Genomic DNA, 72,089 nt, shown 5'->3' on the forward strand with positions numbered 1-72,089 from the left:
ATGTCTTTAACTCCAGCAGTCTCCAGGCGGAGACAGGCAGATCCCTGTGAGTTCAGGGTCAGCTTCAACTATGTGTGATCTACATAGTTAGTTCTAGGCTAACCAGGACTACACAGTGAGACCTTGTCTCAAAAAAATATATCTATCTTTGCTCAGTACATCCATGGGGCCAGCTAAAATCTTTTTCTAAACTTGCTTGCAGTTAGGTCTCTGACATTCCAGCCAGTGAAATTATTGGAGAAATCATGAGGTTCTTTTCCCTTTGTTTTATCTTTTGTCTTGTGTTTGCTCAGAGAGCAGTTTTGAATCAACCAGCTAGCTTGAAATTGTTCCACAGCAAAGCTAAGAGGTGGTCAGTGGGGCCATTAATCCACTGGTCTGGTTGCCTCCATTTCTTCTTTTTTTTCCCCCCTAAAAATATATATATATATTTTTTATTCTTTGGGAATTTCACATCATCACTCCTTCACACTCACTTCCCATGTCATCCTTGTCTGCCCCACCCTCGCCCTTGTGACCATCCCCCCCCCCCCAAATAATGAAACAAGTCCAGTTTGCATTGTCCATATACTCAACAGAGCATGATCACACTCCCGGTAGCCAGCCCCCTAGAGCAAACCCAGTCCCTCTCCACCCGCACCCACGCCACAAGCCATCGTAGAGAGCTACACTTCGGCATCCTTCTCACAAATTTTAAGAGTTCTTTTTGATGGTTTCCTTTTTTAGGTTGTTGCGTTTAGGGGGACGGTTGGGTAGAGGCAGGGGTTGTCAGAGAAGACTCCCATATTCCTGGTTCTCAACTGTGCATCCGCAGTCATTGATATCACTGCCAAGAAGCTTCATTGCTTTTTATGGTCGGCAGGAACATGGATCCTATGCTTCCATATGCTTTCTGGCAACAGTACAGGTCATGGACATGGCCCCTGGCCAGAGCAGAACTGTAGGCCCAGACATGGCCCACAGAGGCAGCCCATGATATGGATATCACCAGAGCCTCAGATGGCAGCACAGGTCACTCAAATCAATATGGACCCCTCTGGCAGCATGGTCCACAGATACCAACATGGCTCCAGGTCTTGGCCTAGGCCACGAGCGTCTGTATGGCATTAGGTCATAACATAGGCCATGGACATCAACCTGGTCCCTGGCCACATAGGGACCACACACAGTAACATCATGTAACATCATGGGCCAAGATGGTCCTTCCAGAGGTCCAATCTAGGAAGTGAAGCTCATCTTTGGCCTTCATTATTGCCCAGAGCCAGGGCCATTCCGAGGCTGGGCAGCATGTTTGGGGGCGGAGTCTGTGTCTGCATAAGCTCCAGGCTGCTGCATACTACCTTACCAATGGGCAATGGCCTGTCCCACCGTTGACCTCTGACCTCTCACTTGTCACTGCTGTTGCGTCTTCAGTTCCACCTCTCTCCACAGTGCACATTCTGCTCTGCTTTTCTAACTTTCCCATCTTTCATCACACATTCATTTTTTTGTAGAGGCACCTCCACTTGTTTTTTTTATATGAAGCCTTTGGTTGGGCCATTGCATTGGCTTTCTGTTCCCTGTGGTACCTAAACATCTTAAATGATGTGGAGGCTTTGACAGAATCTTGTTTGGTATGCTCTGCTTTATGTATAAGCTAGCCATTGGCATGAGGTATTTTATGATTTTCTTCCTCAAATCCTCTTCTCGGCAGGTCCAACCCTCTGTCCTTAAGACACGGGATTGTCACCTACACAGTGTACACTCAAGAACCGTATAATTCAGTTAAGAAAAAAATACCCACATATTCTAAGAAAGTTAACCATTTTATTGTGGACCACATGCACAGCTGTCCTGGGGTGCATGTGGCCTACAAGCTTCAGGTAGCACACAGTAAACTATTTATTTCGTTCGTGAATTAACATTGCCAAAACATCTCCTCTTTCACATTATTGTATTTAATGTCCAATGAGCGTTAGACCATAAACAACAACAACAAAAAAAAAATGGCTGATGTTGCTGATGGGAAAATAGAGAAATGGGGCCTATAGGTTCCATTTAGCGGAACATGCCAGGTCCCTAACTTTGGTAAAAGAGACTAGTTGAAGGACCAGGACCAGCCCTCTGCCCTGGTCCTTCGTGGCTGCATTAAAAGTGCCCACTTCTCTTTACCTTTGTATAATTTAGTATTTCTAAGCCTCATGCAACCAGAAAAATCCATCTCCTCAACCTGCATCTGTTAGTACCTAATGGAGAGCCCACAGAGGCTGTGACTATCTGCACATGCTCCTCTTAAGGTAGGACCACCAACCCCCCTGTATGGAAAGGGTCTCGTGAGCCCCACCCTTCCCTGAGGATTTATATTCTGTTAGTGTTTGCTGGGGCAGGAGAGACCTTTTAGTCAATGGAGCGCCCAATGGTTAAGGGGCCTGTGCTCCTATGAGTAGGCCCTCACTGATGCTCTCATAAACAGCCCTAAAGAAACTGTTTGAGCCACGCTCAGACAGAAAGGGTGGTGTGGAAGTAGAAGAGGAAGAAGGGGCCCGAGGGAGCTGGAGAGGGACAAGAGAGGATGACAGTGTATACAGTCAGGATACATTGTGTGTGTGTGCATGAAAATGTTAACAGTTCATTATTATGTATCATCACTATAGATCAATGAAAAACAATTTAAAAACCCTGATGCAAATATCCTTATGTGACACAGACTGGGGAATTCTGCAACATGAGATTTAGGGAGGAAAACGACCACTATTAGTATTTAAGGCCCTAAGCTTGAAACTGAATACAACCAAAATCAAAGCAAAATCAAAACACATGACTTTGCACAAGACAGCAAACTCCCATTTTATCGTGAGATCAAGACACTGTCTTGTTCTCATTTGATCTCTGGAAGCCAGAGTACTTATGTCTACCACATAGCTGCTCAAGGAACACTTTCTTGAGGAAGGAAGGCTTAGCACGAGGATAGAGGAGACAGAGAAAGGGGATCTCCTGGCAGCCTGCAAGTTATCCCAGGCCTATGTCTAAGAACCCTGGTGCGTAAGCCTTCTGGAACCTGGCATAGGTCTCTCATGTGATGCTATCCAAATTCCCTCTGCTTCACTTCCAAGATGTTTTTCTCGCCTTGAATATATGAGCATGAGGACCTGATAGGTACCAATCAGAATCCTTCTTCAATGAGTTCATACACCAGTTGATGGGAGTAAGCAAGAGAATTAACCATCATTGCTCCCCCTAAGGTAAAAATGTAAATCCTTTCTTTATGGTCAAATAGTTTTTATTTACTTCATAATCTTCATCATCATCTCCTTAGCACAGGAGTCTCGAGAAAATGCCTGCTCCCACCTGGGTCAAGCCTTTGGCTGAGTGTGCAGCTCCTGCTGACGTGAATGCAGCCTCACAAGGCAGTCTTGCCCAACGCTCAACTCCTGGTCCACACACACTGGAGAATATATGTCTATTGCTTGAAATTATTGAGTGCTAGAATGATTTTAATGTATGAATGGATAGTTAACACAACTAGTAAGTAGCACTTAAAGAAATAGTGTCCAGTCTGGCAGGGGTGGCACCCGCCTTTAATCCTAGCACTTGAAAGGCAGAGATAGGCAGATCTCTGTGAGTTCAAGGCCGGCCTAATCTACAGAGAAAGTTCCAGGATAGGTAAGGCTACACAGAGAAACTGTCTTGAAAAACCAACACCCCCAAATAAAAACCATACCCAAACCAAAACCAAACAAAAAGCCCAAAAGAAAAAAAAATAGAGCTCATTTGCTCATAAAGCACATGGTCTACTTCATCCTGCTAATTTTACAATTTTAGTGTAGTTGAGAGAGTTAATCACCACTGATTTTTGTTTTTCTGCCTTTTAAAACAAAGCCAGACAAGGTTATGTGGGCTGTATGGTTGGTCATAGCTCCAATTCTGCCACCAGAGTACAAGGCAGCCAAAGACAATATGTCAGTTAATGACTATGCCTCTAATAGAAGTTTACATAGGAGCACTAAAAACTCTAATTTCACACAATTTTTTCAACATAAAATATTTTTTTATTTTGATTTTTAAAACTATTTTAAAAATGTAAAAATCAACCTAGCTTTCAAGTCACATAACAGTCATCACTGGGAGAGAATTGGCTGTGGGTGGAGAGAGTCACTTCTGCAGAACTAGTAGAATCCTTGTTCTTTAGCTGGCACGAGGATAAACAGAGGTGGCAGGTTTCAGACAATGGCTATGTGACCATCTTGTGGTCACTAGGTGGAAACCATGCATGCATTTTTTCCCCCTGAATTATGGAGGGATGTGGTAAAGTGTCTCCTCCCCACTTTCTTCTCGATGTCTTCCATGAAGAATGTTTTGGACAATGTGGATGGCAGAAATGCCCTGGGGATGATAGACAGAACCGACCTGGAACTCATGGCTCTGCACTGTTGGTAGTTGTGCCCTTAAAACAGTGAACTGCAATCTCTCTCCAACCTATTTCTACACCTCATTTCCTCAACTACAAAGTCATATTCCAGCCAAATGAGCCAGGGAGCTTTTAGTGCTTCATTTACAGGGAGGACTGGAGTTACTAGGTACACGTGGAGTTAGATTTAGTCTTTACTTTGTCAGGGTAGGTTGAACATAGGACAGATTTGGCTTTTCCTCAAACTCTTCATGGCTGAAAATGTGCAGGTATTGATCCCCCCTCCCCCCCAGTAGTTGATTTCCTTGGGTTTGGAAGTGAATGGGTGTGCATTTAAATCCCCACTTCCTAACTTTATCGTACACCAAGGGAAGAACATCATTAATGGGGAGAAATGTCAATCTGTTCTTGAAATTTCTAGGAACAAGTCAACTCACACTGTCCTTTGTGGATCCTGTTCAGGTAAATGAATAAGATTCACAGTCTACTCCTAAAGTATTGCTTGGTCCTGTGGTGGTACCATCCATAGAGTAACTGAAAGAACATGAAGTCACAGTGAATGTAATGATTTTTTTTTTTTTTGAGACAGGGTCTTCTTCTGTAGCCATGGATGGCCCAGAACTGAAAACGTAGTCAAGGCTCCCCTCAATGTCCTGGAGATCCACCCACCCCAGCCTTCCAAGTGCTGGGTTTAAAGGCCTGTACCACCATGCTCAATGACACAGCGATCTAGACAATGTGTCTCTTGCACACACCATGAAGACTGTAAGCTGTGACTGAGTGAGAGGAGGCTCAGTGTTTTGTCCTTCCCAGCCCAGCTCTGGGCTCCACTACTGTGTGGCCTCTCACAGTGCTCTCCATCCATTTCTCTCCTACTCTTCTTGCTCCGCCACAACTCATCTTGAGTTGAGTCTTCCAAATTGGCTTGCACCAGAGGTCTGGGAAAAAGTGGTCTTGGCTCTGAGTTGGAGCACTATCTGCTTTGATAGTCTGGAGGGCAGAGCCTTTCAGAGGCCCTCTGTGTCAAGCTCCTGACTTGTTCCCTGTTTTCTCCTTCTTCTGTTGTCCATCCTCTTTGCCTTTCTGGGTGGGGATTGAGCATTTTAGCAAGAGTCCTCTCTCTTGATTAGTTTCTTAGGTGTACAGATTTTAGTAGGTTTATCCTATATCATATGTTTATATGAATGAGTCTATCCTGTGTGTGTCTTTCTACTTCTGGAATAGCTCACTCTTTTCCAGTTCCCACTATTTACCTGCAAATTTCATGATTTTCTTGTTTATTGCTAAGTAATATTCCAGTGTGTAGATGTACCACAATTTCTGTATCCATTCCTTAGTTGAGGGGCATCTGGGTTGTTTCCAGCTTCTTACTGTTACAAATAAAGCTGCTACAAACATGGTCGAGCAATGTCCTTATTGTGTACTTGAGCCTCTTTTGGATATATGCCTAGGAGTGGTATAGCTGGATCTTGAGGAAGCGCTAGTCCTAGTTGTCTGAGAAAGCGCCAGATTGATTTCCAAAGTGGTTTACATTCCCACCAGCAATGGAGGAGGGTTCTCCTTTCTCCACAACATCTCCAGCATGTGCTGTCACTTGGGTTTTTGTTCTTAGCCATTCTGATGGGTGTAAGGTGAAATCTTTGAGTCATTTTGATTTGCATTTCCCTGATGACTAATGACGTTGAGCATTTCTTTAAGTATTTCTCTGCCATTCGATATTCCTCTATTGAGAATTCTCTGTTTAACTCTGTTCCTCATTTTTTAATTGGATTCCTTGAATTGTTGTTTTTTAACTTCTTTAGTTCTTTATATATACTGGATATTAGCCCTCTGTCAGATATAGGGTTGGTGAAGATCCTTTCCCAATCTGTGGGTAGTCGTTTTGTTCTGACGACAGTGTCCTTCAGCAAGTGCTCTTAACCAGTGAACCATCTCTCTAGTCATGACCATAATTTACAAGTTGTGTATTTTTGCTGTTAAAGTTTTGGAATGTATTAATATACTATGGATGATAGTCTCATATTTCAGCTGGTTATTCAATGTGGAGAGAGTTTCCTCTATATCCTGTAGGTTCTGATTGTTATGGTCCCATGCATGTGTCTAGATACCCCAAATATAATCAGTTCAGTCCGTATAATGTTATTTATATGTATGTGTTTTCAGGGTTGACCATTCCATACTAGACCATCAATTGCACTGATGTGCTCCCTGGGGTTTACTCTCGTCCCCAGCATTCTTTAGTTTTCTGAGTTCTGTGCATAAGTCCGAGGCCTCATGAGCCTTCCCCTTTCATGTTAACATGTTCATTGGTGTTATCTTTCTGGTGTAGGATACGGAGGAGACCCTCACCTAATCTCCTTGGTTGAGTACAGTGGTGTCAGTGCCTGCATCTATGACAGCTGCTGTCCTGGAGGTGCAGGATGGTAACAGGAATGCTTGTATGAGAACGTGAGACAAGCTGTTTGAGGATAGGACTTGTGTCATCACTAGCCACAGTTCTAAAGTTGCAAACAGAAATTTGGCATTTTCTTGGTCTCTAGAGATAAAGTAGGGTGATGCCTGGCTTTTTATACCTGCAGCTACAGTCCTAAGGCTGAGGGCTGGAGAGGAGGGGGCTTTTCCTTAATTCTTTCTGGGTTGGTGTAGTTGGTCCCCTCTAGTGCCAAAGGTAGTCATGTTTCTGGAGCTGTGGAGCTTGCCTGGGCCCTTTCTCAGCTTCCAGTCGACAGGTAGGTGGAAGTAAACCTGAGATACGCAACAGTGAGGGGGAACATTTTCAAGGCTATAGGCTTGGGAAGAGAACCCATGGGGTCCTGCTTCAGGAAGTGGTAGTGTGGTTGGATCTTTTGCTTGTGGCTCTGACAACCATCGACTCTGAAAACGCAGTGTGCTGGGGGAGAGTGGAGTGTGTTCTACCCAGTGAGGGAAGCCATGGTTCAATAGTCACCACTGTGCTAAGAGGTTGCTGGTCTCTAAAGCAGGATGAATGGCTAGTATGGCTGTCTAACAGCTTAAGCTCTGGTGGTTGAGGAAGACCCAACGTGAGTTCCTTCTTGGGGCAGAATTGCCACTCAGACAAGCTGGATCCCTAACTGGACTGAACGCCTGTGGAAACTGTGAGCCCCTTCTGTGGTCAGAACTGCTGGGACTTTGGCTTAGTTTATTCCCAGAGGTCTAACACATCCCACCCCTGTCAGGCAGCTATTTTTTTGTGTAGGTTCCTGACTCTCCTGATCTTTAGAGGTCCCATTCCTTTACTGCCTTTCACAATCTCTCTTGATTCCCTCTCTTAATCTTGCTCTTCAAAACTGTTTTTTCCTTTGTTTCCCTGTTTCTTCCCTGTGGCAGTCACCTTAGGGAATCTCTGTTCAGCCATATTGGCTGCACTCCTCTTCTTCCTCCATCATCATCTCCTTCTTTTCTTCTTCTTCTTCATCATCATCATCATCATCATCATCATCATCATCATCATTATCTGTCTCTTCTTTCTTCTCATCCTTTGGTTCTTGAAGATGGTTTCATTATGGATATAACAGTTTTTTCCATTTTAAAAACCTAACCAAAAGTCAGAGGGCAAAGGAACCCACAGAGTTTATGCAGACCTGAATCTGAGGGTGTAGAACAGCTGTGTGTGTGTGTGTGTGTGTGTGTGTGTGTGTGTGTGTGTGTGTGTGTGTATCAGATTTAGAGGAGTGCATTGAAAAAGTCAATATGTGCACAGAGAGTCCTTCGGATCACAAAAGAACAAGTAGCCATTTCTCTTGTTACTCAGGCCAAGAAAGAATGAGTTATGCTCTGTGTTGACACCTTTCCAGAGCTCTTAGATTCTGTTTATAATATAGAGAGCTGAAAATTAGCTTATCAAAAATAGTTAATTTTATTAGCACACATTTACCTTGCTTTGGAACTGGTGAAATTACGATCCATGGATGAACAGCAATGCTGAACTTCAAGAGAATCAAAAAATTAAACCTCAGCCCCTCTGTATGTCATATGCTACGCCTTTAGTGGCACAGAGGCAAAATAAAGTCAAGAGAAATATCGGTGGTTTCAGAAGTCTGGGGATATGCTCTGTGTTGAAAGAACTCACCACAAGTTTGCAAACATAAATCAGGCTCGAGACATCATTTTCTTTGGATGTGGTCATTGAAGAATTTTCTTGCTAGCCCAGTTTATGAGCATAATCATAATATTTTTAATGTCCAAGTTCTACTTGGTTATTCTGAAGGTCGCAAGGGCTTTGCTCTGCTCCAGGGTTACCTAATGTCTCACATGCAGTACGTCTTTAAAGCTGGGAACAGATTTCATTAGAGTTTTATTTTGGTGACTGGATTCAGCATTTAAAAGAACACTCTCATGCCTGCCGTTTCAGCAACTGGTTTGTGGCCCATGGACTTGCCAGACAGATAAAATCTGTACCTGTCACACTTCGACAGGCTTTACTGAGGAATATAGAAAATTAAGAGTTTGGAAGGAAAAAAAAAGTGCATAAAAAGGAAAATGAGAAAGATTCATGACACATGGTTAAAAATTGGATATAATTTAGCTTTAACAAGATGGTATTTGAAGATGGTATATGGAAAACACTGGGTAGAGGGATCTTCACTTTAATTTGGGACACAATGATGATGGTATTGGGCATAAGTTAAGGTATGGCTATTAGAATCACAAAGGTTTGGTTAGAGCCTGTCTCAGTTTTGTTTCCTTTGTGGTGGTAAATACCTTGACAAAAGTCCTTCGTGAAAAAACTGTTAATTATAACTTACAGTATGCAGGAAGTGAGGGTGGCAGGAATGCAAAGCAACCCCTCATACCTGCAGTCAAGAGCAAGGAAGGAATAGATGAGTGCTTGTTTCAGCTCCATTTTCCACTTTTTGTTTTGATGTTTTGTTTATTTATTTATCTATCTATCTATCTATCTATCTATCTATCTATCTATCTATCTATTTATTTATTTATAGACAGAGTCTCACTATGTAACTGTGGCTGTCGTGGAACTCAGTATGTAGATCGGGCTGGCCTTGAATTTACGACAGAGCTCTATCTGCCTCTGTGTCCTTAGAATGAAAGGCATGTGCCATTATGCCCTGCTTCTTCCTTCACTCTTAGACAGAATCCTCTTTCTAGAGAATAGTTCCACCCACTAAGGTCTTTCTACCTTAATTAATCAAGACAGTCTGCTACACACATGCTGATAGGCCAGCCTTACCTAGATAACTCCTCAGTAACATTTTATTCCTAGGTTATTCTAGATTGTGTCAAATTGACAATTAAAACTAACCACCCCAGAGTCTAAGCTCCAAATACTGACTGAAAGTACATAACCTTGGCGCAGCTCCTTCACTCATTTGATCTTCAGTTTTCCCATATGAAAAATATATAACAGCTGTAATAACCTCATGAGGTAGACGGGAGGATTGGATGTGTTAGCTTTGCCCCCTGACACACAGCAAATGTCCAATAAAAGTAAGCTCTTTTTATTGCTCAAAGACAAGGAGATTGGAATATTCGATTGAGTCACAGAATGAGTAGATCTTTCCCTTGTGACCACTGGGACCTTAACAAAATTCTTTCCCAGATAATGCAGTTGAGTGTTTTACTGGCCCACTGTAGGCATTAGCTGTTTGTAAAAGCCCCTTTACGCTGTTAGTGTTGGCTTGCCATCGCTGAGAAGTGCTTCGCCTTTTCAATTCTGTTTTCTCCTCCTTTGGGTTAAAAATCAGAGCCTTGCTGCTGCTGGCACTGGACCACAGCTTACTGGTCAGCACCTGAAATGTAGGCTGCTGAGGCCACCTACATCTTTAGTCCATCCTGTGTCTTCATGGACAGGACCGATGGGATGTTTTTACGGAGGCTTCAGGTAGCTGCTACCTGAGCACCTGGCAGCTGGAAGGACCATAGAACAATACCATGAGCAACTGTCACCGTTAGCAGGAAATGTCTTGGCTATGTTGAAACTGCTATGAGGAAACTTCCTTTAATACTGTTTTCCCTCAGGAAGCAGCCCTGCCCAACCATGGGACAACTCTCCCTTTATTGCTGTCTTTCCTTCCTCATCTCACTTCCTCGGTTTGACTTCTGATCTTTTGAAGATTATCCCTCAAAGTGCTTATATTAAAAGTGTTACTGCTAGGCGTGTTGGCGCAGGCTCTCAGTCTGAGCATGGGAGGCAGACGGGAGGATCTCTGTAAGTCTGCAGGCAGCCTGTTCTTCAGAGAAGTGTCAGGCTAGTCACAGCCACACAGTGAGACCCTGCAGTAAAAAACAAACAAACAAACAAACAAACCCTGTTTATGCACTCTCCTGAACAAGACAAGGCCATTGCGCTCAGGATCTCACAAAGGCTGTATGGCTTATGTAATATGGAGACATCACCATTCCATCACCAATTGGGGAGGGGTCTCATGAGGCCTCAGCCCTCCCGGAGGTAGCAGTTACAGGTTGTTGGAGGCACAGGAGTCATTCTATTGACTAGTCCAACCACTGATTGTATGTCCATGCTTCGGTAAAGAACCCCACCCATGTTCATGAAAACAGCTGCGGTGAGTCTCTGCTCCACACACAAATTACAAAACAAAACCCTCAAACAAATAACACATGAAAATAGGAGGGGGGGGGTTGGGACACAGAAGGGCTCAATGGGAGTGAGAAGACAGAGGACAGTGGGGTCTGTGTGGGAATGATCAAATGTATTGCATATGTGTGTATATATGTATGGAATTGTCAAAGAACAATAAAATTTTAATGTAAAAGAAAAAGAATCTTTGTTTCAGCATGCTTTTTGAGGAAGCCAAATGAAGTCAGGGTGTCAGTGTCCTCCTTCACGCATTAAGAGTAACAAACTTTACGGCTTTCATCAGAGGAGATGGGTACAGGGATGGCTTGGGTAGACGTATGTCTATTTATTTGGATTAGGAACATTTTGTCTAAGAATGGCAGTATAAAAGATGGGGTCTCTACCAAACTCCAAGAGCTCTGTGACTTAGAAAGCTGACTACAGGATGCTGCGGGAGTGCCAAGGAGAGAGACACCCTCGGAAGGCTGGTAGGGGTGTTCTGAATACTGATAAATCAGGTGATGTTTGTGATAAGGACTTTGGTGTGTAGCTGACTGCAGATGGGAAAAACAACTTACATAGCAGTTTGCAGGTGCGTGGAGACTTTCCAGGGACATTTGGAGGAGAGTGAACTGTGGACTAAAGAAGAAGCTGTTGGGGTAGCAAGACAGAGCGTATTAGTTTTATTTTTGATGCTGTAACAAAATAACCCTAACCAAAGCAACTTAAGGGAGAAAGGGTTTGTCTTGGCTGTAATGCCAGAGGGGACATGGTGCACCAAGGGGGGAAAGGTACAGCCACAGAAGCATGAGGCTGGCTACCACCCCGAGCTAGTAGTTTACAAACAGAGTACAAACAGGAAGTGGGGTCAGGCTACAGACCCTCAAAGCCCACCCTGTGACATACTTTCTGTAGCAAAGCTCCATCTCCTAAAGGTCCCATAATCTTTCCAAACAGCGCCACCTGCCGGGAACAAAGTGTTCAAGCACATGAATGGATGGGACATATTTCACATTGCAACCACAACAGAGGATGAAGTCTGGACTAAAAAAAATCTAGCCCTTTAACAGAAGGCAGGAGAGAGGAAGGCTTTATTACAAAGAGAGAGGGAGAGCACACCTCCTCCTGGTACTTCTATTTCATTTCCCAGAGGAAGGAGAAAAAGGAGAGAAAAAGATTCATGGTTCGCATCTCCATCCACTAGTCTTAAGTTGTTTTCATCCTCAGCCAGGCACCAAGCTAGGCTCTTTACATCATTACCCCAGTCCATGCTCATGCTGCAGTGAGTCTGTGAGCCAGAGTTCTTGTCAGGTCTTTCACAGAATGCCGAGGCTTGAAAGAGATGTATAAATAGAGCCAATGAGCAGTGTGAGCTTGTACTTAATCAGGTCCTCTTGAAGCCTTCTTACAACACTGTTTTATACAAAGTCATCCTTTATAAGTCTTAAGAAGACCCTTATCTTCCTATTCTTTCTGCTTTGCTACCGAATTTTAAATACACACACACACACACACACACACACACACACACACACACACACGTCTTAGAAACTTTAGAGACCAGGGAAGCTTTGTCTTCCGAGCTTAAGTACTTGACTAGAGGGTCTGACCTTAACTTATGGAAGTTATCACTTGAGAATACAATTGACCTAACACATATGACTTAAAAAACTATTTAAGCTATATTTTGATTAAAAAAATATTTTCTTTTACACTCAGATGGATTTGCACGATATCGTCTGAGCTGTCCGGCACCAGGACTTGGCTTTCTGTTCCACAGGCCTCAGCTGTCACTGCATTCTGGCTTCCCCAGTGTTCCCTAGGCACATAGTGGACATGTTCTGTCTACAGAAGTCTCTGTGACAGCTTCAGGGGCCGGATGCCCATCAACTATTTAACCTCTCTCTATTTGGCTTTCACAAAAGAGATGTTTTTATGAACTCGAGGGTGCCTGCCATTTTAGCCTAAGCATCTTTTTGTATTGTTTTCCTAGTATAGAGAGAGGCCTGTACGCTGGGGTAACAATTCGCAGTTTAGGAGAATGCTGGAGACACCCACCGCAGTTTCCACAACTTCAGGTGTCTCGGAAACACATTCTCTAGAAATCTTAACTTTGCAACAATTCCAATATGTGCTAACTACTGGTCCCACAACTTTTATCACAGATGGCACTCTGCCTGGGTGCCTTTGAGCTGCCAGGTCCAGGGTCCATGCCATAGGCTGAATATTCTCTTTAGCAGCAAGGTCCTCTAAGTTCATCTATGATGAACTTTTGGCTTGGCTTTGTAAGTTATTCTACAAACACCATGTTTAAATTTACGCAAGTATTAAAAAAAAGTTCTTTGGTAAATAGTGAAACTCCAGACACATAATGCCAGTGGGAGAGGACAACGGAAGGTATGGCCCATACAGTTGGAGATGTGATGGTGACAGCTTTAGTCTATTTGTGTAACTGTAACAGAATCACCACCATCAGGTAACGTAGAACGAAGCGAACTTTCTTGCCACAGCTCTGGTTGCTGGGAAATCCAAGACCAAGGCTGACCTGGAATGAACACCCTCTTAAATCATCTCATCACATGATAGATGAGAGATCAAGAGGATCAGGACTATTTGCTTTTCCTAATAGCACCAATCCCATCACTGAGTGTGGGGCCTGCATGGCCTAATGACTTCCCAAACTCTCACCTCCCAACACCACTACAATGGCAATTCAGTTCCAACACTAGCTCTAGAAGGGCATTCAAGTGATGCCAGTACTTTTTAAACACATGGCCAAAGCGTGAATGAGGACTTCCTTACAGCCAGGTGTGATGGTGCTCATCCGCAATCCCTGCATCCAGGAGGCCAGCGCAGGAAGATGGGAGTTCAATGGCAGCCCAGGTACACAGGTGTGCCTTTTCTTACATAAGTCATAAATAAATAAGAAAGGCTGGAAGTAGTATATGCTCTCAATCTTAGCACTTAAGAGGTTTAGGCAAGGGCACTGGCAGTTTAAGGTCAACCTGGGCTACACGACAGACTGTCTAAAAACCCAAAAACCTCCCCACAAACTCCAAACAGCAATCACAACAATCAAAACAATGGCAAGATCCCAATGCCCACCCCTGCAAAAGCATCTCTTGAAATTCCAGAACATTCAATGATTACTCTTTCAGACTGCTAATCTTATTTCTAACAGAAATCTACAACAGTGCAAAAAGAAAAACCTTCTGCTGTCCCCAAATCTATGAACCTATGGTTGCAAGAACAGAAAGCTTTTTGAGCACTTGCTTCTGGTATCAGTTTTGGGACAAGCACATAAGCAGGCTGCCCACAGCTCATTGACTCTGCCTCTCTTTAGAACTGGAGCATCTCAGACTCTCTTGTAAACGATAAGGCGTCTACGAAGCAATGTGAACATTGGAGCTCACTGAGTCTGAAGATAGTCTAAAGAAACTCTTTAGGCAGCAGAAGGGAAGAATTTGATGCATTCACCTAAAAACTTTATTTGCTACGGGAATTTGCTTTGGCTAATGCAACTTTTAAGACCTGTTAGTTCGCTTCAAGGCCAAGGAACATTTATGTAAGGAATCTTCAATAACATTCCTTTAGTTTGGCAAGCTTGGAAGTCCCTGCTGCCAGTTGTTCCTCTTTTGAGTATTCAGTTTGCGTATGGCTTCATTTGACTTCCCAAATGTTTTCAATGTTTAAAAAATGCCGATAAGATCATGTAAACTTAGAGACATTTATTTTACTTATACTTCCTTCTCAGTGGGTTTTATTTTTTTTTCTTGATTGTTTTAAAAATACTGTTTGGAAACACTGAGCATAATCAAAGCCTGCACTATGACTTTCCTTTTCACAAGTCAGCTTGTGTTAAGGGTGATCTCTAAATGGTGCTGACTTGTATTTTCCAAAGTATATCCTGCAGGCCTCCAGTCCCAAGCACCGGTTCTTAGAGCAGCAATCCTTGTGTCAACCCATGAAGGTGCTCTGTATTAAAAGGCGATGATTCTAGAACTTTGATGTTAGACTATAGATCCCTTTCCTCCATTCAACTTGTAGAGACTTAACTCTCTACACCTCAGATTCTGCTGATTCCAGGGCCCTGAGTTATGGGTAAGCCCTTGGTACTAGGAGGCACTTGAGTAAAAATAATGCTTTAGCATTGGAAAGTCCAGGGGTACACTTGATGCTAAGGTACTAGGAGGCCCTGGGGTGTGGGTAAGACATAGGTACTGGGAAGTTCTTTTGGTGTAATGTAGCCTGAGGCTTCCTTACCTAAAACAATGAACAACAAGAAAATTAGTCAGAGAAAATCTGGGGGTGGGGGATAGCACTAATTCCAGGTAAGTAAACACAATCTTGCTTTCCCATGTGTCTAGACACACAAAAACATCAAAAAAGGCTAATTTGCCTTTGCCTTGCCATTCATAATATATATGGGCAGGGAGCCTGCCTTGTCACCACAGGCCCCACATCTTAACCAACGTTTGCCTTTAACTACCATTTATGCTGTTCCTGTGAGAGTATCCGCCGGCCTGAGAGTGAAGGAACAAGCTGGGCCGTCAGAATGTGTGACATGAGAACCTAGAAGAGAAGTATTGTGAAGAGCACAGGGAATGCTTGAATCCAGCTGGGAAGGTGCACAAGAGAGCCCAGACTTGCAGGGAAAGTCCTTTCTGTAGCTTCAAGATATGCCTTGAAAACCACCATTTTCAGTGCGTGTGGCAGTCTCTGTGGAGGCACCAGCTAGTGGCAGAGAGTAAGGGTAAGAAATAATGTCACATACGGAGCACAGAACGAGGTGGGAATTTGAAGCGAACAGATCTGGGTAGAGTGTGCAGAGGGGGGCAGGGGAGGAAGAAAGGGGCACAGGAGAAAGGACAGGTAAATTCTAGGTAAACACGGTTTAGTCTCCACCTTGTTGAGCCTGCATTCCTGAAGTGCTCGCAGGGCCGCAGGCCAGACTCAGGAGGAAGTCATTCATCCAAGGATTTGTTGGGAAAATTTGCGAAGGATAGTTAAAGAAAAGCTCTTTGTGCTTCAAGAAAGAACGATGAGAGCACCCTTGGCCACAACGTGTCACAGTGCCAGTATAAGAGCTATCAGTGAACACAACCAGCTGTTCCACTGTTGGGTGTATCCACAAAGGGAACAAAGCCAGCGTGTAACAGTGGCACATGCTGGTTTCTTCAGCGTGTGTCCTTCAGGTTTATCTCAGTGCTATCAGAACAGCTGGGATTCGGCATTATTCTAGGTCTATCAGTGAAGAATGGGTAAAGGAAATGTGGTGCTTAACAGACGTTTCTTCGGTCATAAGTGATGAAATTCTGTTGCAGGACTATGGGTGCTATGGAGGACAATAAACAAAATTAACCAGATCCACCTGAAAAAAAACCCAAGTATGTCATACTTCTTCCAACATATGGAAAAAAAACCAAAAAAACAAAGAGCTAAAAGTAGAAGGGGGATTTAAGGAAAAGGTAAATGCATGGCCGTTGGGTTGAGGGTGGAAAGAGGGAAAACGAGGTAAAAGAGAGGGTGGATGGCCAATACATAATAAGGAAATGTTGCACAGAAAACCATCACCTGAGAGGGGTGTGGTGGTGGAATTGGAAGATTCTGTCTTAAGAGACAGACTAAAAACAAAAAACCCTGAACAGCAACAACCACCCCCCTACAACTCAGTCCATATTAGTAGCTTAGATGAGCCTTGGGGGGGGGATGCATTTGTTACTTTTCCTGTTTCTGAACAAAGCAGTTTAGTGGCGTTGACATGGCAAGTCTCAAATATCTGTAACTCCAGTTACAAGAACCCAGTGCTCTCTTCTGGCTTCCTCGGGCATCAGGCATGCATGTGGGGTAGACATACATGCAGGCAAAACACCCACACACATAAAATAATTTTGCTAGGAAGGGTGGCACATACCTTTGATCCTGGCATTTGGGAGACAGAGGCAGGTGCATCTCTATGAGTTCAAGGCCAGCTTGGCTTAAACAGGGAGTTCCAGGCTGGCCAATGTTACTTGGTAAGATCCTGTCTCAAAAACAAAACCAAACCAGACCAACAAAATATCACAACCCCTAAAACTCCGAACAACCACAACAACAGCAAAACCCAACGGAGGGAGCATTTACTTTGCTTCCTCCTATGAGGATTTGGTCCAAGGCTCAGTGATGGGAGGTGGAGGCAGCATTCACAGTCAAGACACAGAGAACAGAAGATTGTGCTGTCCAGGGCAATCTCTACTAAATGACACTGCCCAGGGACGTCCTTGACTAACGTCCCAGCTCAGCCTCTTGCCGTTCTCCCTCTCGGCTCCTGTCTGACCACTATTGATGTGTCCCATTGGTAGTCGCCTTACTATCACTCATGTGTTGCTATTGACTCCAGCAGCTCTTCAGCATCTTACGGAATTGTATAAGTACACAAACATATTCTTGATCAATAATTCAATAGAAGGAGCATCTACATGTTCATGTTTGTCCAGTTGGCTATTATCTTTAATCCAAAAGCAAGGCTCAGAGTAAACCCATTTCGTAGGACGAGAGGAAAATTAAACAGATGTTCATACTTACTGATGAACACAACGAATATTGAAGTTCCCTTTACTCTGAGGTTCAAATACAATCTGCATAGCTTGGCAAAATAAATCACAGAACAAAACCTGTCAGTGTACTGCAGGCCCCCTGAACTCGGCTTCCTCCCTCGGGAGGACATCTTAGTGCTTTTTTAATTGTTCCATTTTCTGTACCTGCACAGCTCCTAAGCTGTCCAGATGTCAACGTCTTTTAAAAGAAACGTTTCATTAGGAAATGACACAATGTAGCATATTTGCTTATAATGACACCAGGCTCCTAAATTCCCAAGCAGCAATAGCAAGACTTTTAAAGCTAATTTATATTCATCCAAGAGCCTTTGCCTAAGAACTGTTTTTTTGTGTCCCACCAAGGTTATAACTAAAGTACCCGCATTAAGATCAGGAAGATGGGGATGCCATGACTTACTTACTTCCTTCCTTCCTTCCTTCCTTCCTTCCTTCCTTCCTTCCTTCCTCTCTCTCTCTTTCTTTCTTCCTTTCTTTCTCTGTCTCTCTTTCTTTCTCTCTTTCTCTCTCTCTCTCTCTCTCTCTCTCTTTCTTTCTTTCTTGACAGGGTTTATCGGTGTAGCCTTGACTGTCCTGGAACTCACTTTGTAGACCAGGATGGCCTTGAACTCAGAGATCCACCCGCTCCTGCCTCCAGAATGCTGGGATTAAAGGTGTACACTATCACCCAGCAACTTTCCTATTTCTTATAAGCATTAGCATATAGATGATTCAGACTCTAAGAGACTGGTTGATAATTTAGATTAAAATAAAGGAAATGTAATCCTTTTGTAAGGTTTTTGTAAGGAAATGTAATACATTTTCAATTTGTCATACAACTCATTGATTTTCTCTTCTATGCTACTCCCCATTTCTTTGCTTAATCCATAGAATTAATGATAATAATAATAATATCTGAGGAAGTGGAAGAACCACTAGCTTCCCCTGGAATAGTAGTTTTCAGTTTTTTTTTTAAAGTGTAGGAATATGATCTGTATTTTTAAAATACTCTCTTTCTTAAAAAACAAACATTATCTCTGCCTTGTAAAAACAAAAGATTCCCCAAAGTTGAATGTTCATGCGAATTCAGCACAATTATCAGGTACTAGAAAAGATTAACTGCTCAGGTAGTGCGCTGCCCAGTGAGAGCTGGAGGAGACACCGAGAGAATGTTTTACAGAAGACACAGGAGGACGTATTCAGGAAGTTATGTAGTATGTAACTGTATCTCTCTTGCTCCTTGGATGTCTGTCAGGGGTTGGTAGGCAGATTTTTTTCCCCCTGGTTTTCTGAGACAGGGCTTCTCTGTGGGTAGCCCTGGCTGTTCTGAAATCACTCATAGACCAGGCTGGCTTCAAAGTCACAGTGGTCCACATGCCGGGATTAAAGGCGTGTGCCACCACCAAGCTGAGAAGAAGAAAAAGAAGAAGAAGAAGAAGAAGAAGAAGAAGAAGAAGAAGAAGAACAAGAACAAGAACAAGAACAAGAACAAGAACAAGAACAAGAACAAGAACAAGAACAAGAACAAGAAGAAGAAGGAAGGTTTGTTATTATGAAAGGCAAAAGCTCAATAGAACTGTTAGTGAAGATTCTGGACAATGGTGAAAACTGATTTCGAGGGGCCAGAGAGGTGGCTCAGTGATTAAGGGGCCTGGCTGCTCCTGCACCAGAAGAGCAGGTGTCGGGACCCAGCACCCAGACGGTGACTCACACTGTGCCAGGGGATTCAGTTCTCTCTTCTGACCTCCGCAGGCATCAGTCTCACACATGTGCACATAAGTACGTGTAGGCAAAGACACACATATACATAAAATAAAGTACATCTAAGACAATTTTAAAGAGTTTTTGCATGGTTTTCCCGGGATTAGCGACTGGGACAGCATCCAGGACTGCTGCTCCTGTGTGGTCTCTTTTCCCTAATCCTTACTTTGTAGGGCTGAAGAGCCAGCATTTGCAACTCAGAGAGGAAAACCAGCCAACTGAGGGTTTGCTCATCTCTAGTGCCTATTAGGAATAACTGTTCTTGTCTAATCTAGTCTAATAGCAGTGAGCTAAAAAAAAAAAAATATGGCTGAAATACTGCCATGAGCAGGACACAGAAGCTGAGCTCTGTATGGAGATCTGGAAAGAAACTAAGCTAAGCTAAAACAGATATGAGTCAAATACAAAAGCCTTCTAAAATAACCCATTTTTTTATACTAATAGTAATAATGACTTTCTTTGATATTTAAAGCAATATATGGTTGCTAAAATCATAGTATATTGACAAATAGAGGAAAATAACATGTGAAATTTAAATAGACCATCTATGCATGTAAAAAGTGAATAACTCCACGTGTTTGATAGTCTCTCTTGAGAATCATATTTTATTTTATTATTTCATTGTTGAGACAGGGTCTCAGGTAGCTCAGGTTGGCTCCAAGGTGACTGTGTAGCTAAAGAAACGTCTGATTTTCCTGCCTTTCCCTGCATGTGAGATTAAAGGCATGTACCTCCACACCTTGATTTATACAGTGCTGGGGGGATTTGTTGATGCTATGCAAGACTTATATCTGTAGCCCTCACATTTTATTTTTGATTTTTAAAAATAGCGCTGAAGCATAGCTGTAATATTGTTAAGGGTTTTATATAGTTCATCTTTGAATCATTAACAAATGCAGATTTCACCATTCTTCTAACAATATAGCCCCATGGTTTGGCAGTGCAGGAAATACATACTTGTAGCATGGTCTTTATTATCCTCTAAACAGCTGTGAAACTGAATAGAGTAAGAGGTGAGATCTACAGTTTTCAATTTCACCTCTTTTTCTATGTGCAGAATTGTGTGGATTTAGTGAGAACTTTTTTTTTAATGCAATCTTTGAGTAGATGTGAAGAAATATTAGAATTAAAGGGACTATTTTCACAGTTTTAGTGGTGGTATAGAGTTAGGAGGTTCTAAAAGGAAGTGTACCATGTTTACAATGAACTTTGGGATCAGGCTTTGAGAGACTTTGGCACAGGTAACACTGATACACAGGAAGACAATGGCAGCAGTGAAACTATGTGGGCAGTGAAACCCTTGCTGGCTCTGCCTGTCTGTACATGCCTGGGCTCTTCCACCCAGCTCAGGTATGCTTGTAATCGTTGGGGATTCTGGGATTGATTTCCTATTCTCTGCACAGCCAAGAGCCAGAGTATTCCTTTTCATTCCCAGTTTCACCACAAACGTAAGCTTTTGCCAAATACCCCTTACAAGGACCCAGAATTTCTCCCTTACAGACTTTCTTATAAGGTGTTATTTATGTGAAAGGCTTGGGATTGGATAGCACAACTTTATTTAACCAACTGGCAGTAATAATGCCCTAGACTTACTTGTGAGGCACTGTCTGTGTGAGAGCTGTGGTCTTCTCAGGAAGAATTGGAAGTGCGTCTATTCTTAACAAGACAAGTCGCGCATAATGTGCAGCCCACAATGCCCCTTTGCTTACAGACTGCAGGGCTCCCACAGACACTTGCCACACGTTACCTTTCTCTGGAATGAAGAGGATATCCAGAAGGGTGGAGTGTGTGGGAGATGATTACTAATTTTTTTTCTTCAAATTGGCAGCTGTAAGGTGCCAGTTGCCAATGGGAACACAGCCCTGAGAGCTTTTTCAGTGGATCTGTGAGGAAGGTCAGGTGAGCTATGCTATGTTGAAGTTCAATGGTGCTGCACTGAAATTATAGGAGAGGGAAGCCTCATAGCTTCAATTATTTGTAGAACTAGTACCTTGTTTATAATTACTCCTCCTCAGTTGTTTTTTTGTTTTATTGTTTGATTCTTTCCCCTTCCTCCCTTCCTCCCTTCCTTCCTTTCTTCCTTCCTTTTTTTCCTTCTTTCCTTTCTTTTCCCTCCTCTTTTCCCTCCCTCCTCCTCTTTCTTCTTCCTCTCTCTCTCTCTGTCCCTTCCTCCTTCCTTCCCTCCCTTCTTTCCTTCCTTGTTCTTTCTTCTTCCCTCTTGAGATTTTTTGAGACAGGGTCCCTCTATGTAACCTGATTGTTCTGGAGCTCACTATGTAGACCAAGCTGGCGTCGACCTCACGTCTGCCTGCCTCTACTCCAGAGTGCAGGGATTAAAAGGATACACCACTATAGTGCCTTGTTTTTAGACATGCTAAGAATTTTGTGACTCAAGAAAAAAGTAAAACCAATGGTTGGGACAGCCCAGAGTTGCCATGGTAGTTTGTTACTTTCCCTGTACCCTTTTGTATGGAATCGACTCTATTTCGCTACAGTAAAAGATCTTCAGGAGGTATCTTCACCCCTGATCTCAAGCTGTACTACAGAGCAACAGTAATAACAACTGCATTGTACTGGCAGAGAAGCTGACTGGTGTTTCAATGGAATTGAATAGAAGACCCTGACATAAACCCACACACTTATGGTCACCCGATTTTTGACAAAGACGCCAAAACCATTCAATGGAAAAAACCATTCAACAAATGGCGCTGGTCTAACTGGATATCTACATGTAGAAAAATGCAAATAAATCCATACTTATCACCCTGCACAAAACTAAAGTCCAAGTGGATCAAAGACCTCAACATAAAACCAGACACACTAAACCACTTAGAAGAAAAAGTGGGGAAGAGCCTTGAACTCATTGGCACAGGAGACAACTTCCTGAACAGAACACCAACAGCACAGGCTCTAAGATCAACAATCAATAAATGGGACCTCATGAAACTGAAAAGCTTTTGTAAAGCAAAGGACACTGTTGTCAGAACAAAACAACAGCCTACAGATTGGGAAAGGATCTTCACCAACCCTATATCTGACAGAGGACTAATATCCAGTGTATATAAATAACTAAAGAAGTTAAACAGCAAAAAAAAAAAAAAAGAAAAAAAATCATCAAGTAATCCAATTGAAAAATGGAGTACAGAGTTAAACAGAGAATTCTCAATAGAGGAATATCGAATGGCAGAGAAACACTTAAAAAAATGCTCAACCTCATTAGCCATCAGGGAAATGCAAATTAAAACGACCCTAAGATTTCACCTTACACCCATCAGAATGGCTAAGATAAAAAACTCAAGAGACAACACATGCTGGAGAGGTTGTGGAGAAAGGAGAACCCTCCTTCACTGCTGATGGGAATGTAAACTTGTACAACCACTCTGGAAAGCAATCTGGTGCTTTCTCAGACAACTAGGAATAGCGCTTCCTCAAGATCCAGCTATACCTCTCCTACGCACATACCCAGAAGAGTCTTAAGTACACAATAAGGACATTTGCTCAACCATATTTGTAGCAGCCTTATTTGTAATAGCCAGAAGCTAGAAACAGCCCAGATGCCCCTCAACTAAGGAATGGATGCACAAATTGTGGTATATCTACACAATGGAATATTACTCAGCAATAAAAAGCAAGGAAATCATGAAATTTGCAGGTAAATAGTGGGATCTGGAAAAGATCACCCTGAGTGAGCTATCCCAGAAGCAGAAAGATGCACACGGTATATACTCACTCATATAGACATATAATATAGGATAAACCTACTAAAATCTGTACACCTAAAGAAACTAATCAAGAGGGAGGACTCTTGCTAAAATGCTCAATTCCTATCCAGAAAGGCAAAGAGGCTGGACATCAGAAGAAGGAGAAAAGAGGGAACAAATCAGGAGCCTGACACAGAGGACCTCTGAAAAGCTCTGCCCTGCAGACAATCAATGCAGATGCTGAGATTTATGGGCAACCTTTAGGCAGAGTGCAGGGAATCTTATGAAAAAAGGGGGAAACAGTAAGATCTGGAGAGGACAGGAACTCCACAAGGAGAGCAACAGAACCAAAAAATCTGAGCACAGGGGTCTTTCCTGAGACTGATACTCCAACCAAGGACTATGCATGGGGATAACCTAGAACCCCTGCACAGATGTAGCCCATGGCAGCTCAGTATCCAAGTGAGTTCCATTGTAATAGGAACAGGGACTGTCTCTGACATGAACTGATTGGCCTGTTCTTTAATTACTTCCCCCTGAGGGGGAAGCAGCATTACCAGGCCACAGAAGAAGACAATGCAGCCACCCCTGATGAGACCTAATAGACTAGGATCAGAAGGAAGGAAAAGAAGACCTCTCTTATCAGTGGACTTGGGGAGGGGCATGCATGCAGAGGGTGGAGGAAGGGAAGGATTGAGACAGGAGGAGGGAGGAAACCACAGGGGGGATACAAAGTGAATAAAGTATAATTAATAAAGAAACATTAAACATTTTAAGGTAAAAAAAATTGTAACTTTCATTTTAAGGTTAGTGGTGTTTATTCTTCTGCTTTTTACCCTTCCTAGGTAATGTTTGAAGTTTGTTGTGGTTGATCTGGAGCTACTATATATTCAAGTGATAATTACTTGTCCCTGGGGATCTTTATAGTTCTATGGGCAAATGCTCACACACCCCAAGTGATAGTGTGTAACCTTGCCTCCCAAATTGTCCCTGATCGGCCAATAAAATTGCCGGTACCTGGGTTGAGCAGAAGAGAGGTAGGTGGAGCTAAGATTGGTGGGCTTGGAGGGCAAAAGGATCACAGGAGAGAGAGGTGCAAGGAGGAAGGAGAAAGGAGGTCATAATGGGTTAGTGCGAACAAAAAGCAGGGGGAAAGGAGGAGCCTTGTCTGAGGATTGGCATGATGGAAAGAAGAAGCCAAAATGGAGCATGAGCAAGTGTTTATGGGAATTTTGGATGGGATGTGTGGCTAGGAGATAACAAGGTACCTTAGGGGGTTAGTATCTTTTTTAAGGCATATCAAAAATCTAACAGGTGTCTGTGTCATTTATTTATATGATAGTGGATTAAGGAATAACTGCTGCACTTAATAATTATATGAATCAATATTAAATATTAATAATATTTACACAACAGAAGTTTAAACATTCTTCTGTACCTCTGTTCAAAGAAAGGTTTATGGTGAGCAGTGTCTAGAGCCTTTCTGTTATTATTCTAAATAGTACATCTTGACCCAAATAAGACAAATTAAAGCATCAGTGTAGGATGCTTAGAATGAATTCATTAAACACTTAATAAAAATCTGTATTATTTGCTAGGGACTGTCTTAGCTCTGGGGACAGTAGATGCAACCCACCTGTGGCCCTAGTGAGTCCTAGGTCTCTGGGCACAGTCCAGAGACCAAGTGGGGAGGATGGCATCCGCAGAGGCACATAGTTCAGAGACAGGAATGGCAGGTCTCAGGCTTACACTCTCTGTTTTTCATTGTATTCTCTAACCTTTGTCCCCTCCCCACACTAGGAGACCTTTATTTAGGAAACAAGTCTTATCTCACATCTACTTTTGGGATTTGAAACCCTACAATTAAGTCCCACCCCCCCCCCCCCCCCGCAGCTCCACATCCTGTCAGTTATGATCCCTGACACAGAGGCAGTAAGCCATTGTAAGTACAACAATGACCTTTTTAGTTTCTCTAACGAATCTATAAGATGCTGTGTTAAGTGCAAAACAATGAATCGCTCACTGGACACACAGAAACGCTGTGGTTTTGTGCTGAGCATTAACTGTAGAGAAGTTGGGGCTGAGGAGAGGACTAGGCAGAGATATGGCAAAAGAAGGCAGAGGCACAAAATCGAGATGATGTTCTGCGGACAGTTGGAAGACAAATAAAGGATTTGCTGATGGGTGGCATATGGGGTTAGGGTAGTTCAGAATCTGGGAGTGAGATTGCCAGTAGTTAACTGGTAGGTATGAGTAGGTGCTGGGCTGTGCTATGGTGATAGATGGCCGACTAGTTTTATAAAAGATCTGGCATTGTACTATTGTTAATTAGGGTAGGGTCAGGACAGCAAGTAGTTTTCCTCACACTCTGTTTACTAGAGAAACTATGAATGTGCCTCAGTTCATACGTAGGGTGCCTTCTGGGACAGGAAAGCAGCAAGGAAGTGGAGAGGGAACTGAGAAGTGTGATAGCAATGGCCAGCCACTATGTGTTCACAGGCTAGCTGTGAACTCTATCCAGCCCTGGTGGCTGCATGTCTAATGAAAAGGGAGTAGGTTAAAGACTTGATTCCTAAATTAAATAGGAATAGGGCAAACAAAAACTAAGTTACATTTAAAAAAACACATATATAGTTTTAAAAAATTATTAGCCAAAATCATAAATTTAAGATGCATTTGATTATATGATACCCTATTCTTCTTACCTACTTTACAGTTTACAGTCAAACTGAAGGACAGCGAGTATTATCTAAATAACAAAAGACATTCTCATGTTTAGAAGCTTCAAATATTAAAAATATGTATTTTAAAGTCAGTGACATATACCATATCCCCTCCCCTACCACCAAAAAAGAAAAAGTTAGCAACAACGGAAGTAGAAACCAAATAAAAACAGCCATCGCATTTCAGCGCTCCTGGGGAACTGATACATGAATGTTTCAAATAGTGAGTATGATTGATAAAACCTTCAGGATCTGAGTTCAGATCCCCAGCACTCTGTCAAAAGCCAGGTATAGTTCCTGGCACCTGTAATCCTGGTGCTAGAAAGACAGATTCAGGGCATCCTGGAGCTTGCTGGCCAGCTAGTCTTGCCAGTTGGTGAACTCTGTGGTCAGTGCTAGAAAGACAGATTCAGGGCATCCTGGAGCTTGCTGGCCAGCTAGTCTTGCCAGTTGGTGAACTCTGTGGTCAGTGAGAGACACTGTATTAAATAATGAGGTAGACAGTCATAGAGGAGGATACCTGGTATCAGCCCATGGCCTACACACACACACACACACACACACACACACACACACACACACACACACCTGCATACCCACTCATACAAAGCAGTGTGATCAGGTAGTTTTCATCGGGAACCCACCCCATGACTTCACATCTTTTTCATTGTGGAATCCAAGGTCCATACATGTTCCACAGAGTCTCTGATGGTCCTAGCCCCCACTTCCTCTTTGTGTCCATCTTTGGTCTCTCATTCACAGACTAGCCCTGTTTCATCATTGACTTCCTTGTGATTTGAACACAGGGTTTCCATTTTAGCTGCTGCTGGCATGCACTCTGTCTTGCAGGGGTAACCGAGTGCTTTGTTGGATGTTTGGTGTCATAGCCACTTCTTTTTTAGCAGATTCCTGAGCTGTGACAATCACTAATGTCTCTAAATTCCCCTCCTCTCACTTAAAAGCTTTATCATACCCAGCAATCCTTTCCCCCAGGACCTTTGATGCTTCTGTTCTTCTTGCTTGAGATGCTCTTTTCTCACTCATGTTCCACCAAGCTTTCTCTTTTGGGCCTCTGAGCCAAGAAGTAGCTTATCCCACATTCTTTACCTATGACCCTACATAATATTTCTTTGTTTCATTTCCTGTTGCCTGCTACAGCCACTGGCTGTGTTTCCTTCAGTGGGAGGGATATTATGGTGAAATGGTTACTTCCTCCACCCCAGAGAGGTAGACCAGTTAGCTGCATGGTATATTTGCCAAGAACATGCTGAGTATTTCTGACTTGGCTGGCATTTCTTTTCTTTTGAAGGTCTGTTTCTCATAGCAAAGGGATATGTTTCAGTTTTAGTGCTGTCTTTACCATGTAAATTTGTTTCAGTCTGAAGTTTATTTAATAACTAATTTTTGCTTTATAGTCAGTCAACCCTTCTTATTTAGCTCATGTCAACAGTGCGGTGGTTATCTGAGGCTCTGTGCACTCTGCCAGTTGTGAAATAAATAGGAAAGGAGTATGAGCTCTGATGAAACCTTCCTGTTTGTTGCTTGGGGAAACAACAGGAATTTGGGGAGGGTGTTCGTTCTCCATCACTGTAACAAAATACTTCAGAGAAATAAGTGAAAGAGAGAAAAAATGTGTTTTGGTTCGAGGTATTGTCAGTCAGAGTTTCGTAGTTTCGTTTCATTGCTAGGCCTCAGGATGGGCAGAGAACCATGGCAGAGAGCACGGGGCAAGGCAAGGCTGCTCACACTATGTTTGAGGGAGATTGAGGGGTTAGATAATAGACACATAGATGATAGATTCATAGATAAATGATAGATGACAGACACATAGATAGATAGATAGATAGATAGATAGATAGATAGATAGATAGATAGATAGATGATAGAGATGGACTGATTAAGAAAACAGCCATATACACATCCTAGAATCAATGCATGCTTGTTAAGGGCAGGCTGCCTGGCTGAGGTCTCATGGCAGCACAAGGCTGATTCAGAGGACTTACTTGGGAAAGTTGTAATTATGGTAGTTTGGGAAGGGGCTCTACACCTGCGGTCATGCCATATTTGCCCTTGGTCGATGATTATTACGTCGTCAGTAGATGTTTCCAGACAAGAGTGCTTGATTCTACTGAATTCAAATACTTCCGGTCACTAAATCACAGAGATTTCAGATTGGAGTGTTTCATTTTTTTCTGAAAGTATGTAACGGAATAGAGCTTATATCTTAATTGTCAGATGTGCCTATGTTAGCATTTTTTTTTCTATGTTAGCATTTAATTACTGCCCTACTTGCGCATTTACTAAATGATTCCTAGTATCTTACACTGGAAGTACAAGTTATTCTAGTAGGCATGAGAGCAGAATGGGGAGGGCGTGGCCAGCCTCCGAAAAAGTGGTTTTGGAGTTGGTGTACCCTTTGTGTTATTTAGCTTTCTCATATCTTATATGACAGAATATCTGGCCTAAACCACTGAGAAGGAAGCTGTCTGGACTGCAAGAGGCTTAGCCAGTAAGGGAGCTTGACCAAGCCTGAAGACCAGAGTTCGATCCCTGAGACCCACAGGGTAGACGAGAACTGACTCCTGCCCATTTGTTCTCTGCCCTCCGCGTATGTACTGTAGTGTGGACATGCGCATGAGCGTGCACACGCACACTTATACACAAGTGAATAAGTAAATAATAATAAATGTCAAGACATAAAGAAAAGGAAAAGATGGTCGTTTGTTCCGCAGTTTCGGAGAGTTCAGTCCCCCACGGCAGGGAGGAGCGGAGCGCGGTGTGGCTCAGGGTTGGAGCAGCAGGGCTCTGGCGATGCCCCGGGTGACCTGCTTTTCCCCAGCCAGACACCACCTCCTGGAGCTCCACCAGCTCCCAACACTGAACTCAGACTTTGAATTCAGTAGTGGACACCACCCGCTCATGATGTCAGGGCCTTCCTTGTCCAGTAGTCACGAAGCCTCACAGACACACCTAGACCTGGGCGTTAGTAATTTCCCAGCTTCGTTAACCCAAGACGGCCATCGAGATTAACTACCAGCTTCTTGCACTGTTCCGTTCCATTTCATAGTTTCCGGAGAACAAATGCTACACGTCTATTGTCAGCCCAGGAACGTATCCCCAAGTGGCGGCTAGCATCCAGGTAGTTACAGAGGAGGAGACCAACAGGACGTCTTTGTATTCTGCTCATTGGCATTCCGAGAGGATCGCAGTACCCGCAATTGGACATAGACTTGTAGCTAACACCAATGGACAAAAGTAAAAGATATGGGGGAATGTTGGAGAAGGTGGCAGAAATGCATTTTTTTTTTTTTAAATGCTGATGTGCTCTTCCATGCCAAGGGAGTTATATTAACGCAGTGCTAATGGCATCTCTGTAATCCTTTATTCAGAGCATGCCCAGGGAAGGGAGATGACTTATTAGGTTTAAAGCACTTGGGAAGAGTAAGCTGTGCATGCTTGGACATCTGTCCTCCTGTTTCTCCCTCAGGAAGCAGCTGCTTTCTGAGCAGTCCTTTTCTCCTTGGTTCAGTACATCATCAGCTGGGCAGTTCTCCAACAGGGGATGCCCTCTCCTGTCTAGGCCTGCATATGCCTGGGTGAGAAGGGCTGTCCAGCTCAGGAGTGTGGGATTATGGGCTTAGTTATTCATCAGCCACGTTCTCCAACTTAACCTGTTTCGACCACAAAGGTGACATTCTGGTGTACAGCAGCCTTTACTCCTTTGCCGTAGTTTTTCAGTTTTCTTGGAACAGTTGCCAGGAGGTGTTATTTGCTGAAAATCCCCATACTCACCACTCCCTGGTAGATCCTTGATTTATTTGTTTGCCTGTGTTTCTCCTTAGCAGAACAGAAGCTCCAGGGCAGAAGTTAATTTTGCTCTCTGCTCTATCCCCAGCACCTAGAACGCGTTCAGCTCAGCTCCTTAATACGTACCTGCCAGGTGAGGACATCAGTTACTGTTCCCCGGGTGAGTGCAGGTGAGGGCCTCCGGGGCGAGTGAGGTCACACTGCACCATCTCTGTGTGAGGTGTGGAGTGTTAGTCTCCTAGCTTGGTCTTCTTAAAAAGGCGATTTATGTAGATGGATGTTTTCCCTTTGTGTATGTATGTATATTCACAGTATGCAGACCAGGTACCTACAGAGTCCAGAAGGGGATGTCAGAGTCCCTGGAACTGGAGTTACAAATGCTTTTAAGCTGCCAGTGAGTGCTGAGAATCCAGCATGGGCCCACTGGAGGAGAGGCCAGTGCCCTTAACCACCGAGCCATCTCTTGAGCCCACACTGCCGGTTCTCAAGAGTACTAGAACAGCATGCAGTCAATTCACTTCCACCATCTGATTTTTCTCTCACCTGATTTGCTTCTGGGTCCTTAAAGCAAAGTGTGTTTATTTTGAATGAGCTTTGTAAAATGTTGTCTTAGTAATGTTTTCCAGTAAGAAGTAAGAAGGTAGACTGAACCCCAATAGAAATGAGTAAGAAAGTGTTTTGCAGGTGTTCGTCCAGGACCCTTGGAGGCTGAGGGCTTCAGCATTACTTTTCTGGCTCTCTAGCTTTAAGTTAAATCCTGTGAATTTGCTGAGTAACTAATGTGGAGAAGTGAGGTGCTAGGTTTATCGTGACGAAGCTAAGAATGGTGGTAGGTCTGCGTCTCCAAGGAAGAGATTCTGGCTTTGCTGACCTTGGAGCCAGTAAGTAGCTAGATCATCACATGTAAAATTTGCCAGCTTTAGTTTACATTTGATCTTTTCTGTCCCCTCCCCTTCCTACCGCTCCCCTCCCCTCTCCTCCCTTTTCCTTATCCTTCCCTTCCTCTTTTTTTTTTTTTTTTTTTTTTTTGACACAGAGTCTCACATGTCCTAGGCTGGCCTTGAACACGTGGAGGACAATATTCGGAGCCTCCTGTCTCCACCTCCTGCATTCTGGGATTACAGGTGTGAGGCACCATGCCTAGTGAATGCAGCACTGGGAATCAAACCCAGGGCTTTCTGCTTGCCAGGCAGGCGCTTTTCCACCTGAGCTACACCCCAGGCTCCAGGCATTTTCTCTTGTGATCTTTTTAAACTATTTGTCAGGCTCAGATTCTCCTTTGCCCTCTGCATAAATTTAGGCTTATGTATCTGTGTTCTTGGTACTTTTATATTTTTAGTTGTCTTCCTATGTGGACAAAACTTAGTGAGGTTAAGGTTTTTAACTAGGGATTTTTATGAGGCAAAATACTAAGCTTAAGCTCAGTTGCATATCTATATATATAGAAGTTTCCAGTTCAGTAAAAAATGGTTCTACATTGTGGGGTGGCAAGATAGCCCAGTAAGTAATGTCTCTTGCTGCCGAACCTGGTGACCTAAGTTTGACCACCCAGATTCAACTTGGTTGAAGAAGAGTATAGATTCCACACATGCTGTGGCATGTTCAGATACAAGCACACACAGAGAATGAACAAACAGACAAATGTGAACATTTCCTTTTGTTGTTCTTTTTTTTTGAAACAGGGTTTCACTATCTAGCTCTGGCGGTTCTGGAACTCACTGTGGAGACGAGGCTGGCCTTGAACTCACAGAGATCCACCTACTTCTGCCTCCTGAGTGTTGGGATTAAAGGCATGAGCCACTGTGCTCAGCTCCTTTTGTTGCTGTGTGGTTACATTCCATTTGGACCCCAGAAAAGTGTAACCATGAGAGATTCTGATAGCTTTACCTTCAGTGGTCACAATACCATCTTTTATTATTTAAACCTTATAACAAACTCACTTAATAATTCTTAAATGTCTGCGACCCATTTTGTATGTGGAGACTTTTATTATTATTATTATTATTATTATTATTATTATTATTATTATATATTGAAAATACTGTGTAACTTACTTCTTTGCTTTTTAAAAGCAAGAGCAACCGTCTTACGGTAGGCAGCTTTTTATTGTTTAAATTTCTCTTTTTAAATAATATTTTATTAATTCTTCAAAATTTCACATAATATATTTATATCTTATTCACCCTTCCCCTAACTGCTCCCAGGTCCACCCCACCTCCCTACTCATCCATGTTCTCTCTCTCTGTATTTTTAGGACTCATCAAGTTTATTTGTGCTGCTTAAGTACTCTTGGGAATGGGGCCTGTGAGAGAGTGTATCTACCTACCAGAGGTCCCATTCCTAAAGAAAACTGACTCCTCCTTTCCCTTCAGTTACCAAATGCTGATAGTTCCTCAGGTGTAGGCTTCTTGCACACATACCCCCTCCACGCTGGGATTTTGTGTGGCTTGTGCTTGCGTAGGCCTTGTGAATGCTGTCATAACTGCTATGAGTTCATAAGCGCAACTGCTTTGTTGTGCCTGCAAAACATTGTTTCCTTGTAGCCACCTTCCACCTCTGGCTCTTACAGTCTTTCTGCCCTCTCTTCCGTGACGATCCGTGGGCCTTCTAGGGAGTGCGTGTGATGTCCATTTAGGGCTGAGCACTCCACAGTCTCTTTCTCTGTCCCTTAACCATTGGTGGGTCTCTGTGTGAATTGCCATCTACTGCAAGAATTTTCATTGATGAAGACAGAGAGATGTGAGAGTCTGTGAGTAATAAATAAGTCATTAGGAATCCTTTTAATGCTGTATTCATTCAACAGAAGAATAGTAGAAGATTCTTCCTTAGGGCCTATGACCTATCTAGCCACAGGCTCTTGGCTCGAGTAATGGAAATGTTACAGGGTATTTACCAGAAAAAGAGTCCTCAGTCATGGGTTTAAGCCAAAAGAAAGTCTTTATTGGCCAGTTGACAGCTACACTTGGTGTTCAGGATCCAGGATAGTCCTGAGCCTTTCTCAGGGTGATTTTTAAGCACAGAACCAGTGTCCTGGATTGACACACTTCATTTGACAGGAACAGTTAGCCAGCAGCATAACTACTAGTACATTTAGAGACTTTCCCAGAACTGTGAGCTTTGATGGATTAGGTCTTTGTTTTAATTTTGGCAGATGGTACTGTCTGTGAGCTCAGTTTTACATCCTGAATCTTACTTCCATCATGGAGTCAGTTGTGCTAAGGTCTGGGGCCCTGTTACAGTATCCGATTCTAATGACCTATTACTCAGTCATTGGAATCTTTCACTCATACTATGATGGTTAATTTCCAGTATCAAGTTGACTGGTTTTAGAATCAGTGTGGAAACATACCTATCAGGTGTTTATTGTGGTGTTTATTGACAGGTTGAGCTGAGAAGACCCACCCTTAGTGCGTGTGGCATTATCTTTATGGGTGAATGCTTTATCAGCATTCTCTCCTTCCTAACTAGGATGCTCTGTGACCAACTGCCTCAAGTTCCCCCAACCATGGCTTCTCTGCCATGATGGACTTGCTCCCTTGAACTGTGAGCCAACGTAAGCTCTTCCTCTCCTTTTTAAGTTGTTTTTGTTAGGTACTGTGTTACAGCAACAAGAAAAATAACTTCGATGTATCAGAGGGCTTCATCAATATGTAAGCAATAATATCAGTAAAATGTGCTATATTTTAACTTAGAAAATCCTTACATAATTCAACATAGTAAAAATGCAAGACTATTAGAATACTATTTTTTCATTGTTACTGATGTAGTATTTCTGAAACAAATACTTTATCTTTTTGCGTTATTTTACACATTTTCTGAAAAAATTGAAGTTGCATATTTAATTCATCAATTTATAGAACATATGTGCCCAAAACCTAATTTGAAAAGCCATTGTTAGGTTTAAGTTAATTAAATTGAAATTTCTCCTTGCCAGAAAAGGTCTCCTTTAGAAAACTTAAATATATTAATATGCATTTAAAGATACTATATGAACCATTGAAAACAGAATTATGGCACATGCTGTGTAGAATCCTATTCAAATCCCAATTAAAGGGTACAGGACTTGTTTAGGCATCCAACAGCAGAAAGGCAGATTGGTGTCTGATGGAGGAAGGAGAAGGAGTGTTAGTCAGATGCTCCTGGGAAGATTTTTCTAAATTTGGTAATAAATAAAGTTCAGTCTTCTACCTTATCACCTTTGCTGTAGTTTAATGGTTTTGAAAGTCAACCTTAGTTGGGCAGTGATGGTATACCTCTTTAATCCCAGCACTTGGGAGCCAGAGGCAGGTGGATCTCTCTGAGTTCAAGACCAGCCTGGTCTACAAAGAGAGTTCCAGGACAGCCAAGGCTACTCAGAGGAACCCTGTCACGAAAGAAGAAAGAAAGAAAGAAAGAAAGAAAGAAAGAAAGAAAGAAAGAAAGAAAGAAAGAAAGGAAGGAAGGAAGTTAGGAAGGAAGGAAGGAAGAAAGGAAGGAAGGAAGGAAGGAAGGAAGGAAGGAAGGAAGGAAAGAAGGAAAGAAGAAAGAAAGAAGATAATAAAGGGAACCAATCTCCTTGGCTTTTGTATCTTAGGGGAAGATAAGATTATCTAAAACCACGCTAGAAGGAAATGCCCGCCATTCTAAAGTGCTGCAGACAAAGACATGGAATGCATAGAAAAAGAAGAGATTGCTCAAACAATATTCGCATAAAAACTTACTCTCTTATAGGCTTTATGTAGGATGCTTAATATGGACAGTTTTAGTGCAAGTCTCAGTGCCTTAGGTGCCAATTATGTTTTTCAAGCTCATCAGTGGAAGGTTCGTAGGCTGACAGTCACAGCGGCAGGGGCTAGGATGTGACTTACCTCAGGATGCACGCTTTAAAGCAAAATGTTGGGAATGCTAGGGAAATTTCAACCTCCATCATTTAAAATTTTTAAAAAGTAAGGTTATAGTCAGGGGTCTAGATTTTTTTTTTTCTTTTCTAGGAAGAACAAAATATTGACCCTCAAGATAACATGGAAGAGAAAACTGGCTGACCCAATAGGCTGTTGGAATGGGCTCCCAAGTGAAATTGTGAAATGCTAGTCTCTGGCCATCTCATCTGTCTGGTATGTTAGGACAGAGATGGGAGAAGGCTGCAGGAGAATGAAGATGACCTTTCAGACTCCATCCAATCCTAAAACTGTCTCATTTCTGCAACAAAATTCTCCCTGTTGGGTAACAGAGAAACAAAAACATCTCTTATCAAAAAGACATTTTACAAATAAGAATTTGTAATTCTTGGAAATTTTATTAAGAACTGATGACTAAAAGATCTGCACTTATTAATACCCTTACTTGCAATCTTTATTATAAAATGATGCCTGTTTGTTTTTTTTTTTTATGACCGGCGGATCTGTGTTATTTATTCTTGTTATGTATATAATAACTCACTAGTGTCATCCACTCGGAGAACACTTTACTAGCCTGTATGTTCTTGCTGGACGGGTACATACCTTTATCTTTGTATTCCTGAAAGCCAACGTAGTCCTGAACCAAGGTGAGGCTAACTCCCGGAATTAGTTCTTGAACTTACCATGGATCAGACTGGCTCACTCAGAGTTCGCCCCTGCAATGCCTCTACCTGTCCTTACTAAATGTACTTTACTAACTCCTTTGTCTTCAGCACTGGCTTTGTTCTTATGCCTAAGAGGCACTGTGTATTATGGTAAAGCACACGCTCTACCAGACTGAAAATATGCTCAGACACATTTGCCTCAGTGTTTTCATTAATCTGTCTCACTTTGTAGGACTTTGTTGAAAATAAAACACAATGCAATTGGGTTTCTAGTGAGTTTAACACAGAAATAAGATGAGAATATCCAGTGCTGATTTATACTTGCAGGCTCTTAGCCCCAAATCCATGTTTTTAGTCAACAGGAAGCATATGCTACAGGTTGAATTAAAGTGTTAGGATTTATCTAATATATAGGCATGGTCAGGTAACTTCTGTTAGATTGTTAAGTAGGTTTTGATTTAAGTCTTGGTCACTGATCTATTGCTGTGAGGAGACACCATGGCCAAGACAACTCTTGTTGAGTGAAAGTATTTAGTGGGGGTCTTGTTTACAATTTCAGAGAGTGAGTCCATTGTCATCCTGGCGAGAGCACGCGGCATGCACGGTGCTGGAGCAGTAGCTGAGAGCTACAATCCAATCCACAGCCCACAAGAGAGAGTCTGGAACTGCCATAGGCGTTGGAAACCCCAGGGACACACATTCTCCAGTAAGGCCTGGCCTACTCCAACAAGGCCACACCTCTTAATCCTTCTCACACAGTGCCACGCCCTGCTGACTAAGTGTTCAAATAGATGAGCTGATTTGGATCATTCTTATTCAAACCACCACAACTTAATAGTCAAATGTTTCAACCCAACACAGTGTTTTTAAAAAGATTTTATTTATTTATTTTATGTATGTGAGTATTCTATCTGCATATACACCTGCAGGCCGGAAGAGGGCATCAGATCCCAGTATAGATGGTTGTGAGCCACCATGTGGTTGACTGGGAATTGAACTCAGGACCTCTGGAAGAGCAGACAGTGCTCTTAACCACAGAACCATCTCTCCAGCCCTCAACATAGTGTTTTAATCCTGAGAATTTTATACATATAATGTGTTTTGATCCAAGTCCATCCTCATTCCCTCCCTTCCAGTCCCTTCTTCATTTCTATCATCACCATTCCCTCCCAGTTTCACATGTATTCTGTCTCTTTTAAACTCCTGGAGTCCAGATAATACTGACCTATTGGAGAATGGTTAGCCCTTCCTGGGCCTCATCCCTGAAGAAAACCTGAGTCTATTTCTCTCTCCCAATAGCCATCAATTGTCAATAGCTCCTCAGCTGTAGAGAGGATTCCTTCTCTATTTTTAATCATAATTATTGTAATTATTAAATTTTATTAAAAAGATGAAACTGGTAGCTACATGCCTTTAGGAAGTTACACATAACTCCTGTAACATCCCACTTTTCTAAAGTTAGTGCCTTATGCATTCCTAGGGAATACAGGCTTGTGCACTGTCAGCTGACTTGAGTGCATCTTTCCAGAGAGAGATGATTGCTATAATATACACTGTGCCTTTTTGAGGCTGCATATAGACTGTCCCCGTACGTTTTCCCATGACCACACTGGAAGAATGGTTTTAGAAAAGCTTTTGTTTTTTAAGTAAGGGATAGTTTATTTATAGAAACTTTCACTGTTCATCAGTGTTCGTAAGTGAAAATTACAGGCCTAGTGAACTTTAGCCTCTTAAAGAGCATGACGAACAAGTGCTAAGTGAGCTGGGCATTGGCTCTTTGCTCTGGATCTATTTGCTGATCCAGCACCTGACGGGATCCACTCTGACTTTGGAGTTGACTAGGGAATGTATCTGATTAGATTTAGAGCAGGTATTTTTGGGAGATGAAGGCCTTATCCTGGGTATAACCTCCTCATTTGCTGGGATTGGAGAGAGACCCCGGCAACGGTCGTGACTCGTGGAAGTTCTGCTAGCCGCTTCATTGCCCCAGCCTCCGGGTAGCTAAGGCATGGAACCTCCAGCTGCTGCACCTCTTGGCTCTTGTGCTCCGCCCTGTCTGTTTCCCTGGCTTTGCAGGAGCTGCAGCTTAATTCTGTTGGGAATTTCTGCATTTGCCTCATGGATTCAACTGTGGTTGTTCCGATCTAAACATCTGTCAGGTGTGTGAGGCTTTCTGTTAGGTTACCTGCTGTGGATACTGTTGTTCGCATCAGGCTATTTAGGAATTAACAATTTAGATAGGTGTGCTGAAACCTTTGCATTTATTTGCAGCAGGCACAAAACGCAGAACATCTGAAAGCTTCTTTTCCTGGATGTGTTGACTCATATTTTTTTCCCTTAGTTTTGAGGTGACTTAGACAAAATTCATGAAGCTGTGTCTCTTCCCTTATGAAAACTTGTTCATCAGTGGCTGGATCTTTAATCACCTCCCCCCCCCCAGGTGGGGCGGGGACAGCCTTAACAGGCCACAAAGGAAGACTGTGAAAGTCCTGATGAGACCTGATAGGCTAGGGTGAGACGGAAGGGGAGGAGGACCTCCCCTAACATTGGACTGGGAGAAGATGAGAGAGGGAGGGCAGGATTGGGAAGGGACGGGGGTGGGGGTGGGGGTGGGGGGAGCTACAGCTGGGATACAAAGTGAATAAATTTTAATAAATAAAAAATTATATAAAAAAACAAAAATACTAAAAAAGAAAAGAAAAACAAACAAAAACCCTATAACTATACCCTTTAGATGATGAATAAAAAAGACCCAGGAAAGATAATGCAGAGACTCTGCATTGCCCCCTTTAGGCCAGACATTGTATTGCAACCACAGACACTGCTGAGTTTTCAATAACTCTGATGGAGAAAAGGGCGCTCTTACCAAGAAGGCACGGGAGTTTTGCTAGTTTTATAAGTCATGGCTATGAGAGGGCTTTCCCTTCTTTCCCCAGTGTTCTCTTTTACAAAGAGACCTATTAAAATTTTGATTTACACTATTGGAATTGTCAATTAATTGTCTAGGACGTTCTCTCTCTGTCTCTGTGTCTGTCTCTGTCTCTCTGTTTCTGTTTGTTTCTCTCGCTCTGTGTGTGTGTGTATGTGTGTGTATAAATTGTAGTCAAACATAATTCTAGAAGCACTGGCCGAGAACTCCAGGTTTTGCGGCTGCTCCTTGCTTTTTGTAGTCCCAGGGATCGGACTGCCTACACCCCCTGCTCCAGACAGGCTTTGATTGCTTCCAATTCCTTTAAGCTCCTTTGAGAGGCACAGCCAGATAACTTGGCAGTGATGACTCAGCCTGAGGAGGATTAATTAATTCTCCCTTCACTTAATACTGCTATTTTTGATAGAAGCGATACTGTGCGGAGATAAAAAGTCAGAGGATCACACATGTTCACAAGATGTTCAAGGTCTATCTATAGCAGAGGAGCACCGTTTCTTGTATTAAAGAGAAAACCATAGTTTACAGCAGGACTCTCCCACGTTTCAGTGATGGGTGTTTTCAGCCACTATCTCTGTGACCCTCACATAAATTTATGGTTTTGAGAGGAATGTTTTGAAAAGAAAACAAAGTTCTACTGACTCTGGCAGAAACTTCATGTTTCTTGGACATATTCTGTAAACATTCTTATGATGATTATTTATAAGAAATACATTTAAATTACCGTTTTCATTGCCAGAATACAGGAGTCTACTGTTAATATCTAGCTTTGAGTTTTGCTTAGTCTTTTTTTTTTAACTTCCTTCCTTTCCTTTTTAATCATTTGAGGAACTGTAATAATTTGAATGGTAAGTTCCCCCCTCCCCCACCTTGGGCATTTGAGGGACTGATTCCTGCTTGGTGGCACTGTTTTGGGAGGCTTAGGAGGTGTGACCTTGTTGGAGCAAGTGTGGCACTAGAGGTGGACTTTGACATCATAGAGACTCACACTATTTTGAATTTGTGCTTAGCTTCCTGGTCACAGTTTTGGTTTAAGATGTGAGCTCTCAGCTTGCTGCTCTAGTCACCATGCCTGCCTACTCTCACACTTCTCCTCTGTGACAGTGATGGACTCTATCACTCTGGAACTGTAACCCTAAATAAACTCTTCTCTGTTGCCTTGGTTATGTGTTTATCATAGCAACAGGAAAGCTACTAAGACAGGAACTTATTAAGGGAAAGGCATCCAGAAAGCCAGTGTGGTCTTATTGGATTAAAAGGTTAGAAGTTAAACTCTAGGAATCATTTGCTTATTATTTACTTGGCTCCAGGCATTTGAAATACAAGGCGAACAAAGCAACTCATCAAGACAATGGGTTCTTGCATTTTAGCATTTATGGTCTCAAGGTGCTCTGATTCAGCAGGCTGGAGTTGCAGATCAAAAATACAGTTGTCTGAAAGCTTCCTAAGCAGAACTGGAGCCGCTGGGCTGGGGATTTTAAACATATATGATTAAAGGCGACTTTTCTGATTAATAGTTCACAAGGCTACACAAGGGGCACATATCTGGTGGTGACCGGGATTGAGAAGTATCCTGAAGCCCATGGCCAAAGGTGGGGATTGGGAAAGGCAGCTCTGAGCAGCTCTGGGGACCACATAGGGATATAAAAGGAGCTATAAAGAATGGGGTGGACATTGTCAATTACTGTCTTAGCTGCCACAGACGGGGAAGTTTATAAAGAACACAGTTCCTCACAGTTTCGGAGCTAGGACCAAGGTGTTGACATCTGGATTCTGATGATTTCCACATTCACAAAGACACCTTGAAGGCTGTCTCCTCTGCAGGGTGAAGCACTGACCCTCCCATGGCAGAAAGGAGAACCAAAGAGAGACACAAGCCCTTGTATCATGACATTGATCCATTCACGAGGGCAAAACACATGAATTTTGAAGGAGACTTCAGACCTTAGCAAATGCCATGTACAAAGCTTTAGAAGAGGTACAAAGGAGCATGATCTAGACACTCACCCAACACACTTTAGCTAGCTATCAACCACCTTTTGAGAATGAAATAGTGAAAACAAAACAAAACAAAAGTCTTCATAGACACTCTCTAAGTGACTCAGCTGGAGCACAGAACGGGAAACCAAGAAATGGGTGTAGAAAATGGTCACGAACCAGCAGTGACTCATTAATGATGGAGAGTAAGACTGAGAGAAGAGCGCCAACAGAAAGGCTACTGCAGTGATGTCAGTATCAGGTGTCGGTCAGATGATATCCACACATTGGTTTTAAGCATCTCCCCTCTCCTTCAGCCTACCCTCTGTCTCCACTACGGGTGGCGCAGGTGATTAGTTTCAGATCAAAGGCCATCTGGCTCACTCAGCACGGAACTGTTGTTTTTGTGTAACAACCTTAGCCCATTCACAGGGACTATAGTGTAAACAATAGGGCACTGACCGTGTACTCTCTGAATGTCTTTGAAACATTCCTAGAGATTCAGTATATTTTAACTGAATCTTGTTATTACCTTTAACGATGAGCCCAGAATGTTACAAACCCCTGGGTAGATTAAAACAAAACAAACAAACAAACAAAACAAAACAAAAACAAAAAACAACTGATTGGTCTTCTAAATGGAAAACCCTAAGGATCTGAGCCACATGGAAGACAAAGGGGGCCAGGGAGATGGCTCAGGTGGTAAAGACATCTGCTGCCAAACCTGGTGACATGAGGCTTGACACTCCCAAGTTGCTCATGTGGAACATACAACTCCTGTATGTTGTTCACGGACCCTCATACACAAGCCATCTCTCTCTTTCTCTCTCTCTCTCTCTCTCCATCTCTCTCTCTCTCTCTCTCTCTCTCACACACACACACACACACACACACACACACACACAGCTGTCTTTAGAATCTCCTCTTTGATGTCTCTCGGTCATAAGGATAGATTGGTCCCTTCCTTTCTATCTGAACTATCCCATAAACATAAATTTGTCATTTTGGAAATAAAAACTAGTGATCAAGGAGCGTTTTTATTTGTAATATAAATTATTACAACAGAGGAGATAGCTGCAATCAGACACGGGGTTTCTAGAACCACGGGGGAAAACGGGATTTCAATCAGTGCAATTTCCTCTGAGTAGTTTTGGAGTCTGAGCAAGCAAGTCATAAACATTTATCAAATAAGCATGTCTGTCTAGTTTTTCCCTAGAAACTGACTTATTTTTGACTTACATTTGGAAGTAGCTGATTTTTCTTTTTGTCTCCTGCCCATTGCTCACTTACTCATTAGTTTGATACATTTCACTTGACTGTTCCTGTGTGTTTTACCCTCACTGTGAATTATTACCCATGCTGCTTCATTTTTTAGGTTCTGCATTTCGAGTTCTTTCCTGATCACAAATTCTTTTGCGCCATGTTTTCAAGTAAGGGGGAATTAATGAGTGGGGAAGGGATAACTGGCTACCGGGAGGGCTAATGACAATTCTAGAACAGCACTGAGCTTTAGCAGACTGAAGTCATTGGCTTACACTTACTCACTGATGTGCATTAGCTCCCGAGATAGCACGTGGTATTTGCTGTAGAAACTGATGAAAATTCTAGGTAGATTCATTTTTGTGGATTCATTTTTGTTGTTGAACTTAAGTAATTTCTCAATTCCCCAGCCACATATCTGTCAGTGTTTTCTCTTTTCATATCTTTTTCTTCATACTCTTTGCCATTTTGCTGATTTGATGTTATAAAATTATAAACATTTATGCCCTTATACAGAACATGTTTATGTAGCAGTCCATAAAGGTTAACAACATTTTAAAACTCATGGTATACCATTATATTCTATAAGTTGTAGAACTAATTTCACGTAAAAAAAAAAAACCCTCTTCAGTTTAAATCCACAAAGACCCCCCTACAAATATTTAGAGATCACCTGTGTTTTCTTAATTTAAAAACTACTATTTGAGAGCTGTGAAGGTGGCTTAGTTGTTAAGAGCACTGAATGCTCTTCTAAAGGACCCAGGTTCAATTCCCAGTACCCACAGGAAGCTTACAACTGTCTGTAACTCGAGCTCTAGGGCATTTGACAGCCTTACACAGACATCCATGTAGATAAAACACCGACACACATAAAATTAAAAAAAAATATTAAAAATATTTGAAGCAATAAGTCTGGTGATTTATTTTTTTTTTTCCTCAGCTAAATCAGCCAATATGTTTATTTACAAAAAATGATTTTGGCTTTTTGATGGGAAATTGACTTAGTAAGTGGCTATTAGTAAAGTAACATCATTGCCAGCAGATATGGAGAAGTGTGTGGTCTGGACAGGAAAAGCAGCCTATGAGGTGCTGTCATCCCAACCCAGCTGTTGCCCCTTCCCCAGGGGCTGGGCACCAATCCCCACCGTGGATTGGTCTGGCACTGAATGTTGGATAGTCTAGATATTTAGAGCCCAAGACAATCATCTTGATGGAACTCCAACTATTCCAGAGAGAACTTTACACATTTACTTCTCCTTTATGTCCTGGCGTTTGATCCAAAGTCTGGGTCAAGCATGTCATACACTAGTGTACAGTACAGCTCAAAAGAATTTGGGAAAAGTAATTTCTGCACTTTTAATCTCAATACAACAAGGCTGGATTTGACCTCTAAGTGTATAGTGAACTCTCCAAACATGAGAATAGGATCCAGAGGTCAAGTTTATATCATTTTCTTTCTTGAAATGATGGCTTATCGCAGGCCACTGCTACAAACACACACTGTCTTGATGTAAATTTAAGAATGGAATTTTTGTAGTATCAGTGATAACTTTGAATTCGTTTTGTGCCCTTTTTTTTTTTTTTTATCTCTGTGACCTTAAGCAAATTAACCCGCCTCTTTCCTAGTTGGGATGCATCTGTAAACTAGAAATATCAATATCCGTTTTGTTACAGTAACTACTATTGAAATTAGAGTGAAGTACATGGCACAGTTACCAACAGAGAAAGTTCTTGGTAAATGTTTGAGTTTCTCACATTTATAATGGCGTCTAGTTCATTTGGCTGCAGTTGTCTCCATCTCCCGTCCTGGGGTCCGACAGGTCAGTCAAAGATGCAGTTCCTCATTATAAGAAACTAGAGCCAAATCCAGTCCAGTTGATATTGGAATCAAAAGTCCACCTCTTTCGTAGTGGTTATGATCTGGGGGCTGGAGGGATGGCTCAGTGGTTAAGAGCATTGGCTACTCTTCCAGAGAACACAGGTTCAATTCCCAGCACCCACACAGCCACTCACCATGGTCTGTAAATCCAACTTCCGAGTTCTGATCCCTTCACCCAGATACACATGCAGACAAACTGCCAGCGCAAGTAAAAAAGAAGTCTGTATAGCCTTCTCACAACTAAGGGGACTCTTTAATACACAGGAATATGAGGTGTTTACTGTTTTAGTTACTTTTCTGGGTGCCGTGGCAAACACCTGGCTCACAGTTTGAAGGTACAGTCCTTTGTGGGGAAGGCATGATCGCAGTAACTGATCCCATGTCAGCCACAGTCAGACAGCAGAGAGCAATGAATGTTGCTTTCCCTTTTATTCAGTCTAAACACCAGCCCGAGGCACATGATGGGCACATTTTCTTGTTTCAGTTAGCCTCATCTGGAAACCCCCTCATACACAAGCTCAGGGATTTGTTTCCGTTCTAGTTTCCAGTCCTCTGAAGTTGACAATCACAACTAGCCATGAGACACAGCAATTCTGTGCATGGGCTATTTTTAATTATGCAACTTTCAAACACACAAAATTATAGTGCAACATCTGGTTGTCTCACTTTTATGCACTAACACTGATCAATCTGTTAGGTGGTGACAGTTTAACACTTCTGCTAAAAATTCCTTATGGTTGCTTTTATCTAATGGTTGTTTCCATTGGTGATCTTTTTGTTGTTGTTGTTGTTGCTAAAATATTTCATCAGTAGTTACAAAACAATAGTTTTTCTCAGGCTATTCTTCATTAAAACATTTGTTAGGTGGAATTCTTTCTATCTTTTACAGTTATCTGTCTACTTACTCTCAAATACAGGAAACCAGGATGAAGATAAAATAAATGCTCAGTATACAGCCCTTGTCAAGAGGAATCACAGATATCCAGTGGTATATTGACATTGTCAGGAGCCGTCACTGGTACTCAGGGATAGATGGACACTGTCAGGAGCCACACACAGGTGTCCGTGGATATGTACACACTGTCAGCAGGAGTCACTAATTAGAGCGGTGTAACCAGGGGTACACTAATTAGATCACAAATGCAGTAGGTTCATGCTTCTTTCTTTCCTAGAACAATGTTTACAATACCCGTTTTGAGCCCCCAAAAGTGGCTTAAAATATTATTATTCAATCTGGGTCCTGATAAGACCCTTAATACTCTGATGTACTGCTCAAATCTTACCTGTTTTGTATAAAATTATTTGTGTTGGCTAAGAATAGTGGAATAAATGCATTCCTTATATGTATTCTTTCCATGCTGAGAGTATCATGAAGATCACTAAACTGCAGGACTAATAAAATGAGAAGATGCAGCATGCCTCAAAAGTTGGGACTGCAGCAGCCAGCTGGGGTGGGGCCAGCTCTGCTGCTCTCCTGCCCTCAGGCCAGCTCACTGGACTCCTTCGTGTCCATCGTCCTATCATGCTGCCCAGGTGAGGGGCAAGGTTTGCTCTCCTGGATGCTGCAGCCAGTGAGGGGCAGGGCCAGGAAGGAAGGAGCCGATCCTTCAGATCCAAAGCTGCAGGACCTCCATGACACATGGCAACAACAGGATGATCCAATATTGAGAGAGTAGCAGAAGCCAGAGGCCTTGAACCAGACCAATGACTCATTGCAACAAACACTGCAAATAAAGACGTGTGGACAAGAGGTTATGCTGTGGGACACACCATGATGTACTACAGCTTCCAGGACAAAATTTGTTTGCTTGTTTTGTTTATTTTGGGAGGGCCTGGTTGCAAGGGTGGAGGGTAGATATGAAGGGATGGAAAGATGAGTGGGATTGGGGTGCATAATGTGAAATTCACAAAGAATCAATAAAAAGTTTTTAAAAATTAGGCAAATAGACTTCAAAAAAAAAGAAGTAGGATTACAGCCAGGCCCTAGCACTCTGGAGGCAGAGGCCAGCCTCGTCTACTTCGAGTGTTCTAGGACATCCAGGGCTATACTGAGAAGCCCTGTCTCAGAAAACAAAAACAAAACCACCACCACCAATAAAACAGGAGTTGGGATGGCTCAGTGGTTAAAAACACTGGCTACTCTTACAGAAGACCTGGGTTTGATCCTCAGCACCGAAGTGGTGTCTCACAACTGTCAGTAATCCTAGTTATACCCTCTTTTGGTATCTATGGACATCGAGCATACATGTACATACTTACAGGTACATACATCCTATACACTGAAAAAAAAAGTTTAATGTCCCAGCTACTGGGGCACCTTAGCAAGGCTGGTGCCCTAGAGAATCTCAGGAATTTATCAGTTTTGATGGAAGGTAAACATTCTAATTATTATGCTGTGTTTTATTTAAGGCAATCAGTCAATTTCATTCCTATGAAGCAAGCCCTCATTAATTTCCTCCTTAATTTTCTTTTGTAATCTAGATATAGAATCTAAGAAGACATAAGCTTTTATAAAGCTTATTTGAGCAGAAAGTCAAGTTCCATGACAATTCAACAGTGTTGTATAAGTTTGTGTTCCTGTACATTCTTCTTGGGCCAGGAAGCATCATGTAAACATTAGTAACTGGGTAGAAATGATGTAGAAATAAACATCTTCTCTAGTAGTATATTTTCATAATTTTATTTTTCTTGTTTTATCTTTTGCTTTTTTTGAGAGTCTCAAAAAAAAAAGTCTATAGTGAGAGTCTCACTATATAGCTTTGACTAGTCTAGAGGTCACTATGTGGACCAGGCTGTCCTTCAACTCATAGAGATCTGCCTGTCGCCCTTCTTTTGGTGCTTAGCTTAATGGACTGCAACACAATACCTGGCCCCACTAGTATATTTTCAAAATAAGAGTGGTACTGTTTTGTTCATTGAAATGGACGTTAACTTAGAAATATAGAAAGCTTCTCTGACTTCAGATTGATTATGACTATTTGGTTTTATTCAAAGGCAAGATTTCTGAGTGGCTGGACTTATTTACACATGTGAAAACAAACTACTAAATGCTGCTTTCCCAGTTCAAATGTGCTAATGTTGGCACATGTGAACTGAATGAAGCTTCTTATGGTTTCCTCTGGATGGCCCCATTTCCTTCATTCTCGAGGCAATGTGGACATCTTTGATAAGATCTGCACCAGTGATGGCATGACAGCAAGGAACAATTCAAACACCCATTTCACAGTGAAAGTCCAAGAACCTAAGGAGACCATCAGCGAGGTCAGCCTGACTTCTGAGTCTTGTTAGGAATTCCTGCAGAACCTTCAAGTAGGATTTGTCCATCTCAACAGCTCCCCAGGAAAAACCCTCTTTGGCATGTTGGCCAAAAGCCACTTCTGATATTTCTGTAGTTGGGTTTGGATAAGATTTACCTCTCATGCGCATGGCCAAAAACATTGACCAACTAAGCCAACAATGAATGAATATCACCCTTTCAAATTATTCTGAGGGAGCCTTTGTTTTTCCCTTTTCTCTGGAGTTGAATCAAGTACATTGATGTGTTCCCTGGAATGCTAGTATGTATCCATATACTAGAAAAAAATATATAAGCACTTACTCTGTGTTTTTCATTTTTATTTTATTCTTTTATATACATCTCTCAAAAAAAAGTGGCGATTCAAGTCTTTGGCTGAGATGAAGTTGAATAGTCACAGCATCAGAAAAGATTCCTTCGTGGTTCTTGGCCAAGCCTTTGATGCCAGCACAGGGCAATCTGCATGGCGAAGCATTCCAGTGTCTCTGGCTACTTCTCTCTTCACCAAGGCTACAGAACCCAGATTGCCAAGCACTGCAGGTGCTCCATCTTTCTAGAGAGTACCAGAGTTTTCTTCCAGCTGAAGTTTTTCTTGGCAAGAAAGCCATGTTGACAGCTGTCGGAGTTTCTAAAAGGGGCTCACAGCATAGGAATTCTTATAAGAGTCGCTTGGTTTTAGGGCTGTAAATTGTTTTATTTGGTTGAGTGTTGAAGGAAAATGATTTTAACACCATGATTCCATTCAAGACAGAAGAAATGGCATTAAGAACGGAGTGAATTTTCACTGTTAGTGACTGATTTTTGTATGGGGTAGCAGGTTTTTATAGCGACACATATTTGATTTCAATTCTTTGGTTCACAGGCTAAGTGGCAATCATCTCTAATGTTCTCATGTGCCTTTGTCCTGTCCGCTGTGACACGTCAAGCCTTCTTTAAGGCCAGCTTTGTATACTGGGGCAAAGTGATGCTACAGGAAGTCAGGATCGCTTCCAAGTTAATTCTCTGCTCAGCAGTAGTGAAAACCTGCTTTGCTCTTAATGCTTTTAGAAGGAGGCCAGAGAAGTGTTAGGTCCTTTGGATAGGCGCTGCCACTTACCACTGATAACTTAGGTTTCAAGTTAGGTGCTGAAAATTAATGTGTGAATGGATTAACCTCACATCCCTTCCTTTCTCCTTGCCTACCTCTCTCCTTCCTTCCATTCCTCCCTGTCTGCCCTCCTTCTTGTTTTTGTTTTATTTTAATTTTATGTGTGTGGGTGTTTTGCCTGCATGTATATCTGTGCACAACATGCAGCATGGCGCCCGTGGAAGCCAGAAGAGACTGTCAGGTCTCCTAAAATCAGGCTCAAAGATGGCTGTGAGCCTCCATGTGGATGCTGCGAATCAAACCTGGGTCCCCTGGAAAAGCAGCAGTTTCTCTTAACCACTGAGGCGTCTCGGCAGTCCTTTCTTTCTGGTTTAGTCCCGCATTATCAATCATCATCATCATTGCCATTGCCACCTGATCAGACTGGTGGCTAACATTTTGTCAATTCAGTGTCAACCCTTAGTGTCAGGTACTGTTGTTCTTATTCTCCACAGGAGAAAAACAATACAGAGCGATTCAATAACTTGTCAAAATCATCCCAGAAATGGGCAGTGAGGCCATATTCCAATTCGAGTACTCAGGCTTCTAATCGCTCTAAAAATATCTTGCCATGCTCACTGCTATTTATGATGTTAGGTGTAGAATCTTAGTATGTTTTTATATTAAAGCATTTTCCCTTAAAACCTTTTTAAGTAATAGCAAGGAAAAAAAGTAATTATATTTGGTTTGGTGAAGGTCTCCCAGTGACCACAGAAAAATTTGTGCCATATTTTTCCTTGACCCAAGAACGGTCTTCCTTGTTCATTGGTAGCTGCAGAGACACGGGAAACAGACACCAGGAATAATAGGTCTTGACTTCCAAAGCCGGTGATGGATTGCAAATACATTCCCACTGTTTGCCGTGGCTATTTTTATAATACTGCGTTTCTGCCATCCTAGATCCTTTCACAAATGTTTCACGTAAAGAAAGGCAGCTGTAGCACTTCTAGAGAGAACTCAGAGGTGTCCGTCTGTGGAGGGAGGTGCCCGTGAGACCTGTTTTATAAGCACAGATGTCTGCAACTGTCTCGGAGGAAACCCAAATATATCTTCACAACTCTTGAATTTTTATCATACTTTCCACAGCCGAGCCGACACAGTCTGGAATAAAAGCCTGTAAACAAGCGACGTTCTCTGGAAACCCGTTCGTCTCATTGTGGCAGTGACAATGTGCTTCGGTTTAGGGCCACTTTATTAAACTGAGTTAGCTCCCACGAATAAATTGCTTTTCAGGGAGACACAAACACTTCCTACCTCTTGCCCTCTCAAAATGAGCAAACACCAATGGCTTCCCAAGAGTTTCAGTGTGGCAGAACTCCCCTTTTGAAAACAGGGCCAGTCTTCTCCGGTATGGAGGCGGACGGGACACTTCTTTTGAGTTTTTATAGTGGGGCGGGGGGAGGGCACTAAACCCAAAGAAGTAAAAAGCCCAAAGCCGTCCGTCTCGTCACACTTCACTGGGACCCTCTCAACAACGCCTGCTTCCACTCTGCGGGCAAATCCCAAGCTTTCTCCACCCAGAGCCCCACCGTTTCCCACTGCCTTCCCTGACAGACGCCTGGACTTCCCACCCTGGACTAGGCCACCCTGCGACTTCCCCGGTGTACAGGAGCGGAGAGGCCATTCAAGACGGCCTTCCTCCCGGTGCGGGGGTGCAGGCGTGCGGGCGTGCGGCGCAGCGCAGCGGTGCTGTCGGAAAACGCGCAGGCTGTTTGGTTTTCCGGGTCGGAACCTCCCCAGATCTTCAGCCCCGATTACAAACGGAAGCCAGTGTTGTTGTCCGCGCGAGCGCATGTATTCTTTTGGCCCAGGTCCTCTCTAAGTTAGCCTGACCCGTTTCTCTCTGCTCTCAAATGGGGAAGTGTTTGCTGGAGGGCTGTGATGGTGTGCAGAGGAGTTGGAGGTGGGTGCGGAGGTGCGTGTTGTGTGTGTAGCTGTAGCTGTGTGTGACTACATCAAATTGACCTGCTTGCGACTGAGTGGACTAGAGAAGCAGCGGACACATGAAGGGAGAGGTGGGGAGGAGACGTGCCAGGCTGGATCTTGTCTGGCTGCGCGCTCTAGGCCTTATTTTCTGCGTGCCGTCTGCTCAGGAATGACCCGCTTTGCTGCTGATGCCCCTCTGGCCATGCTATACAAACAATGGAGGGCACATTCGTGGGCGGAACTGTGAAACTGGAGACCAGATCAGTTCTTGTTCTTTAAAGTTGCTTCTAAAAGGTATTTTGTCACAATGATGAGACCCTGGACTCAACAGAGCTCTATTTTCTTTTCATGTAAATATTGAGACACTGGTTTTGGCTAGAACTTGCATTGAACTGATGGACTGGGTAGGGGAAAATTGGTATTGTTGTTACATGCTGGTGTGTTACGGAGTCAGACTTCTATCTGTGGCCCAGATAGCTCTTTCATTAGTAATGTGTGGTTTTCAGCACACAGATCATATTCCTGTTCTCTTGGATTGATCTTTAAGTATTTGGTTCTCCTTAGGGTCATTAAAAAGACATTTCTACTTCTCTTTCAAGAACCTTGCTCTTCAAATATCTTCTCTTAAAATCTGTTAGTTATACATGGTAACAGGTTTCACTGTGGTGGGTTCTGTCCCTGTCCACAGCATATTTCATCCTGTTCACATCCTCTCTTGTTCTCTCTTGTCTTCTGCTTACATCTGCAGATCCTCTCAGGAGCTAGGTCAAAACTACTTGCTATATACTCAAGGCTGTCTCTGCTTATTTCTCATTTTATTACTTTTAAATAATGTGGCTACCTAATAAGATCTGTGTAATTTTTACTTTTTGAATTAACTCAGCTGGCAAGTAGCTAATAGCTATAAATATTCTACGTCCATTTGCAAAGAAGGAATTCTGGTCATAAATTATAAAAAATTGAATCTGATTATTGTTGAACCAAAAATTACTATTTGTACTATATTATTTGAATCTTTTATTAGTGCTGGCCCTTAGATTTGGTACTTCTTGTTTTCAAGAAAACGAGTGGTACATTTATGTAATATTAATTTTTGTTTAATTTATTTTTTAAATCTATGGCTTTGGTTTAATTAACTTATTTTTAAAAATGATTTATTTTGTGGGAAGTGCAGAAAATAAATAATTTTAAAAAATAAGTTAACGAAACCAAGAATTGCTAAAACAATCCTGTACAATAACAGATCTTCTGGCGGTATCTCCATCCCTGATCTCAAGCTGTACTACAGAGCAACAAAAACAGAGTAATAAAAACTGCATGGTACTGGCATAGAAACAGACTGGTGCATTAATGGAATTGAACTGAAGGCCCAGAAATAAACCCTTACATCTACGGATACTTGATTTTTGACAGAGAAGCCAAAACCAAACGGAAAATAGCATCTTCAACAAATGGTGCTGGTCTAACTGGACATCTACATGTAGAAAAATGCAAATAGCTCCGTATTTATCATCCTGCAAAAAACTAAAGTCTAAGCGGATCAAAGACCTCAACATAAAACAGACACACTAAATGTGTTAGAAGAAAAAGTGGCACAGGAGACAGCTTCCTGAACAGAACCAAGAGCACAGGCTCTAAGAACAACAATCAATAAATGGGACCTCATGAAACTGAAAAGCTTTGGACACTGTCGTCTGAACAAAACAACAGCCTAGAGATTGGAAAAGGATCTTCCCCAACCCTCTATCTGACAGAGGGCTAATATCCAGAATATATAAAGAACTCAAGAAATTAAAAAGCAACAAATCAAGTAATCCAATTAAAAAATGGCGTACAGAACTAAACAGAGAATTCTCAATAGAGGGATATCGAATGGCAGAGAAACACTTAAAAAAATGCTCAAAGTTTTTAGTCATCAGGAAAATGCAAATCAAAACAATCCTAAGATTTCACCTTACACCATCAGAATGAATAAGATAAAAAACTCAAGTGACAACACATGCTGGAGAGGATGTGGAGAAAGGGGAACCCTCCTCCATTGCTGGTGGGAATGTAAACTTGTACAACCACTTTGGAACTTAATCTGTTGCTTTCTCAGACAATTAGGAATAGTGCTACCTCAAGATCCAGCTATACCACTCCTAGGCATATATCCAAAATATGCTTAACTATAGAACAAGGACACTTGCTCAACCATGTTCGTAGCAGGTCTATACGTAATAGCTAGAACCTGGAAACAACCAGATGTACCTCAATGGAGAAATGGATAGAGAAATTGTGGTACATTTACACAATGGAATACTACTCAGCTATTAAAAACAAGGAAATCATGAAATTTGCAGGCAAATTGTGAGAACTAGAAAAGATCATCTTGAGTGAGTTAACCCAGAAGCAGAAAGACACACATGGTATATACTCACTTGTAAGTGAATATTAGCCACATAATACAGGATAAACATACTCCTAAAGAAGCTAAGCAAGAAGGAGGACTAGGGAAGATGCTCAATCCTAATTCAGGAGGACAAATGCGACAGACATCTGAAGCAGGAGAAGACAGGGAACAGGACAGGAGCCTACCACAGAGGGCCTCTGAAAGACTCTGCTGACTGAGGTATCGAAGCAGAGTCTGAGACTCATAGCCAAACTTTGGGACAGAGTGCAGGGAATCTTATGAAAGAAGGGGGAGATAGAAAGATCTGGAGGGGACAGGAGCTCCAAAAGGAGACCAACAGAGCCATAAAAACTGAGCCCTGGAGGCCCTGAAGAGAATGATTCCCCAACCAAGGACCTGAAACCCCTGCAAGATGTAGCTCATAGATTCAGTCTCCAAGTAGGTACCCTAGTAAGGGAAGCAGGGACTGTCTCTGATATAAACTTGGTGGCCAGCTATTTGATCACCTCCCCCTTAGGGGGGGTGCAGCCTTTCCAGGCCACAGAAGAAGATGGTGCTGACAGTCCTGATGAGACCTGATAAGCTAGGGTCAGATAGAGGGGAGGAGGACCTCCCCTATCAGTGGGCTAGGGGAAGGGCATAGGGGGAGAAGAGGGAGGGAGGAGGGATTGGGAGGAAATGAGGGAGGGGGCCACAGCAGGGATACAAATTGGTTAAATTTGTATCAATTCAAATTGAATAAATTTGAATAATAAATTATAATAAAAAGGCTACAAAACAAAATAAGATTTATTTTTATTTGTATGCTAGTCAGTGTTTTTGCCTGCATGCATGTATGTGTACCATTTATGTTCCTGGCACCCTGGAAGTCAGGAGAGTCGAATGCCCTGGAACTAGAGTCACAGACAGTTGTGAGTGACCATGTGGGTGCTGGGACTCCAACCTGGGTCATTTGGAAGCAGCCCGAGCTCTTAACCACGGACTCATCACTCCAGCCCCTAAAGTTACTTATTTTAACCAACAGTACAAAAATATGCTATTTTAAAACAATAAGATTTATTTAGACAGTTAAAAATAGCAACTTTTAATTCTTCTAAAATGACTTAGACTTTAGCAAAGAATACTTAAAATGTCTTTTCTCTCCACAATCATCCATCGGACCGACCTATTGCACCATCCATCCATACATGATGTCCATCTTAGCATGACAGTGACCCTGGTGTAGCAGTCCATGGTGCCGTTTGATTTGTCTCAGTCCCTGTTACTCTTTCCTGTCTTTTAAACCTTTCTTTGTATATATTCGTGTAATTAAGGAAACGTAAATCAAATCAAGCCCCAGAGAAGTCTCCCATTCCTGGGCATATGTCTGAAAAATGAAATTAAGGGCTGCAGTAAAGGCACGTCACCTCAGCCAAGCACGCGTGTGTGCACCGTGTATATGCAATGTGCGCGCGCACACACACACACACACACACACACACACTGAAATCTAAGAAAGAAATGAAATTAGTACCTAGAAGAGGTATTCGCTTTTGCTGTCCTTGTGTGAACGAGGATTTACTCAAACTCAGTCCCCGTGGAAACATAGCGGTGTGTCAGTTCCAAGACTGGGTTGAGTTGCTGAGCTTCTGTGAGGGGTTGGGAGGGAGGGAATGGGTGGACTGCCTCGGGGGTTTCATGTAATCCAGGCTTCCCTCCGGCTTACTGGAGAGCTGAAAATAACTTCAAAGTCTTGCTGCTCTTCCCTCTACTACCCGCTTTCTGAGCTGACAAGAATGAGCCGCCCTACCTGGCCTGCTTCTCAATCTTGCTGCACCAGCTCATAGCCAGAGATTTTTTTCTCAGCCTCTGACTTAGTAACTTCCTTTGAGAATCACTGATGTAATATATATATATATATATTTACTATAGCTTTGTAGTAGAGGTAGAGCAATTCCAAAATTTCTGAGAAAGTGCCAGATTGATTTCCACAGTGGTTGTGCAAGTTTGCACTCCCACCAGCAATGGAGGAAGGTTCCTCTTTCTCCACATCCTCTCCAGCATGCGCTGTCACTTGAGTTTTTGATCTTAGCCATTCTGATGGGTGTAAGGTGAAATCTCAGAGTTGTTTTGTTTTGCATTCTCTGATGACTAAGGACATTGAGAATTTCTTTAAGTGTTTCTCTGCCATTCAAGATTCCTCTGTTGAGAATTCTCTAGTTAGCTCTGTACCCCATTTTTCAATTGGATTACTTGGTTTGTTGATATTTAACTTCTTGAGTTCTTTATATATTCTGGATATTAGCCCTCTGTCAGATATAGGGTTGGTGAAGATCTTTGTCCCAATCTGTAGGCTGGACTCCCACCAGCAATGGAGAAGTGTTCCCCTTTCTATGGTTTTGTTCTATTCAAAGTGTTCTTTGCTTTCCAGAAGCTTTTCAGTTTCTTGAGATTCCATTTATTGATTGTTGATCGTAGAGCCTGAGCTGTTGGCATTTTGTTCAGGAAGTTGTCTCCTGTACCAGTGTGTTCAAGGCTCTTCTCCACTCTTTCTTCTATTAGATTTAGTGTATCCTGATAGACCTTGATGTGTTGGGGCAGGTTGGTATGGGGGGCACTTTTCTGAGGAGAAGGGGAAGGGGGAATAAGGGAAAAGGGTGAGAGGGTGGGACCGGGAGGAGAGGAGGGAGGGGGCTGGGACATAAAGTGAATAAATAAAGATGTTAATGAGGAAAAACCCCATATATGTGTGTGTGTCTCATATATATCAAAAGAAAAAAAGTCATGAACAAAACTATTACAAATGCAGCTTTTCTATATAACCAGAGGCTTCACACTGGCCATTTATAAATCTCCAGGAAGGGTCACCATAGACCCATAACGTTCCTGTAATATGAAATGAGATCTTTGAAAGTAAGTAAGTAGTTTGATTTAGGGTTCTGCAGAGAGAGTATCAGGCATGGCAATAGCAGGAGAAATATCTTTCAGTGTCAGTTACAAGATGGCTTCCGTGGGGCTGGCTAGTTAAAATTGGTGGGTCAATCCTATTAATTAACTACCCTCACCTGCCAACAGGATCATAATTGGGCTGATCTCTTACTCCTCACGGCATCTTGCTTCATAGCATCTGTCTGCATTTGTCCTTTTTGCCAGGGTCTAGTGGGTTGATGCTGCTAGCCAGCCATATCAGTAAATGTGACGTTTGGTCTGACTCTGAATATATCTACTCCCACAGGAACTGAGCATTTGTCACCCTTGAGAATGGAAATCTGCCATGGCACTTGATGGTTTCCCAGAAACTCCTTGAAGCTTCCTTCTCTTAGTTTCCATGACACCACTTTATACTCTGCTCAGCAGTGGGATCATTGTTTCCATGTCCCCTTCCTTAAACACTGTGGTTTCTGGGGTTAGGGAATGATAACACATCTTTTCCAACGTGCCTTCTGAACCGGTAGAGAAATAGACAAAGGCTGCAGCTGAAGCACACCATGCCACTTCCATCACCATGAAGTTCCGCCAGAGACTGTGGCTTGAGAATCCACTGCCTTTCTGCTGGGGCTGGATGGGCTGCTTCCCCTGTCATGTCTAGTGAAGCAGGCACCCTGGGACTTTGCTTGCAGGATCCACTCTGCCTCTGTAGGGTTGGGAGTTTTGTTCTCTCTTGTTTTATAGGAGTAAGAATATGTATTTATGCTATGCTATAAACTAACTTGCCTGAAGATGAACAATGGATAGAAATCTGGACCACACCTGTGCAAACTTATTCCTCCATTTTACAAATCTGAGAAATCACTGGTCCCTCCTTAAAATAACTTTCTGAGCATGTGTAACACATATTCTAGGTTTCTGGACCATCTGATGTGCAGATTTGTAGTTAATATCACCCTTGTTCCACATAGAGTAAGCTCTTTCTGCACACCAACACTGCATGTTTGTATACTCAAGTTCTAATGTTTGCACCTTTAAAGATTCCCATTCTGAAAATCCTCAACTAGGATTTTTATTCACAGGACATAACACCTTGAAAAAAGATATTAACAGAAAAGACTAATTTAAACTTATAAATAAAGTCACATGCATTTATCATCATTAACACACTGTTTTGAATGTGTAATGGCTCAATGGAGTTTACCAACATTCATTATAGCCCACACTTAACTTTTTCTATGGGCAAATGCTTGAAAACATCCAGTTTTAGAAACTGTCAAGAATGTAATACATTGTTATTAACTATAACCACCATGTTGTACAAATAGACCTCCTGAACTTATTCCTAGGAATATATTTTTAATATTAGAACTAGGAAGTGTACATTCTCTAAAGTTACACATGTGCAAGAAGTATGATGAATGTGATGTCTTTTTATTTTTCTCCAAATTATGTCTCATTTGCTCAAAGGCCCTGGTACCAAAGTCTGGTTGAGCCTAGGACGTCGGCATTGGTCGGCACTGTAGATTGCATGAGTCTGAGGCATAGTTTGGGAGAGGGTTCTTCTAAAATGTGGAAATACTTCTGGTTCTGAGGAGAATGACTCAGGGAAGTCTCAACCGAATGAAAGGAGAACTCTTTTTTTTTAATTTTTATTTTTTTAACATTAGTTACAGTTTGTTAACTTTGTATCCCTGCTGTATCCCACTCCCTCTTTCCCTCCCAATCCCACCCTCCCACCCTCATCTCCTCCCTGCCCCTTTCCAAGTCCACTGATAGGGAAGAACCTCCTCCCCTTCCATCTGATACTGGTTTATCAGGTGTCTTCAGGACTGGCTGCAAAGTCCTCCTCTGTGACCTAGCAGGGCTGCTCCTCCCTTGGGGTAGGGGAAAGGTCAAAGAGCCTGCCATCGAGTTCATGTCAGAAGCAGTCCCTGTTCCCCTTATCAGGGTACCCACTTGGATACTGAGCTAGTAAGGGCTACATCTGAGCAGGGGCTCTACGTGAAAGGAGAATTCTTAATGGCTTCCATCTCCAGCCTGGGTTAAGTGGAAGCCATCGGCTGTGTTTGGCTTTGCAGACCTGAGTCTGCACCTGCTTCTTCCTCTACTCTGGAAATGCCTTTAGTCTAGTGAGACGCTGCAACAAGCATCCAGCAAGGTAGAAGACTGCTCTGCACTGGGTGAAAGGGGGAGCACAATGAGGGCTTTATGTCAGCTCAGGTCTGGCAGGCAGAGCAATAGCTAGGGAATGAATCAACATTTAATGAGCTCCTCCTGTGTGCAGAGAATGATTCAGTCCCCATGGGGAGATACAGAATACATGAATGTCCATATTTCCCCTTCTTGTCATTTGCTTGTGTTCTGACCAAACAAAAGAGAAATGATTGTGCGTGTTGGCATTACTGTGTCAAGAAATATACTCAGATGAGGGCTAATGCTTTAACTTCTGGAATACATGGGTCATCTATTCAGTCTGCAGCATCACTTGGCTTCTTGTGGTCCCTGGGATTTCCCTTCAGGTTTCATGGATGCTTTCTTGGTGAGCCATAAGAACATATAACCCAGCTGAGTATTCTCTTGGTGGTTGGAAAAGAATCACAAGTGGTAGATCTGAGTTTGGGTTTCCAGTGCCTGACCTAAATCTAGAGTCTACGTTTCATGGTTGCTACACTGTATTGACCATACAACTCTTTCCAAGTTCTTTCTCAAGAAATCTACTAGATGGGAGATGCGGAACCATTTGCTAATGCCTTTATATATTCAACAGAATTTACTGAGTAACGATTACATCCAAAGCACCAGAATTACAAAAACAAGTAAGATACGGTCTCTGACTTTGAGACACCAATCTTCTAGTAAGGGAAACAGACGTAGAAATTGGGAGTCATAGGATGGTGTAGGGGAAGAGCTAACAGAACATACTGAAGGCAAAAGAGTCAGCTGCCTTGAGATCTGAAGGTGAAAGCAGGCATTTGGCCATTTCATGATCACAGAGTCTGCCATGAGGGAGGGAAGCTAGGTAAAGGAGTGTGTGCTCAGTCATAAAATTACTAGCTTGTGGGGCCACTGTTTGCTTGGAAGTGGAAAGTAACAACTTAGAAACTCATCAACATGGAATGGCAGTTTCCTTTCAAGCCAAGTGAGGTCCCTAGAGCAATGATTGGGGAAATGCTTTGTATCTAGGGAAACGTGAACCATGTGTGCTAAGGACAACTTCATATCTAGACGTCTGGACACTCGCATATTTTCACAGTAAGTTTTTTTTTTTTCATTAAATTCTAATTTGAAATTACATCAAGCCTCAGGGGGTCCTCCAGTTGTTCATAGATTGTTGAACTGGGGTAGTACGACTAGCATCTTTATTTGATTTTTCTCTCCTTCTTCCAGAATTATGCACTGGGTGTGAGCAGCCAGACCAAAGATTCTGATGTGGCCAGAAATGAAGGCCGGGTGAGCCAAAAGTGAAGGGGCAAGAGATGTTAGAGGAGCCCGTGGTCAACCCAGCAGCATGCTTGGCCTCATCATACCAAATGATTGCTGAAGTCTTACAAGCAGGAGATTTGGCGGTCAGCGAGTGTTATTTCACTCAGGGACAAGGCTGGGATTTGTTTGTGTATTTGCCTTCATGCCTGCATCTTGGACAGACCAAGCAATTCAGGGAACAGAGGGGGCTGGGTCTTAATGCTGTTTCGGCTTTCTTCTGCTGTTGTTTAAATATCTCTCTTCTTCCTGAGATTTCTCTCCAGCTTTGAAGTTGAGATTCTCTGTGGAAGTGTACAAATCATTGGCTGTTCCTTGGGGGGAGGGGGCATGAGTGCTTACTAGTCAGTGGTGATTATCATATAATGTGTCACAGTTATTTTGGATTCTGGCTGGAATGGCTAGACCATCTACTTTGTCTGAAGTGTCAGTTGGTATGGGAGTACAGTGTATGAGAGAAGTCATGAGCTGATTTTGCTGGACAGGTAATGCTGAACTACATTTGTAACGGCACCAGGAAAAATGTCTTTATGTTTTCCAACCCTTGTAGCCTCTAAGTATATTTTTTTACCCTTTTCACTGCAAGAGAGCTCCATTCATGCCCATCTCCCTAAGACTAGTGAAAAACCACTCTCAATAATTAAACTATCTTTGAACAGAAGACACAATTCTGACTATTTTCATTTCTCTCTCTTGCGACAGTCATTATTTTTAATCTTTAAAATTTATTTTCTGAGAACCTCACTTGTGCATACGACGTATTTTGGTCACACTGTTACCACCCCATTCCAGATTTTTCCAGATTACTTCGGTGTCCCCTTGTCGTGTTACTTTTTTTTTTTTTCTTTCTAAATAACCTACTGAATCCATTTATGCACGGCTGTGGAACCATCCGCTAGAGGATGGCTGACCCACCAAGGATCACACCCTTAGAGAAAACTGACTCCTTCTACTAGCTGTCATCAACCATCAGTAGCTGCTCAGCCAAAGGTTAGGATGCATGCCCCACCCCCATCCCCATGCTGGAATGTGGATTGGCTTGTTCTTGTGCAGGTCTTATGCTGGCAAGAAGAGCTGCTGAGTTCGTGAGTGAACTGTCAATGCCCAGAAGACTGTGTTTTGCCTCAGTCCTCCCAGATGTCTGGCTCTTACAATCCCTCCTTCTGTCCTCTCCTCTGTGATGTCCCCTGTGCCTTGAATGGCATCTTAACTCTCTGCACTTTGATCAGTGTGAGTCTCCAAGTTAACCACCTTCCAAGCAGTCATTATTTCTCATCTGCTATAACAAAACTGCAAAAGAAAAATGAACCAATAGAGCCAGGTGCTCTGTTTGACCTGTGGTAGGACCACATGCTTGTTAGGAAGTAGGACAGCCAAGATCCTCTTTGGTGCTCCTAATGCCGCTTCAGCAGCAGCCACTGGTTCTCATATGAGGGAACTGGACTCCAGAGATTTCAAGCCTACGACCCAGAGGAGCCTAGGTGCCTACAGCGCCCCATGTTATGTGTAACTTTTGACTTTGGTGGGGAAAGTATTACTTTCCTTGGTTGAATTTAATTGGCTTAAAAACCCCTCTGAATTCTTTATGGAAGATATTTTTATTTTAATTTTTCTGCTTTAATAGCTAGGTGAGTTATGGCGCTTACTGCTGTGGTAGTTAAAGGATGAAGTCTGATGGCTGTACTGAGTAGCGGACTCAGCTGGGCTGAGGGTCAAATGTCTATTGCTTGGCTGGCTCTTTTGTCTGGTACAGGAACACAATACACATCCTCCCGAGCCAGACTCAGGAACTCAAGCATTTGCTTTTTGTACATTAGGAGATTTCTTCCGAGTATTAGCTGGAAGTAATGAAGGGGCTTTGACTGGATGTGGCATTTATAGTCGTGGGATGCAGAAATCATTCAGCTTCTCTGTGTCTTAGTGTTCTCTTGTGAAATAAGGTTAGTAGCACTAATATCATAGTTATTATGAGGCTGAACTCAGATAATATGTTAACAGCAGATGTAGTTAACAGCAGATGTAACTAAGCCCTGAATGAACATTAGGTATTAACATAAGCTCTGAGAATATGGGTCATAGAATATTGTATTAATTGGATGGTGAATGAATTCAACCAATAAGAACTTATTAATGTGTCATTTGTTTATAACTGTGATCAGTTATAAACAAATACATATCAGTACTTACCCAATGAAGTTGAGGTGGTGGTATATATCTATATACCACATATATATACCACATACATATATATATATGTATATGTGTGTGTGTGTGTGTGGTGTTTACAAAATACATTATCATAGTGAATGGCTTATAATACAGTTAAAAATCCTTCATATGAGCTGGATGTGGTGGCTCATGCTTTCATCCCAGTATTTGGGAGGCAGAGGCTATCACATCTCTTGGGAGTTCCAGGCCAGCCAAGGACATGAAATTCAAGGATATTGAAATCTTGTCCCCCAAAGTAAAAGCATATGACTAGATGAGTCTATAATAAGGACAGAAAAAAAAAATCAAATTAGCACACAAAGTAAGAAAAAATATGACTGTGGGGAAAAAAGAGACATTTTTTTTCTCATTTTATATTTGCCTAAGTCATGTGAATTTTAGTCACTTCCAGCCTTCATAACTGAAGCCTGTATTACACTTGGATGGACAAGCATTTCGAGCGCTCAGATTTTGGGTTGGATAGTGATAAGGATCTAGAGCTTTTCTAGGTCTCTGAACTATTTTAGGAAAACACGCTGCCACTAGTGCCGCTTATAGTGAGTGCTCTTAGAGCAAGATAAACAGGCTAGTTTGCCCACTACACGAAAGTGGTTGAGAGAGATCGTCAAGATAGCTCTTTGGGTAGGGTACTTTATTGCACAAGTACTAGCCTAACAACCGAGCTCAAGCCCTGGAGCCTACGTAAAAGTGGAGGGTGAGAAGCAACTCTCCCACGTGGTCCCGAGACCTCCCCCATGAATGCCCTGCATGTGTGCCCCCAGCATACACATGTAACCTGATAAATTTAAAGATTATGGAAGATTAGAGATTATTATGTATAAATACTGTAATGTTGTATGTTTTATGCACTGGAAATTAGCCCATGGTAAATACAACTTGAATTTTAAAAAATGCCTACATGACTTGATGATTATTCCTATTTACAAATGGCTACTGAAGGAATAATGAATGGCAAGGTTTTCAATACAGCAAATGTATTCTTTAAGAAGTGTTCATTCAGTCTCCTGATAATTCAGATTTCTACTCGGAGGTATTAAATTGTTGTTTTTCACTCATCTTTTCATTCTTTGATAGCTCCGTTCTTATTGATTGGTCAGTTTTTCCAGGTTGCCATTTGGAGTTCATGTAAAGTGCAGCTGTCTTTTCCACTTAGAAAACTGACATAAATAAGAGGTGTGCAAAGACTTACAGTGTAGCATCATGAAGTAAGAATATATAAAACATTTGGTAATTTAAGTATCTCATGATCACATGCCCTTGTATAACCTGGCTCTATGAAAACACATGTGTTTGATTGAGGAAGCAGTTAGGCAAGGAGAAACTGGCTTATTTGTTGTTATATACTGTTTCCAGGGGTGTTAAAAATCTTTTTTGTTTTGATTTTTTGAAATTATTATGTAGTTATATCATACCCTCCCCCCCCTTCCTCCCTCCAACCTTCCTGGTCCCCTAACCCTCACCATGTATCCATCTTTTAACTTCCAAATTCATGGCCTCTTCTTTCATTAGTTGTTGTTATGTACATACGTGTGTATACATATATATTCCTAAATACATAAATACAGCCTGCTCATGTTGCTTTTGTGGCTGACTGTTTGGTATTGGGTAACCAGTTGGTGAGCTTTTCTCCAGGGGACAGTTTCTCCTGCTCTTAGCCCTCCTGGAGCTCTTTGTGTGGGGTTGAAGCCTCATGGTATTTCCTTTGTCCACTTTGGCATTCGAGGTGATTTGAATGAGAATGACCTCCATAAGGCTCATGACTGAAATACTTGGTCACCAAGAAGAGGCACTATTTGAAAGGACTTGGAGGTGTGGCCTTGTTGGAGGGAGTGAGTCAGTGCGGTGAAATTTGGGATTTCAATAGCCTAAGCCAGTCCCAGTGGCTCTCTCTTTCCACTGCTTATGAATCTGGATGTAGAACCCTCAGCTGCTTTTCCAGCACCATGTTTGCCTGTGTACCAGTGGACTTCCTTGCCATGACAACACTGGAGCTTCTGAAACTGTAAGCCCAGCTACAATTAAATACTTTCTTTTATAAGAGTTGCTGTGATTGTGGGTGGTGTCTTTTCACAGTAGTAGAGCCCTGACTAAGACTGCGTGCTCATTGGCATTGTCCTTGATCACCTCATGTTTAGGCAGTCTTGCTGATGAGACTTTATGGATGTAGCTTCTGACTTGACCAGGCGACACAATCTCAGAAAGTTCCCGGATCCCCTGGCTCTTACAATATTTTTGCTCTGTCTTCTGGAATGATTTCTGAGCTTTAGATGTGAAAGTTGAACTGTGGAAAGTAGAAGTTTTAAAATTTTAGATAAGACTGGAAATTTTAAATTAGGGAAATAAACTATTGGTAGTAGATCCTTGTGGCTTATGACCCTAATATTTGGGAGGAATATTCACAAGGAGAGGAGAAAAGACAGTGTCGATAGAATGTATCAAGTAGGTATTACCATGTAACAAACAATGCCCACATCTAGGGCTTAAAATGGAAATAATTTATCATTTTCATGAGTCTGCAAGTCAACTTATCCCATAGTTTTGCTGGTCTTGTCTACTTCTTACCTATCTGCGCTGGCTAGAGATTGCTCTGCCCTTATCTCTTTTCTTGACTTCCTGCTACACAGTAGCTCCCCATAGCAGGTTCTTGGGATGATGGAAGAATGGAAATAACATTGAAGGCTTCTTGACATCTAGGTTTGGAAGAGGACGTTTTGACTTCTGTCTCACTCACTTTTGGCCTAAGTCAGATTGGGCATAGAGATACATACTAATGTCATACGAGAAACTTCAAAGTCATGATGGAGTTAATGGGTTAGCAGTGTAGTCTTCCTCAGGGACTTAGTGTGGAAGTGAAGAGGGTGCTCCCAGTTGGTAATCTCTGCCAAATATAAGTAGAGTCTTATTTTTGTTAGAGTCGGAATAGAAGGAACTATGTTCTGTGGATTTTACTAATTTTGCCTGGTTGAGGGAGTGTGTGTGCCACAGGAAACAGGAAGCAACGGTAGAGTTGAGTTCAGCAACTACCTTGTGAGCCGGGCCCAAAGGCAGCCTCAAGGATAGCCATGCATGGCTTGCGGGCCAGCTTCTCATCCTCTTCACTTGGCCAGACTGGGTCACATTCTAGAAGCAGTTTTCATTGAGGAAGAGACAAGTGGGCCCCAATCAGCAGGTTTAGTGCTGGCTTTGTAGGTCCCCAGGCTAGGGAGGTAAACTTTTTGGAGCAGTTGTAGGGCAGAGGTTGATTTCTGGATGGTGTCTGCCAGCTGGAGGGAAAGCTGAGTTAGGTACAGACAAGGGCAAGAGGTAAAGTGAGGAGCTGAGTCATCTTTATGTTTGGGGTATATTTGAAACTCTCAGACCTATTGCTAGGTGGCTGGCTTATGCTTTGAAAGGTTTATTTGTATACCTTTTTTTTTTTAATTGCTTGTATATGTGTCTGTATATGTGAGTGTGTTTGCCTAAGCTTGTCTGTAGAGAGATCAATTGTCTGGTGACATTCTGTCACTGTCCACCATAATTTTGGGAGATAGAATTTCTCTTTGAACCTGGAGCTCACCATTTTGGCTATATTTCCTGGCTAGGAAGCCCATTGGTGCGGAGATGACAGGGGCAGACCACCACATATGGCTTACATGAGTTCCAGGGACCTGAACTCAGGTCCTCATGCTCGCATAGCCAGCACTTTACCCACTGGGCTATCTCCCCAGCCTTTTGCATCTCCTTGCATAGCCGTGTTTTGCTTCTGCATGGAACAGATGACTTGAGAAAGCAGATAACCACCTAAGCATTCGTCACTCTTAGGGACTCATCTCTTAGGGACTCGTCACTCATCTCTCTGTTTCTCATGTGTGTGCTGCACCAACAGGCTTTGCTTGCCTTTCAGATGAGGAGGACTCTGTAGAAGCTGTCTTGTTACTCCACAAATATCTTAAAACTCTGGAATTTCCCCTCTGGAATTATTATATGTGAATGGATTCCTTCATTTTACAATGGAAAAGCATGAAATTGTACCCGGCTTGGCCGTTGCTATTATTCATTTAGCAGGTTTATTCTTTTAACAGTTAAACTTCGATCATGTTTTACTATTTGTTACAGACTGTCTTTTATGTATTGCATGGTTTATGCATTTTACAGTTCACTGTTTGAAAGGGCATTCAGCCTGTGAAATCAGGAGTGGCTAGCCATTATTGTGCTTTTGTCTTCACTAATACTTTGTGTATTTTGTCTCAAAGACAATTATAGATTCTGGTGTCAACCAAGTCAAATGACATATTTTACTTTCTTGCTGCTAATAGCAAACCTGAAAGCTTCAAATGTACATGTTTGTTTTTGGGAATGTACTTCGTGTGCACAGCAGGCATTCCTGTAAGTGCCAGACACATGCATCAAATAGATAAACAGCAACAGAGAGAAGAAATAGAATGTGGGGACAGTGAGATGATTCAGTACAGGTGCCCTACAGCTGGATTCAGACGGTCCCATCTGTCAGCTGTGTGTGGCCTTTCCCTCCAGCCATATTAGTTTCTGATACCTGATGACCTCGAGTTCTCTCCTGTCCTTCCCCTGCAGTGTTCTTCCATGTAGCCAGGCACTGGGCATGGCTGATCTTGGATATGGCCGGGCATTGATCTTTAAGTGCTAAAAGGTAGACTAAACGAACACTAGCGTTCTTCCTGGGCCTGCCTGCTGGTTGTCAGCCAACAGCAGGCCCAAGCAGCTTCCTTGAGAGGTTGTGACGGGCTGCGGACATAAGATCTGGAGGTGACTTCTATTTCAGTTGATGTGGCTCTGCATCGCATTCCCAGCACTGTCGGGAAAAATGAATCCTGAAACATGTTCTTCAAAATAAAATGTGTGTTGCCAATCCAAAAAGGCAGATCTTTTCAGAAAAAATATCTTCTAATTGCTTCATGAAGCATTGCTTCGATTTCATAATAAAATTTTTCATTTTAAAATTTCTCTGTATCCTCCATAAATACTGTCTGGTATGGTTTTCTACTCTATTATTCACACTTTACTTGACTTACAAACAATTTTAATTTCATTCATTCAGTTGTTTTCAGCAGTAATTCATTCTTGTGATTCTCTAACCAGATCAAAGTTTCCCATTCTTGACTGACATTTCCAGCATGACCTTCTATTAATACACACGTGTCTTTATCAGCTTTTATTTCTAGCAATTATATATGCTCATGCACACTTCCTCAACCTACTTTGTTTTATTGAGAAAAAGTTGGCAATCATTTTACATTATTATGTGTTTTTTTATTAATTCATGATAACTGTAGAATATATCAGAGGATAAACCCGTCTTTAATTAATAGACTATTAGCATTATGAATAACTTTGTGTTCAGATGAGTTCTTACTTGCAGAAATGAAATTTAAAAGCCCCACCAATTCACCCTCAAGGCTTATGGATTATCACCATTAAGGATCTTGGCAAGACCAAATCCAGATTCTAAAACAGAGGAACCAACATATACAAAAAATGGTAAGGCACTTGGAAAAATATGAGCATAATTGGAATATACAGACTCTCTCATGTGTTTTAAAAATAATTCTCATTACTTCACAATTATTTCTTATCTTGATCATATTGTAAGATCAAGATGTATTCTATGTTTAAATACGACAGCTAGGAGGAAATCATCTTGTTTGTTTGGTTTTCCTGTGGAATATGAACTGTAACACCATGTAGCATGTTACATTGCCCAGAGAAGTTACATGGCCATTTTTCCAGTCCAATTTTTTTCTTTTATTTTGAGACCATGATATAATTACATGATTTTTCCTCCTCTTCTTCCTCTTCTTCTTCTTCCTCCTCCTCCTCCTCCTCCTCCTCCTCCTCCTCCTCCTCCTCCTCTTCTTCTTCTTCTTCTTCTTCTTCTTCTTCTTCTTCTTTTTCTTCTCAGCAATTACAAATACCTCTACACCCAAGGCTCAGGATCATTCTGGAAGAGGCTGTGGGAAGACAGAAAGAGCCAGAGCATAATGGTTTTCTATGAGATTGTGTCTCTTAGTGATGTCTGAAGCCCCAATCATTATGTCAAGTTTGTGGCAAGCCAAACTTGAGGTGAACAAGGATGACACCAGTGGACACGCCAAAGTGCGTGAGGGAAAGCCCATGAGGCCTTAACCCTACACATAGAACTGTAGGCCTCTAAGGAGTGCTGACTGTGGGAGAATAGTCTCCAAGGAAGAGACTACAAATTGGTTATTCATTACCAAATGACCCTCCCTGAATGCTCAGTAGGCCATGTTAATCTTGAAATTTTCTTAAATTATTCATTAAAATTGTTCTTTGGTTATTTTCATGTTTTGCTCTCTTGGGCTCTTATTTGAATACTGATTTATTTATTTGTTTAACTTTACCTTCCTCCTCCCCTTTTTTAAATGTACTTTGGGGAAAAGGTCCCCCAATTCATCTTCTAGCTGTTCTCAAAATGCTCATCTCTGCTTTCTACACACCCCCACCCAAGGACTGATTTTTATTTTCTGAATTAAATGAACCACACTATTTTTGCTATCTATCGCTCTCACTGTCTGTGTATTATAGACAACTGTCGGGTGTCACTGGGTGACCCTGTCTTTACTCCATTCTCCTTCATCTTCAGAGGACGCTAATGATGGCATTTGGTTACTTCGCAGCCTTTAGATTTCTTTTACATTGTTTGGCCCTCTGTCTCTCACATTAGAGACGCTCTTTAAAGTGTCTTGTGATTCTGGCTGCCGGGCCAGTTTGCCGGCTGCTCCCTCACTGTGGCAGTCATAAGTTGTCCTTGTCAGGGCTTGCTCTGGGTTCCGTGGTCAGGTGATCTGGCTGTTTCTAGAGACTGTACGTATCTCTTAGGCTTTTTCCCTTGGGAAGGCAGAGTCTTCAGACTCCCTCGGATTGTTGTCTGGGAAGATAATCCCCCCCCCCACCATATGTTGCATGCCTTATATGTGGTGTGTCTCTGACTGATAGAACTTTGCAGAGGAGAACAAACCCTTGAGTCTCGGGTGGAGCAGAGTTGTAAACGGGATATGATTAGCTGAAATGGACTCGGCATCCCTCCCTGTGCCCTGTTACCCAGGCTTATTGGCATGCCACACAGTCCTGAGCATTTGGGCCAGCGCATGTTTTCCTTCTAGTTCTACTTCGGGAGTTTAGTAAAGAAGTTACTATTTATCCACCTCTTTCCAACTTTTCCTATAGACTCTTCTTCCATTCCCCTGTCCCTTGAGAAATTTTTATCACTTTACCATTTTTTTTTTGTAAAATTTCTTGAGGAAATATGAGTTTATCCATAATATTTAATGAGAGATTTCACAACGTTGTCCTGTTCTCTATTTGGTCTTTATGACAAGACTTTACTCCTTCGATTGCACTGTCTGTATTGTTTCATATAGTCACAACACAGTTGGTAGGATCCTGTGCATCTGTAGACATGGACAATGGGTTAGCTTGTCGTGAGTGGTCCTATGTCAGTGTGATTGATGGAAAGACACTCTCAGTGCTCTTATCAGTCACTCGGATGATAGCCAAGCATATTCAGCACACATGCATTAAAGTCGCTGGCTGCCTTTACTGGTCAGTACTGTTAAAAAACAAAACAAACAAGTGGTGTGTGTGTGTGTGTAGGGGGGCACACCTGTAATCCTTGCACTCAGAGGGGCAGAGGTAGACGGATCTCTGTGAGTTCGAGGCCAGCCTGGTCTACAAAGTGAGTCCAGGACATCCAAGGCTACACAGAGAAACCATGTCCTGAAAAACAAACAAACAAAAAAACAAACAAAGAACGCATTCACCCATCAGGATAAGCAGTGGTTAGGGAGTCATCTATAGAACAGAGACATCTGCTGACATTTGGAGACTTGTGTGCAAAGAGTAGAGCCTGAAGCTGATTTTCTTATAAGGCTTCATATATCTGCACAGTCTTTAATATATATATATAATTTTTTGAGACAGGGTTTTTCTGTGTAGCCTTAGCTGTCCTGGAATTCACCTTATAGACCAGGCTGACCTCAAACTCCTAACTCAGAGATCCATCTGCCTATGCCTCCCAAGTGCTGAAATTAAAGGCGTGTGTCACTCCCACCCATGACTGCGCAGTCTTTTGTTTATCAAGCTGTTTAGCACTCCAGTGCCCAGGGTTTCTCTTTTCTTTCTGTGCAGTAAGGGCCTCTCCCTGCACCCCAATTGTGGTAAAATATAATTGTGATGAGAAGAGAGACAATACTGAAAGCCACCTGGCAGAAATGAAGCCATCACCACCTCTTTGGAAAAGGCTTTGACTGGATCTGTTAACTCAGAAAGTCTGTCCTATCCCTGCAGAGTGTCAGGGCAGCTGAGAATGGGCTCCGAGAGCCTGTTTCTGTAGGCTGCTGACCCAGCTGAGCTTCTCCCTCCACAGGGCATTCTAGTGAGGGTAATTTTAGTATAAGATGTTCTTTTCATCCTAAAAAAGGAAGATTTACGTTTACTTTATATGTATATAAGTAGTTTTGCCTGCATGTTTGTATGCGCACCACATGTGTGTCCTTTAGCGATGAACTGCGAAGTGAAAATGTAAGCAGGGTAAATCCTTTCCTCTCCAATTTGCTTTTTGGTCATGGCGTTTCGTTGAAGCAATAGAAACCCTAAATAAGATATTTGGTTCTTGGGAAGTGAAGTAATTTATGCTTTACTAGGGAGAAGGTGCCAGGAAAGAGGGAGGAGAGCCATGTTTCCTCTCTGTTTCCTCCACCTTATAAAGACCTTGAAGCCAAGGCACCTTAGACCTCCTGAACAGAATACCTGAAGGAAAGGTAAACAAAATGTCAGTAATGTTGAAGCCAGGTGATAAGGAGGCCTGGAGTTATTTAATATTGCCTACCTCAACTTTTGTGGGTATCTGAAAATCTCCCTAACGATAGTTAAAAAAGTAAAAAGAAAGAAAGCCAAACAGATATAGGGAGCCTGGAAGTTTGCCGTGGGGAGTTGCTTTTTTCTGTTAATTATTGTGCTACACTTGAAGCCACCTGTGTTATTGAGAGGGAGAGACAGAACTTAACTTCATTCCCCTACATGAAGCTGCAGAAGGCGGCAGGGAGCTCACTGCACCCCAGTTCTCCTGAATGTGGCCTGCTACGGTTAGTCGACACATCATTATCAGAGTGGGCTATCGCCTGTGTGCTGTATACAAATAATATTAGAGTGGGAGGCAGATTCCTGAGGCCCAGGCTCCTCCTGGCTCCTCTGGTATGCAGTCATCGTTGAAACGCTCATCCTGGCCCAGGTGCTGTGTTCTAGATGCATATTACCTCATCAGCGTAACACTGCTACCACCTGCTCTCCAAGCTGTCCTGTGGTCCAAGAGATGTAGCACATCTAAATGATAGGGACATTTTAAATCATACAGTGTGAAGATTAGCTCCAGCAGGGAGTATATAAGGAAACACCTACCTCACTAATAGAAGCTAGTCAAACTATGGTACTTCTTCAAGTATGATTGACATTTTCAAGTTTCCACATGGGCTTATTGATAAGGTCTTAGTTTTAGTAGTTATGTTTTTTTTTTTTTTTCCTTTTCCTTTTGAATCAAGGCTTGTTAAATAGCCTAGGCTAGCCTTGAACTCCAGAGCCTTCTGCCTCAGCTTTCTGGAGTGCTGGCATTACACCAACACGCCCGAGTTATCTCTTCAAATTTTAAGCTAGCAGGTGACTGCTGGGTAAAGTGTTATAGAATATAATTTAACAATTCACTACATATTGGGTAGTCAATGGACTTTACACACTTGTCTTTCAACGATTTGCTTTACGAAATTGTAATTGCCTGTAGCTCATACTTCCTCTCCCAGAAGCCTTGGCAGAGCCTTATCTCACTGGTATTACCCTGTGATTTTTCTTGAGTTAAAAAGAAGAGGCGGACGCCAGCTGCAGCCCTGACACACATAATTGCACCTTGAGCCACTGCAATCGTTGTGTATGAGCTGTTTAATTCAAAAGCAATATCAGGCACTCACCATGGACATGTACTGGAAATAAAGCGAGAAGAATGTCTGTCAAAAGGGACGGAGGGAATCAAATTACTAGAATTAAACCCAAGAAATTATTTTTAATATTTTGCGAACATATGGCTGTGTTCAGTGCGAAATGGAGACCTAAGTGTATTTGCTTGAGTGTTGAAACGATACTTAAGTACTAAATTTGGCTCACTTCCACTTGGTGGTGAAAGAATCTGGGTGGTGTTTGCAGCAATTCCCCGTGAAATTTTTAATCCCCGCCTGGAAAAATACCAGTTGTAATGATGCGTCTCTTCAGCAGAAATTGGCTGTTGAAACTAAGGTTATGAGGCTGGCTGGCTTAAGTCACACTGATTTGAGGTGCTTACTGGAGGACATTGCTCTGAGCTCTGGGAGCTGGGGATAGTGGTACCACGAATTTGTGAATGAAATTTATACATCTTGCTGTAAAATCTTTCTGTTCGCTTTCCTAACCAGAGTTATCCTGAGGATAACCGTATCTTTCCAGTTTTATCTGGTTGGGTTGGAAATGCCACTCATGTGTCTGTACCTTAAAAGAATGTTTCTTAATTTTGGAGGAACTCAGAGAACTAGCCTCAGGTAACCTAGACCCCAGGTGGCTGCACAGCATAGCCAGGGTCACCTAGCTCATTAGGATGAACATGGTTTGGGGATGGATGGCTCTGCTGAGCTGCTCACACCTTAGGAAATGGATGCTTTACCTCTGAGCAGGCTGGTCTCAGGCCTTCCACCTGCCTCGGAGCATCTCGCAGTTACCCGTCAGTAGCCCTAACTGCAATCATTTCAGGGAGGGTCACCTTAGAACTCCTGACTGTCCACCCACCGGTCCCTCCATAAAAGCAGCTCCAAGGCTTCCTCTGTGCACACGGTTTCTAGCATTTTACCCACTTCACCTATATTGCCACGTATTTAATAAACTCTGCTTCTGCCATTTTCTGTCTTGCTTGGCAAATTCTCTTAGTGCCTGCAGATCAGTGTCAAGGGCCTTACTGTTAGTCATACAGTCCAGCAGCATCTCCAACTGTAAGGACTGCTTCAGGGTTTCTTTGTTTGCTTTTTCTTTTTTGGTTTTTGCTACATGAATATTGAAGTCCTTCCTGGCTTTAATGTACTGCAGACTATACCGCAATTTTACTTTTTTCTCATGGCTTTGAAATTTTATTTTGAAGAGAATCTGTTTTGAAAGAAACTGCTTTCTTTTCATAATAGTAAAGTGCATTGGGGAGGCCGGTAACTGATGAGGGGGAATATAACACAAAACATATCAGCACCCTCTGTATTTAGACTATCACATCTGATCAGATAGCTCCTATAAACAAGGACGTTAGTTTGAATGTGCTACCCAATAGCTAGGGTAGTTCATTGTGCTGTTTTCCTCCTGCAAAAGATTTATTACCTTCCTCACTCTATCCATCCTCTCTTTGTCCCCTCTCTAGTTGAGGTTGGCTTTGAACTCTTGATCCTAGCTTCCAAGTGTTGGGGTAACAGGTATGCACCACCATGTCCAGACTGGATCCCTTTATTTCTTATTTTACAGCATATCAATGATATACTTAGTTTTAGAACTGACAGCAGACTGTTTTGAAAGGTGAAACATACATGTTGAACATGAACATACATGTTTCATCCA

The sequence above is a fragment of the Psammomys obesus genome, unplaced genomic scaffold (assembly GCF_907164565.1).
Source record: "Psammomys obesus unplaced genomic scaffold, mPsaObe1.curated_primary_1811, whole genome shotgun sequence".
In the NCBI taxonomy this organism is placed as follows: domain Eukaryota; kingdom Metazoa; phylum Chordata; class Mammalia; order Rodentia; family Muridae; genus Psammomys; species Psammomys obesus.